This window comes from Tachyglossus aculeatus, unplaced genomic scaffold, assembly GCF_015852505.1.
Source record: "Tachyglossus aculeatus isolate mTacAcu1 unplaced genomic scaffold, mTacAcu1.pri scaffold_125_arrow_ctg1, whole genome shotgun sequence".
In the NCBI taxonomy this organism is placed as follows: domain Eukaryota; kingdom Metazoa; phylum Chordata; class Mammalia; order Monotremata; family Tachyglossidae; genus Tachyglossus; species Tachyglossus aculeatus.
In genome coordinates this window covers 1209578-1281136 of record NW_024044854.1, presented here as the reverse complement: position 1 = coordinate 1281136, position 71559 = coordinate 1209578, and the positions used below count along the sequence as shown (strand labels likewise).

Sequence of the window (71559 nt, the reverse complement as noted above, 5' to 3'; positions counted from 1 at the left end):
GGGCAAGAACCGTGTCTGTTAATTCCATTGTACTCTCCCAAGTGCTTAGTACAGTGCTCTGCACACAGTAGGTGCTAAGTAAATTGATCAATTTATAGTATCCGGATTGCTCCAAGATAAAACCAAAGTGTGACTTCTTTTGCTTGGGAGGAGTGATTAAAGACCCATCCAATGCTCACTTCCTGTGCCTTTGTAGATGTGCTCTTTTCAGCAAGCCACGGGATATGCTACAAATAACTAGAGGGAGCATGTCCAGCAGGATCTAAAATTTGGAGACACATTTGTAAGCAAATTTTGAAATTGAAGTTTACAAGTAAAGTGTGATTCTTCCCCCCTTACTTGAAAGAACATCTCAACTCTTCCTTCTATCCCTCTCCATCTCTATAGGAGGTTTGCATTTGGTTACTTCAGAGAATTGATTGGCCACTCACAACCAGCAAGTCCTGGCTGCTTGCTGGCCAAAGTAAGGCCTCTCGAAGCATTGAAAAATCAGTGAGGTAAAAGGCTGTCTGGGGCATTTTGGGGGAGCTAAGGAAAACTGGAGCAAATCACCAAAGCCCTAACCCTGCCTATCTATTTCCCAGCCCAAATCATTCCCCCAAGAGAATTAAAACATCTCAGCACCTCTGAATCCAGGTTTAGGGGCAGGGAAGGTGTTCTCCACTACTCCCTTGTGACAGCTACCGAACATGGAGAAGACGACTTCGTTGACTTGACTCTTGGATCACCCACTCTCTCTGTCAACAATCAATTAATCAATCAATCAAAGAATCGTATTTATTGAGTGGTTACTGTGTGCAGAGCACTGTTCTAAGCACTTGGGAGAGTGTAATACAAGAGAACTAGCAGGCACATTCCCTGCCCATAATGAGCTTACAGTCTAGATGTGGAGACTGACATTAATATGAACATGAAATATGGGAGAGAAGGGTGACTGTGCTTGTCTGCATGTATGATCTACTTATTTCAGTGTCCAGCATCCTCTTGATCAATAGTGGGGAAATTTCTCGTCAAAAAATCAACAGAAAGTCTATTTTAACAAATTTCGGGAAATATCAATAAATTAATTTGGTACTGAGACATTTATGGATGACTTTCCTGCACCATACCTCTTCCATGAAGCTTTTCACTTCTGAATTTCTCAGAATGTATGTTAAGGGGTTTAGCATGGGGCTTATAATAGAATAAAATACTGCTGTCACTCATTGATGGGCAGGGTTGGATGTAGGTTACAAACACATACAAAGATAAAATGTACAAAAAATAAGATAACCGTGATGTGCGTAGTACAAGTGAAACAGCTGTGCATCTCCCCTCAGAACTGAGAGATTTCAAGGAAGCTAAAATGACAAAATGAGAGACAAGAAGTATTGCAAAGATTGACTCAATGTAGTGACAACTAAAAGACCAAATATGTGGGTGAGCCCCAAGTTGGACAAGGGACTGTGCCCAGTCTGATTTGCTTCTACCCACCCCGGCACGTAACACAGTGTCTGGCACAGAGTAAGAGCTTAATAAATACCATAATCATTACTATTTTTTATCTAGGTGGTCTATCCATTGCCTCTCTTTTCTGGTCCAGCCTGCTCCATTGCTGGGAATTTCTAGACTGAGTAGGAAGACTAGGGGGACTTCCCAGCAGCAGCTGTCAATCACCTGGGGTGGTCCTGCCATTCCGAATGGCAGAGATTGGAAGGCTCTCTATTCTATCAAAAGCTCAAGGGAAGTGCACCATTCAATGAACCTCTTTTGTGAACTTCAGTGTTGGATGAACCACTGGTAGATGTTTTGTCCACAGTAGGAATTCACCTTGCTGTTGTTTTTATCCCCAAGAGTCTCTTCAGAGTCTGAACCCCAGTCAGGCTCACATGGAAGATGATAAATTCACTGGGGGACTGCAGCAATTCTCTCTGAATTCAAAGAATAGACATAAGCATCAGGGACAGTCCAGTGAAATGATGCAACCTTGTAGGTTGTTATTACTCAAAACATATCCACAGGGTGATGAGCCCTCTCAGATAAATTAGGTGACTTGCCCTAAAGTCAGACAGTTAACAATTGTCGGCAGAGCAGAGATTTGAACCCACGATCTCTGGCTCCAAAGCCCGTGCTCTTTCCACTGAGCCACATTGCTTCTTTTGACACCAAGCTCATTATAGGTAGGGAACGTGCCTGCCAACTCTGATGAATTCTACATTTCCTTGTGCTGTACATCTTAGGAATATGAGCAGTAGAGTGTGTCGGGAACAGGGACTACCGTGCTCAGCAGAAAGAAACTAGCCAGTAGAAGCAGTTGGCGTGCAGATCCACATTCCCGGTAAATGGGAAGAGGACATTCGAGCCAAGATCACTCACAGGAAACCAGGGCAGTAATGCGATTCAAGGAATCACCTGCTAATGCCGGGAAAGTAACAAAGACTGGTACCATATTCTCTTGGAAAGGAACACTCATGAAAAAGGAGAACAAAGGCTAAATTTGGTTAGATGAGAGAATCCCAAGAAATCACGCCAACAGGGGAGGGCTGAAGGAAGAAAGAAAGGCAGAAAGGAAGGAAGGAAGGAAGGGAGTAATAAAGAAAGAGAGCTATAATGAGAGAAATACAATGAATGAAAGAGAAAGAATGAGTGAAAGGAAGAAAGAAATTGAGAATCAATCAGTCCAATTTTTCTGAGTGCTTACTGTGTGCAGGACACTGTAATAAGCGCATGGGGACAAGAACATAACATAACAGACAAATTTCCTGTCCACGATGAGCTTACAGTCCAGATAATGATATAAATGAATCATACAACGGAACCCCCGCCCACCCCCACGCCTACTATGATTTCCACTCAGAGATGTATCACCTGAGTGATACAGTATGGATGTCGTGGGAGGCCCTATTGAGAGGGAATCCAACCAGCAGTCAGAACCTAGTTGCCATGGTTAGCGTGATTTTCAGCACCTGCGCGGGGTCGAAACCTAGGGGGTCGTACCGGAGAAAGGACTCACCAAAACAGAGCCTTGATCCCGACAACTAGTCATAAATCAATATCACCTTCTATGACAATTAACCCCCGTCTAGACGCAACCCCTCCCTCACCTGCGTTAGTTCAACCTTCTGCTCTGCCCCAAAACAACTTCTCCATCCTTTATGACGCTGATCATGTCCAAAACAGAGCACCTCACCTTCCCACTCATAGCCAGCTCTCTCCTGTCTGCCTGCCCTTCCTGCCACTGTCGATAGCGCTATCATTCTCTGTGTATGACAACTCCATAGCATTGGCAAGCGCCTTTGCTCTGCTGCCTCAATCAACCCGCATATTGAGTCTCTCACCAGATCCTGAAGCTATATCACCCTGACATCGCTAAACTCTGCTCGTTCCTCTGCAGACCAACTGCTAAAACGCTCATCGAAGCATTTACCCTAGGTTTCACCTTCATTACTGCAGCAGGCTTCTAATGCCCTCCCAACCCGATAACAGTTTCAACACTCATTGGAATCCAAAGCTTGGTTTGAAGAGATGGAATGACTTCCAAAAAGAGGTAAGTCATTTGTAATCCCTTCAGGTCAAACGCAGCCAGGCCAAGGCCTTCCCCTGCCTCTAAGATGAGAGCAACCGTGTTTTGCTTTTGATCAGTGTACATTCCAGTTATTCAGCAAAGACACACGAGATAGAACGATCACTATAATAGCACTTTATTGCAAAACTCCTTTCTCTAGGATGTGAAGGGAGAAGGCATATTACAGTGGTATATTAGGACATATATTAGGTCATAGTTACGATCATGCACAGTACGTGACCACGGAGCAGAGCCCCAGACCTCCCAAAACCCATCCCAGCCCTACGATGAGGGTGTTTTGCTCCAAATCGATGTAAAGTCCCTTCTTTAACACAGGAGACAGAGACATAACTGTAACTAAAATAGCAGTTTATTAAAAAAAAACCCTTACGCCGCACAAGCCGCGTAGATGTTCATAGAAAAACTTTTTCAGGGAAGCCCATGACAACAAAGGTCCTCGGTGCGGACCCCAGGCGAGCACTTTATTAAAAAAACTTTTTTCTCTAGGATGTGAAGGGAGAAGGCCTTACAGTGTATGTGGGGGCATAGGACTTGCGATCATGCTGACTAGGTGACCACGGATCAGAGCCCTAGCCCTCCCAAAACCCACCCCAGCCCTACGATGAGGGCAATAATGTTTTTGCCCCAAATCGAGGTAAAATCCACTTCTTCAACACAGGAGACAGGGACATAACTGTAACTAAAATTTACATAACCGTAACTGCAACATAACTGTAACTAAACTTTATTGAAAATCCCCTTAACCCCCACAAGCCACGCACGTGATCATAAAAAGTCTTTCAGAGTAGCCCATGCCAACAAAGATCCTCAGTCCGGACCCCAGTTGGGCTCCGCGGGGGCCGCCTCAGTCGGTCAGCGCCCACGCCGAGAGGAGGCACTGCCCGTTGGCCCGGACACTTCCAGCCAAACCTTCAGTCTCAGCAATGTCCCCCGGTGATGTCGTTCGCCTTTTCGGCCCCTGGACTTCTCTCACACCCACTCGAGCACTAGAACCTCTTGGTCCAGTGGGTCTTGTTGGTCGGTCTGCGTTCCCCTCTACTCTGCCAGCAATCCTTCCCTCGAGGGATGGGCGACCTCCTGCAAAGGCTGGGGCCTGTTCCGGGGAGAAGGCCCCCGTGCCGCTTCCTGCAGGCCGGAGCTTCCATGGCCTCTCTCGGCCTCGTCGCCAGGGAGCAGGGCCAGGACATCGTCCGGGAGGCCCGTGCGGAGGCACAAGTCCCATCCCAGGGAGGAACACAGCCAGTCGCAGCAATGGCTCCCGCCCGGGAACCATGGAGCCGTGGGAAGCTTCCGAAGGCCGGGCCCGACGCTCCCCTGGGCTCCGCGGGCCCTCAGCACATCTTCTTCCCCGGCTGATTCTTCCCGCTTCTCTCTGGGCCTCGGCTCCTCCGCCTCCTCCACTTCCACCTCTTCCGGGCCCACGGGGTCCTGCTCCTCCATCTGCGTTCCCTTCTCCTTGCTCCACGCATCCTCAGGATTTTCTTCTGTCTCCTGTTGGATCAGCTCGCCATTCGCCTCACTGTCCATCTCCTCCGGCCACTCCGGCTCCCCCTCCTCCGTCTGTGTCCCCTTCCCCTCAGTCTGCCGTCCCTCTGGACTTTGTTCTGTCTCCCGGAGGTCCTGCATGCCGTTCTCATCCCAATATATTCCCCGCATCCTCTCCAACTCTAGAGCCATTTCCTCCAATGGGTCACGTTCTTCTGCCTGGGTTTCCTCCTCGTCCCTCCAGTTTCTCCTGCTTTTTCTGACCTTCCCCCGTCGCACCAGGTCATCCTCTTTCTGGACTACAGAACCGAGTGTGTCCCCCTCCGCAGGGACCTGAGGCTCTTCCGGCCATCTGTGCTCTTTCAGGCCTTCCTGGGCCTCGGCTTCTCCGTCTGGGGTTCTGTGGTCCTCCCACAGGTCGGGGCTTCCAAAGAGTTGGCGGCAGTAGATCCGGCCCTCGCAGCAACAGCGTTGCTCGCAGCAGTTCTCTGGTACCGGAGTGGATTCTCCGAAGATGATGCCACAAAGGCGTCTCTGCGACGCGGAGATCTTCATGTTTCTATCCGGATCCCGCTCGCAGTCTGCACCGGTCCAGGCAGCGACGAATGGAGAACTACCGCGAAGTCCCAACTCTCAGTATTTATGGACCCTCTTCCCGGCACCGAGGCTCTTCAGAGACAGAGGTGTTAATCCGTATTTCTGTGCCACGCCTTCCGAGTTTGCTGGAATAGAGAGAATGTGTTCCCTCTTCTCGGAAGTCCCATGTGTGAAGGAGTCAGTGTTCTCGCCTTTAACCCATAGGTCATTCTCTCTTGCGTGAGCATTCACCCAACTTCCACCTTTTCTCCACATCTTTTTCCAGGTTTGTGGTGTAATTTGAACGGACCACTGCCTTACCTAAATTTTTCTACTTTTAGCCTGTCTTCCCGTGTCCCAAAAGATGTGCAGGTGCCAGAATACCATAAACTCTATGTATGTAGATATGTATACACATATTTTCATAGTATTTTAAGATTCCTCTAAATCTTAGTTCGCTGGAATACAGAAAGAATGTGTTCCCTCTCCTGGGAAGTTCTATGCGTGAAGGAGGCAGAATTCACACCATAGGTCATTCACTCTGGGGTGAGAACTCACCCATCTTCAAACTCTTTTCCAAATCTTTCTCCAAGCTTGTGGTGCAATTTGAAAGGACTACGGCCTTACCTAAATCTTTCTTCTTTTGACCTTTCTCGTTTCCCCTCTTCTGTGGAATTGCCAGAATCCCCGGACTCCTTTTCTTTATGTATATGTATGTATACATATATATGGACAAATATATTTTCATAGTTTATTAAGGTTCCACTATATATCTCCAAATGAGCACTTTAAGTTTCAAGAGTTGGACGGCGCTCTCCTAGAACAAAAATAATGATGATAATGATGATATTTGCTAAGCGCTTACTATATGCCAAGCATAAAATAATTTCACTCAAATCATACTCACTATTGATCAAATAAAACTGATGAAATAAAACTCTTTAATTTGAAACTTTCGACTAGAAAAATTGGAAAATGTGTTTTCACAAGATGAAGAGCGCCTCATGGTTTGCCACTTGAATTTCCAATGAAAGTTATTATAATCCATTAGGTGATTTAAAAAAAAAACCATTTAAGATGTAGAGAAGGCAAGAGTTTCAGTTGCGAATAAATGAATACCCACCACATGTTCTAATTCTACAGTGATATATCAGGATTAATTGCCCCTGGACAACCGTTCCTCAGGGTGGGATAGCAGGAGATTTAGAGGTTCTTATCCCATTGGATACCCCACACTTTCCATTCCACTTTTCATGAAAATACATTTCGCATATAATGCTTGATATGCTTTTGGGTTTGACTAGTTAGCATATCATGACATTGAGTATCTCTGCCATGAGCTAAGGAAGGCCTAATTACTCAAGAAACTCTTTAATTAGAAATCTCTGTATAGAAAAACTGGAAAATGTGCTTTCACAAGATGAAGAACACCTCATGGTTTGTCACTTGAATTGCTAATAAAAATTATGGTATGCATCAGTGGTGTGTCTCGTTAAGAACTAGTAATTCAATACAAGACTGGTGAAAATCTACTCATTAAATCTATTTATTGAGCGCTGACTGTGTGTAGAACACTGTACTAAGCGCTTGGAAAGTACAATTCGGCATCAGGGACAATCCGTATCATGGAAAAATATAGTCCGTTCTGAAAGTGTTTATAATGTCAATAATCTGATAGATGATTTCAAAGAGTTGAGCTTTAAAAAGGTAAGGTTTCATCTGAGAATAAATGTCCATCATATGTTCTAATTCTACAGAATTCTAATTCTGTGGTTATCCCAGGAGAGAAGGAGGGTACCGTTATCATTATGGGGAATACAGCGGAATATGCCCGTGGAACAGTCAGTTAGAGGCATCCAAACCCCACCTCGACCCTCGGCGCACATTCTCCCGGGACCGGGGAGCGAGCTCGCATTTCGGATATGGCCAAAATACCCCCCGCTTCCCTCGCTGGATTTTGTGCCGCCGGGGGTGCACTGAAGTGTGCCGTGGATCCCCAGCAGGGTAAGGTTTCGGTGTGTGGGGTGCCCCTGACCTTGGGGTATGTTGACTTCCAGTGTAGAAGTAAAATTTAACAACCGCAAGCAAGATCGGGTCACCTCGGGCTGGTTCGAGAAAGCCCCATTGCCGGTGTACCAGCATATGGCGGGACCAGTGTTGCGCAAGATAGCGCCCCGAATACGGATCTCATGCTGGTCAGTGTCTGGGGACTGACCCCGGTGCTGGCCCGTGAGCTTGGTCACGTTCCCTTGAAATGAGAGTTTGGGGGAGTCCTCCCTCCAGGAGACCATGCGCAACAAAGGCGCATTGGCGAGGAGGGCCCACCTCCAAACCCCGGTCTGCTCCACAACACCTTTCAGGCGGCTATTTACCAGAGCAGTCCAGTTAATCCGCGTCCCGGCCTCCCTCCCCACGGCGCCCCCGGGAAGAAGAAGGGGAAGGGGAAGGAGGGGGAGGAGGAGGGAAATCAGGGCGCTGGGACTTCCCCTGCGGCTGGGCATCGTCTTCCTCGACGAGGCGGAGGTATCGCGAGGAGATCCAAACGGGGCCGTCACCTGTGGAGATACATGCATACCCTGGACCCCGAATTAGTACCGGATCAGAACCGCGCCAATCGCCCTCCACAGTACGCCACATCGCTCGCCCCATAGTGCGGGCGTGCGGGTGGTGGCGCCGGGGTTTCACGGTCGCGGACCTGTGGCAGAGTTGCCGCATGGCGGGGGAGAGTCCCGTCTCCCGAACAACTGATAGAAAGTTATGGGTGTACGTTGCCTTGTCTAGGGCGCACTGCGTGACCCGCTTCCCCACCCCCTGCTTCTGCAGGAGAGTTTTCAGCGTCCTGTTTGCCCTTTCCACTATACCTTGACCGTTAGGGTTGAAAGGTATCCCGGTAACATGGGAGATGCCAAAGGAGGAGAAAAAGAGGGACATGGCTTTGGAGACATAGCAGGGGCCATTATCCGTCTTTATCTCCTGGGGTGTGCCTATAGTGGCAAAGCAATGGTACAAATGGTTTTGCACATGTTTTGCGGCTTCCCCTGCTTGACGTGTCGCCAGCATGAATCCGGAGAAGGTGTCAATGGTCATATGAATTGTGGAGGTCCCCCAATGGGTGACATCCATTTGCCACAGCTCGTTCGGCGTGAGCCCCCGGGGGTTCACACCCGTCGACCCTGCCGGCCCTGGAGTGAACGGAAGACAGCGAGTACAGCGCCGGACAATAGACCGGGCCTCCTCTCTAGTGACCCTATACAGCCGACGGAGCAAGGTGGCCGGGAGATGAAACTCCCTATGCGCCGCAGCCGCGGCATCCAGCCCCATTAGTGACGGCCCTGTGGGGTGTAGGCTGGCATCCACAGTTCGGTTGCCTTCAAAGATCGGCCGTTGTCCGTCCGTGTGGGAACGGACGTGCATGAGGTATACCTTACATTCCCTAGCCGGTACGGCTGCCTGAAGCTGAGAGATCATGTTCCCAATCTCCGAGTGCCTGTCGAAAAGTATGGAGGTTTCGATTCGCCGGGCAAGATTAACGGCATACAGGCTATCCGACATAATGTTGATCGCCTGGGGGTAGGTAGTCATTGCCCATATGATAGCGAAAAGTTCATTTCGCTGAGTCGAGCCGTATGGTGTGTCGAGCACCGACAAGGCACCGGGGGTCTGATTGAAAACCGCCGCCCGGTGTTCCTTGGTGGCGTCTGTAAAGACATTGTCTCCTTCGACCGGAGTATCGGAGATCACCCGAGGGGTCAGAATGTCCGATCCCTCGTATAAGTGGCTAAGAGTCAACGGGTAGCGTTCCGTAAAGGTGGCCTGCTGTAGGAGCATGGCCCACAGGAAGCTGTCCCTGGCTATCGCCTCAAGGTCTCCCATGGCTATCCCGACATGGACTATAGGGTAAGTGGCTAAAAGTGCCACTACCCTCTGTATGGTGTTCTGGCAAAAGCGACCGAGAAGCTCAGTCTCCTTTGGGAGAACACGGGAGGGGTTTCGAGGATAACACCATTCGAGAATCTCGGCTCCTTGGTGTATAGCCGCGAAAAGGTTACCCTCCCGAAATATCGTGACCTCCATGGGGAGGTGGGGTTCAGCTCGAGAAGTATGGCTACCCGCCAACCGTTGTGTGATGTCTCGGAGTGCGCTTTTCGCGGACTCCGTCCATTCGCGGTGCGATTTAAGATTGGGGTCTCCTTTTAAGAGATCGTACAGGGGTTGCATGAGGGCAGAGGGGATGGGCGTTCTCGCGCGCATCCATTGAATCTTCCCTACCAAACCCTGCATATCGTTTAACGTGACGTATTTTCGGGGGTCAATTTGGGGTGGTCTTTGAGTCACCCGGGTCTCGGTGACGTCAAACCCAAGGTACGTGTACGGGGCTGGTTCTTGTACCTTCTCAGGTGCTACGAATAAACCCTGGGCTGCGAGGGCTGTCACCACTCGCCGGGTGAGCGTCTGTACCTGCCCTTGGCCGGGCATACCTAGAAGGATGTCGTCCATGTAATGGACGATCGTTGACCCCGGGTATTCCTTGCGGAAAGGGGCGAGTATCCGCCCCACGAACCACTGGCATATGGTGGGACTATAAGACATGCCCTGTGCCAGCACCTTCCACTGGTACCGGAGTGCTGGTTCCGCGAAATTCGGGCTCGGGACAGTAAAAGCAACCTTCACCCTGTCGTCAGGGTGTAACGGGATGCTGTAAAAGCAGTCCTTAATGTCTATGACCCGGATCTGGTGATTTTTTGGAATCATGTTAGGGGAGGGCAACCCGGGTTGTAGGGGTCCCATTGGCACAATGAGTGCATTGATTTTTCTTAAATCCATGAGGAAGCGCCACTTCTCTGCGGCTTTCTTTTTTATAAGGAATACGGGGGCGTTCCAGGGGCTGAACGATTCCTCTAGGTGCCCCTGTGCAAATTGGAGCGCAACTAGGTCCCTCAGCGCCTGCAGCTTGTCCTTGGTCAGGGGCCACTGGTCCACCCATACCGGTGGGTGTGGAAGCCATACCAGTGGGGGTGTTCACAAGCCCCGGAACCCAGTGGCCCCACCTAAAAAGGATCAACTTCATCTATAAGGTGGGCTCCCAGCCCCTGCAGCACATCTCTACCCCACAGATTCATACGGAGCCCTTGAACGCACAGCGGGACGAACGCACCTTGCCTTCCCCGGCAAGACCAAATCAACGAACGCCCCGCCTCTCTCGCGGCTTGCAGTCCCCCCACGCCTTGCACCCCCATCGAGTGGTTTGCTAGTGGCCACTCCGCTGCCCAGCAGCAATCCTGAATAACGGAGCGATCGGCCCCGGTGTCCAGGAGCCCTTTAAGGGGCTTTCCCTCAACTAAGAGGGTCCGCCACAGTTTATCAAGGGTTATTTCCTGTATTATTCCAATAGCTGGGGGCGGGGGATCAGGGGGGGCGGGGAGTCAAGGGGCGTAGCGCGAGCAATGACCATTCCCGATCCTAGGTATATACCATACGGATGATGGTTGGTGAGGGGAATCTTCCCGGGCCCTTCCCCCCGTTCGGATGAATGAACGACCCCCGCCGCTCTTGTCTGAAACCCCACCACTAGGGCCCTCCAGGGGAGGGGCTGTATTGGGACGTTTACAGTGTCCCCGGGTCGGATTCCCACTGGGGCCAGGCATCGGACTTCAGCCCAAGTGGCTCCCGGGACCGAAGCCTCTGGTACTCCTCTATGAGAGAAACCTTTTTCGGGCTCTCTTCCGCGGCTAACACGGGGAACGCGTGATTCGGGGCCCGCGCGGGGCCCCTCCACCCGTTTCCCGACGCCGTTCGGGGTCTCCGCCTCGAGCGGCATTGTTTCGCGTAATGCCCGTGCTTCCCACATTCAAAGCAAGTCACACCCTTCCTCGGCTGTGCTGGGGGGCCACTTTTGTCCTGAGCTCGGCATTGAGCCATCAGGTGTCCCATCCGTCCGCACCGAAAGAACTGTCGCCCCCTTTCCCCGACTCCTGATAATCCTTTCATTATTGCCCCCGCAAGCATCTGCGCCTTGTACTCTTCTCCTCCAACCCCTTCGCATCTTTGCAGGATGTCTCCTAATGTGGCCTCTCTGGGCAGCACTGCCAATGCTTTCCTGCAGGCACTATTGGCGTTCTCTCTGATCATCTGCTTCAATACAATTTCGGCGCCGTCCCGATCCCCTATAATACGGGTGACCGCGGACTGCATGCGTGAAACGAAATCTTGAATCGCCTCGTCCGGGCGCTGTCTGATCTGCGTTAAGGGGGAGCGATGGTCCCCTTTCTCGGGAACCTTTTGCCAGGCAGTTAGGGCAACCCTGGCAATCACCATATACACCTCGGGATCGTAGTTGACCTGCGTCTCATCAGTCTCGAATCGTCCCGTCCCGGTCATAGCTGCAAAAGCCTCGGCGGGGTTCGGGAAACCCCGTCTACATATTAGTTCTTTCGCAGCGGCGGTAAACTCAGACATCCATATAAGGCCCTGTCCGGGATCCAAACACCCGCGGGCAAGGGATTTCCAATCATTCGGGGTCAAAACGCTTTCCAGGGACATAGTGTCCAGGAGCTGGCTCACATAAGGGGAGCTGGGACCGTAGGCGACACACGCCGCCTTCAACTCTTTGAGTTTCGCCCAAGGTATCGGGGCGAAACCTCGTCCCCCGTCTGGTCTTTCTATCACGGGGAATACCTCCCATCCCGTGACGTCCTCTCCCCTCGCCACCACCTCTTCCAAAGCCCGCTGTAGTGCTGAAACGGCTCTCGTCCCCTTCCCACTTTTAACGATCGGTTTCTTGCTTCCCACATCCATCTGCCTGAACTGTTCCCGCGTATCCCCTATCTCATTCTCAACCTCCGTCTGTGTAGCCTGATCTCCTCTTTCCCGCTCGGCGTTGGGCATTTCACTCTGGGTGTAAGGCCCGAGATCAGGATAGATGCGGTGGTAACTCGGGGCCCGTGGGGGGGGTGTCTCTGCCTCGGCCTGACCAGTCTCCTCAGGTTGTCGGCTGTTCTCCCCTTCCTGCCCCGCTTCCTCCTTGTCAGTCTGGCAGGTCGCGTCAAACTTACGAACGAGTCTCTCTGGCCCTTGAAAGGCCGCACGGAGGATACCGTGTATAAGAAAGTCCACGTCCTTTAACTCCCCCGGGTGGGAGTCTTCATAGGCCGTCATCTGTTCCCCAATAACGTCCCATCGCTCCTCCGTGATCCCGGAATCAAGTATCCACGGGGAGGTCATAGTTACCTTCCCTATAAATTCCCTTATTGTTTTCAGCTCAATCTTTACCCCTTTACTTTTCAATATCTTGTAACAGTGCCGGCTGTACAATTCCTTATCTTCTGGCTTATATATGGGCAGCGATCGTACCGTCCCCACCTTCCCGCCTGACCTTTAGCTACCTGGCCTACGGGGCACTCTCCCTGGTCTTCCCTAATGGGGGTACCCGAGCCCCACTTTGGGCGCCAGTCGTTGCTCCCCGGGGTTTCGGGGGCAACTCTCGGGTTCTTACCCTCTCCGGGTCTTCGGACGTCTCCGGACGCGGGCCGCGCGTTCACACCAGGAAGAGTCAGCCAGAGGTCCAAAGCTTGGTTGCCGTTTATTTGCTATCAGCGATTACATAGTTAATAAAGAAAGAGAGAACGAGAGAGAGAGAGAAAGGGAGGGAGAGAGAGCACCTGTGTGTGTATGTGCGTGTGCGTGCACCCCCCCTTGTCTTGTTCGTCTCTTATACCCCCCGTTGCCCGGGGGCAGGATTTTCTCAGGCCATGTAGCACACTCACTCGCCACCCTCCAGCCACTAGCCTAGCAACAGCTCTGTCCATCACGAAACGTTTGCTCTGGCTGGCCCCCAGCCACCCGTTGCCAACCATTGCTGGCTGCGGATATGGCCTTGAGGTTGCCTCCGAACTTTGCAGGTGCAAGCTTGTTTTTCTTGCCCTGGTCCCTTTATCTCCTGCTGTTGAGTCTGTTTGGCTTTGAGCCGTTGGGTACAGTTTGTGTGCACATACTCCCTGTCTTTCCCACGCTCCCCACGAATCGAGATGTTCCGGTGGCTTACCCCTGCAATCCCTAGAGAGACACAGTCCCTGGTGGCAGAACGGCTGATGATGGGAGAGGTCTCTCTCCCTTGTCCTGACCTGAGCTGATCTGAGCAGAGCCAGGTGCTGAACCTAGGGAATAAGGGACGCAGGTGAGTGGGGCCGGGCATGCAGCCACAGGCCAGGTCCCCAACTGGAAACATTGCCAACTCCCATTTCATCCATCTCCCGTCTTGTCTTCTCTTCTTTGAATATGGTCCCCCCCCCCCGCCGCAATCATACTCCTGCACCTTTCCTGAGACACATTTCAGCATGGCTTAATGGAAAGAGCACGGGGCCTGGGAATCAGAAGACGTGAATTCTCACCTTGGATATACCACCTGTCTGCTGTGTGGCCTTGGGTAAGTCACTTGACTCATTTGTGCCTAAATTCACTCATTTATACAATGGGGATTAAAACTGTGAGCCCTAGGTGGGACAACCTGATTACACTGTATCTACCCCAGCGCTTACAACAGTGCTTAGCACATAATAAGCGCTTAACAAATGCCACTATCATTATCATTACTATTACCCTGGACAAAGGGAAAAGGTAGTGGGAGAGGTGACTGAGAAAAGGAATGTCAGTGTTTATCGCAACCCGAGGCGAGGGTGTTCCTTCCCTTTGCTGTCAATCTCTTCCTGGATCTACCGCTCTTTGATCAGCAGGTCCCAGAATTTGTCCTTCGATATTTTGATGTAGTGAGCGTCTTTTAATTTAATTCTAATTCAGTCGAGATGTTCCGGTGGTTTACCCCCACAGTCCCTAGAGAGACACAGTTCCTGGTGGCAGAAGGGCTGCTGATGGGAGAGGTCTCCCTCCCTTGTCCTGACCTGACCTGATCTGAGTAGAGCCAGGGACTGAACCTAGGGTATGAGGGATTCAGATGGGGCCGGACATGCAGCCGCAGGCCAGGTCCCCAACTGGAAATATTGCCAACTCCCATTTCATCCATCTCCCGTCTTCTCTTCTTTGGATATGGTCCCACCCCTGCCAGTCATACTCCAGCACCTTCCCTGAGACACATTTCAGCGTGGCTTAATGGAAATAGCACGGGCTTGGGAGTCAGAAGACGTGAATTGTCAATCAATCGTATTTATTGAGTGCTTACTGTGTGCAGAGTACTGTACTAAGCGCGTGGGAAGTATAAATTGGCAACATATAGAGACAGGATCTACCACTTGTCTACTGTATGGGCTTGGGTAAGTCACTTTACTCATTTGTGCCTAAATTCACTCATTTCTACAATGGGGATTAAAACCGTGAGCCCCACGTGGGACAACCTAATTATACTGTATCAACCTCAGTGCTTACAACAGTGCTTGAAACGTAGTAAGCGCTTAACAAACACTGTTATCATTATTATTCCTATTACCCTGGACAATGAGATAAGGTAATGGGAGAGGTGACTGAGAAAAGGAATGTCAGGGTTTATCGCAACCCGGGGCTAGGATGTTCCTTCCCTTTGCTGTCAATCTCGTCCTGGATCGACCGCTCTTTGATCAACAGATCCTAGCATATGTCCTTGAAGATCTTGATGTGGTGAACGTCGTTTAATTTAAAGCCTAGAGTCAGTGGAGGGCTGTGATCTGGTGATGTGAAGGGAGAAGGATTTGCGATGTTGGTGGAGCGGTGCGGTGGGACACCGTGATGCCATCTTGCCGAACTGCGTATGGCATCGCCACGTAGGAGAGGTGGAATGACTTCAAAAATGTGGTAAGTCCTTTGTAATCCCTTCAGGGCAAACGCAGCCAGGCCAAGGCCTTCCCCTGCCCCTAGGATGAGGGCAACGGTGTTCACTTTGGCTCTTGATCAGTGTACATTCCAGTTATTCAGCATAGGACACACGAGATAGAATGATCACTAAAATTGCACTTTAAGACTCTTTTCTCTAGGATGTGAAGGGAGTGAAAACTCTTTTCTCTAGGATGTGAAGGGAGAAGGGCTTACAGTGTATGTGGGGGCATAGAGTTGCGATGATGTTGACTAGTGAGCACGGAGCAGAGCCCCAGCCCTCCCAAAACGCACCCCAGCCCTACGATGAGGTCAATAATGTTTTTGCCCCAAATCGAAGTAAAATCCACTTCTTCAACACAGGAGACAGGGACATAACTGTAACTAAAATAGCACTTTATTGAAAAACCCCTTAACCCTCACAAGCCACGCACGTGATCATAAAAAGTCTTTCAGAGGAGCCCATGCCAACAAAGGTCCTCAGTCCGGACCCCAGTCGGTCTCCCTGGGGGCCGCCTCAGTCAGTCAGTTCCCGCCCCGAGGGGAGGCATTGCCCGTTGGCCCGGACACTTCCAGCCAAACCTTCAGTTTTAGCAATGTCCCCCGGTGATGCCGCTCGCCGTTTCGGCCCCCGGCCTTCTCCCACACCCACTCGAGCACTAGAACCTCTTGGTCCAGTGGGTCTTGTTGGTCTGTCTGCGTTCCCCTCTGCTCCGCCCGCCATCCTTCCCTCGAGGGATGGGCGACCTCCTGCAAAGGCTGGGGCTTGTCCCCGCGAGGAGGACCCCGAGCCGCTTCCCGCAGGCCGGAGCTTCCATGGCCTCCCTCGGCCTCGTCGCCAGGGAGCAGGGCCAGGACATCGTCCGGGAGGCCCGTGCGGAGGCACAAGTCCCATCCCAGGGAGGAACACAGCCAGTCGCAGCAATGGCTCCCGCCCGGGAACCAAGGAACCGTGGGAAGCTTCCGAAGGCCGGGCCCGACGCCCCCCTGGGCTCCGCGGGCCCTCAGCACATCTTCTTCCCCGGCTGATTCTTCACGCTTCTCTCTGGGCCTCGGCTCCTCCGCCTCCTCCACTTCCACCTCTTCCGGGCCCACGGGGTCCTGCTTCTCCATCTGCGTTTCCTTCTCCTTGCTCCACGCATCCTCAGGATTTTCTTCTGTCTCCTGTTGGACCAGCTCGCCATTCGCCTCACTGTCCATCTCCTCCGGCCACTCCGGCTCCCCCTCCTCCATCTGTGTCCCCTTCTCCTCAGTCTGCCATCTCTCGGGACTTTGTTCTGCCTCCCGGAGGTCCTGCATGCCGTTCTCATCCCAATATATTCCCCGCATCCTCTCCAACTCTAGAGCCATTTCCTCCAATGGGTCACGTTCTTCTGCCTGGGTTTCCTCCTCGTCCCTCCAAGTTTCTCCTGCCTTTTCTGACCTTCCCCCTGTCGCACCAGGTCATCCTCTTTCTGGACCACAGAACCGAGTGTGTCCCCCTCCGCAGGGACCTGAGGTTCTTCCGGCCATCTGTGCTCTTTCAGGCCTTCCTGGGCCTCGGCTTCTCCATCCGGGGTTCTCTGGTCCTCCCACAGGTCGGGGCTTCCAAAGAGTTGGCGGCAGTAGATCCGGCCCTCGCAGCAACAGCGTTGCTCGCAGCAGTGCTCCGGTACCGAAGTGGATTCTCCGAAGATGATGCCACAGAGGCGTCTCTGTGGCGCGGAGATCTTCATGTTCTGTACGGGTTCCTCTCGCAGTCTGCACCGGTCCAGGCAGCGACGAATGGAGAACTACCGCGAAGTCCCAACTCTCAGTATTTATGGATCCTCTTCCCGACACCGAGGCTCTTCAGAGAAACAGGTGTGAATCCGTGTTTCTTTCTGTGTCACGCCTCCTAGTTCGCTGTAATAGAGAGAATGTACTCCCTCTTCTGGGAAGTTCCATGGGTGAAGGAGTCAGTGTTCTCACCTGTAACGCATAAGTCATTCTCTCTTGCGTGAGAACTCACCCAACTTCCACCTTTTCTCCACATCTTTTTCCAAGTTTGTGGTGTAATTTGAAAGGACCATTTTTCTACTTTTGACCTGTCTTCTCGTGTCCCAAAAGATGTGCAGTTGCCACAATACCCCAAACTCTATGTATGTATATATGTATACACATATTTTCATAGTATTTTGAGATTCCTCTAAATCTCTCCCAAATGAGCACTTTGTTTCAAGAGTTCGACAGTGCTCCCCAGCAAAATGATTCTGCTCTAATCATATTATCAATTTATCATTCTAATGAAATAAAACTCTTTAATTAGAAAGGTTTGACTAGAAAAACTGAAAAATGTGCTTTCACAAGTTGAAGAACGCCTCATGGTTTGTCACTTGAATTACCAATATAAATTATGGTATGCATCAATGGAATGTCTTCTGAAGAACTAGTATGTAAATACATGACTGGTGAAAATCCATTCATTCAATCAATCAATCAATCAAATAATCGTATTTATTGAGCGCTTACTATGTGCAGAGCACTGTACTAAGCGCTTGGGAAGTACAAATTGGCATCACATAGAGACAGTCCCTACCCAACAGTGGGCTCACAGTCTAAAAGGGGGAGACAGAGAACAGAACCAAACATACCAACAAAATAAAATAAGTAGGATAGAAATGTACAAGTAAAATAAATAAATAAATTAATTAATAGAGTAATAAATATGTACAACCATATATACATATATACAGGTGCTGTGGGGAAGGGAAGGAGGTAAGACGGGGGGATGGAGAGGGGGACGAGGGGGAGAGGAAAGAAGGGGCTCAGTCTGGGCCCCTGGAGGCCTCCTGGAGGAGGTGAGCTCTCAACAGGGCCTTGAAGGGAGGAAGAGAGCTAGCTTGGCGGATGGGCAGAGGGAGGGCATTCCAGGCCCAGGGGTTGACGTGGGCCGGGGGTCGATGGCGGGACAGGCAAGAGCGAGGTACAGTGAGGAGATTAGTGGTGGAGGAGCGGAGGGTGCGGGCTGGGCAGTAGAAGGAGAGAAGGGAGGTGAGGTAGGAGGGGGCGAGGTGATGGAGAGCCTTGAAGCCCAGGGTGAGGAGTTTCTGCCTGATGCGCAGATTGATCGGTAGCCATTGGAGGTTTTTGAGGAGGAGAGTAATATGTCCAGAGCGTTTCTGGACAAAGATAATCCGGGCAGCAGCATGAAGTATGGATTGAAGTGGAGAGAGACACGGGGATGGGAGATCAGAGAGAAGGCTAGTGCAGTAGTCCAGACGGGATAGGATGAGAGCTTGAATTAGCAGGGTAGCGGTTTGGATGGAGAGGAAAGGGCGGATCTTGGCAATGTTGCGGAGCTGAGACCGGCAGGTTTTGGTGACGGCTTGGATGTGAGGGGTGAATGAGAGAGCGGAGTCGAGGATGACACCAAGGTTGCGGGCTTGTGAGACGGAAAGGGTGGTAGTGCCGTCAACAGAGATGGGAAAGTCAGGGAGAGGACAAGGTTTGGGAGGGAAGACAAGGAGCTCAGTCTTCGACATGTTGAGCTTTAGGTGGCGGGCGGACATCCAGATGGAGATGTCCTGAAGGCAGGAGGAGATGCGAGCCTGGAGGGAGGGGGAGAGAGCAGGGGCAGAGATGTAGATCTGGGTGTCATCAGCGTAGAGATGATAGTTGAAGCCGTGGGAGCGAATGAGGTCACCAAGGGAGTGAGTGTAGATCGAGAACAGAAGGGGACCAAGCACTGAACCTCGGGGAACCCCCACAGTAAGGGGATGGGAGGGGGAGGAGGAGCCTGCAAAAGAGACTGAGAATGAACGACCGGAGAGATAAGAGGAGAACCAGGAGAGGACGGAGTCTGTGAAGCCAAGGTCAGATAACGTGTTGAGGAGAAGGGGGTGGTCCACAGTGTCAAAGGCAGCTGAGAGGTCGAGGAGGATTAGGACAGAGTATGAGCCGTTGGATTTGGCAAGCAGGAGGTCATTGGTGACCTTTGAGAGCGCAGTTTCCGTGGAATGAAGGGGACGGAAGCCAGACTGGAGGGGGTCGAGGAGAGAGTTGTTGTTGAGGAATTCTCGGCAGCGAGTGTAGACAACTCGTTCAAGGAGTTTGGAAAGGAATGGTAGGAGGGATATGGAACGATAACTAGAAGGTGAGGTGGGGTCAAGAGAGGGTTTTTTTAGGATGGGAGAGACATGGGCATGTTTGAAGGCAGAGGGAAAGGAACCAGTGGAGAGTGAGCGGTTGAAGATGGAAGTTAAGGAGGGGAGAAGGGATGGAGCGAGAGATTTCATAAGATGAGAGGGAATGGGGTAAGAAGCACAGGTGGCCGGAGTAGCACTTGAGAGGAGGGAGGAGAGTTCCTCTGCGGATACCGCTGGGAAGGATGGGAGAGTAGCAGAGAGTGTTGAGAGCCGGGGGGTTGGAGAAAGGGGGGAAGAGACTTTGGGGAGGTCGGACCTGATGGATTTAATTTTGTTAATGAAGTAGGAGGCCAGATCGTTGGGGGTGAGGGAAGCAGGAGGGGGAGGAACCGGGGGCCTGAGAAGGGAGTTGAATGTACGGAAGAGCTGGCGGGGGTAATGGGCATGGGTGTCAATAAGGGAGGAGAAATAGTTTTGTCTGGCAGAAGAGAGGGCTGAGTTAAGGCAGGAAAGGATAAACTTGAAGTGAACGAGGTTGGCATGGTGTTTAGACTTTCGCCAGCAGCGTTCAGCAGCTCGAGCATAAGAGCGAAGGAGGCGGACAGAGCGAAGGAGGCGGACAGTGGCAGTGATCCAGGGCTGTGGGTTAGTGGTGCGAGAGCGGCGAAGGGAAAGGGGAGCGAGTCTAGCTGAGTAGAAATGGTAGAGTTGAGAGCAGTAATCTGATCATCAAGACTGGGTAGAGAGGAGAGGGCGGCGAGGTGGGGTGTGAGGCGCTCCGAAAGATGGGTGGGGTCCAGAGAGCGGAGATCTCTGTGAGGGAGTCTTATTTATTGACCGCTGAACACTGTAGAACACTGTACTAAGAGCTTGGAAAGTACATTTAGGCAACAGAGACAAAACGTATCATGGAAAAAATAGTCCGTTCTGAAAGTGTTTATAATGTCGATAATCTGATAGGTGATTTCATAAAAGACTTGAGCTTTAAAAAAAGTAACGTTTTAACTGGGAATAAATGCCCATGAAATGTTCTAATTCAGCCACTCTAGTCATTCTTGGGCGCTAAATGTGTGTGGAACCCCGTGGTCAAACACATACTATATCCTCTTTCTAATATCCTCATTATTTTGTTTCCCATTTCCATAATTCCCAGAATTTCGGCAGACCCTTGTAGCCAGGGAAAGTTTACCAGCAAGTTCCTTGGAAGGAAAATCTACAGAGATGCATTTCGGAGAGCGAGAAGCAGACATAGAGAGAGAGAGAGAGAGAGAGAGAGAGAGAGAGAGAGACAGACAGACAGACAGACAGACAGACAGACAGACAGACAGACAGAGAGAGGACACGCAGGGAAAGAGGGCAACCAGCTACAGATGGAGATAGGAAAGAGAGAGGCAGAGAGAGTGAGACAGTGATGTCGAAAAGAGTGCAAAGAGTGATCGGTGCCAAACTACAGACACATTCTAGAGGATCCTTCCTATGCTGGAGACTGAGAGTCACAGAACTTCACCTTCGTCGGAGGTAGGAGTGACAAGGGATTAAAGAAGAAAAGGGTACTAAAGAAAAAGGGATTAAATAAGGAAAGAATAATAAAGAATAATCGGAGCCTTCGTAATAGCTCGCGGCAAGGAGGATTTTAGTAGATGGTAGGACGATCACCACAACCGTGTGGTTAAGGTTTCCTTTGGTAGCACATTAAGGAATAGCTAAATGGCTTGCGCCAGGGAAACTGGTTACTGGGTATGGAGCCACTAAGGAGCCCAGTGCTCTGTCTTTCAGGGTGAATGGGTCCCAGAAACCTTCCTGCCAGGAACCTAGATGTCATCTCTATGGGCCTCGACAGAGGAGCATGTATTTACCCTGCTGATGACATTGGGTAATCGGTGGATGTGGAATGGTGCTGCGATCATCACTGTCTATGGCACGGTTATCGTGCCGGTCCCGGAACTTTAAATTCACATCGCCCACTGCTTTCCAGATATGAGCTTTCCTGGCCAACCACCTTTAGACTGCCTTTCGAGGGTGTGATTCCAGTCAGAGAAGGAGTCACTAGGGCCAGGATGTCCACCTCCCTGGGACCTGGAGCTAGCAGGGCCCCGGCTGGGCCGTTCGGTGAGTCATGAATATGTGTTCATATTGTCCCATAGCAGACGTTTGACACCAGAGAAGTCACCGGTTCTGGTTGCCCCTTCGTGGCGATTCAGTGTCTCTGAATAGTTCCTAGGATCTGAGACAGTAACAGTACCGTGACTATCTTCTGACAGGAGTCAGGTCAACGGGCAAAAGACACAAACAATAGTTTATGTGACTAGACCTCGGCCCCTCTCCTGAGGATCATGACCGTCTGGATCTGGCCAAATGCCACCAGGGAGAGCTGACCTGCAGTAGTGGCATAGTATTACTCCAGAGGAGCAGCAAGGCTTAGTGGAAAGATCACGGGCTTTGGAGTCAGAGATCACGGGTTCAAATCCCGACTCTGCCAAATGTCGACAGCTGTGTAACTTTGGGCAAGTCACTTAACTTTCTGTGCCTCAGTTCTCTCATCTGTAAAATGGGGATTAAGACTGTGAGCCCCACGTGGGACAACCTGATCACCTTGTAACCTCCCCAGCACTTGGAACAGTACCCTGCACATAGTAAGTGGTTAATAAATGCCATCATCATCATCATCATCAATCGTATTTATTGAGCGCTTACTGTGTGCAGAGCACTGTACTAAGCGCTTGGGAAGTACAATTTGGCAACATATAGAGACAGTCCCTACCCAACAGTGGGCTCAGCGTCTAAAAGGGGGAGACAGAGAACAAAACCAAACATACTAACAAAATAAAATAAATAGAATAGATATGTACAAGTAAAATAAATAGATAAATAAATAGATAAATAAATAAATAACATCATAATTGTTATTACTATTATTATATAATAAGTCCTTGGATCAGCTAGTGAGGAAAGGGTCTGTTTAGCGGTGTCATGAAATCCTACCGTCCGGGATCCGGTGAGAAATTCCATAGTTGGGTTGCATTCGTCAGATGACTCGGTGGTACGGGGTTGTGAGACACGGAGGATGGTGGCATTTCCCACAGTGGTGGGAAATACAGAAAGTCAGGGGACGGCAGCAGTTGAGTGGAACAAGGATACATTCTGATTTGCACATGAAACAAATTGAAAAAGAAAATTTAATTGTCTTGAATTCTTTAATTTGCTGAATTTGTCATATTCAGGTCAAAATTCCCGTGATCTACAGGAACCCTTCCATGGACTCACGAAACGACCTCCTTCCCGCCTTCATTCACTCCTTCCATCATATTTATTGAGTGCTTACTATGTGCAGAGGACTGGACTAAGCTCCTGGGAAGTACAAATCGGCAACATAGACAGACGGTCCCTAGACAACCACGGGACCACCAACTCCACTTCTCCCCTTGCTATCTCAGGTGTGAAATCCAGATTTCCGAGGACGGCTCCTCGACGTTTAGAGCGACGTTCCGTGGAAAACGATTGTATTAGTACTGAGCATGGTCTATAGTAGTTAATGGGCTGTATTTCTGGATCGCTTACTCTGAAATGGACACTGTTCAAGGCGCATTGGAGGGTCGACTAGAGGTAGTCGCTGCGCTGGTGGAGCTCAGAACCAACTCTGTGCCGGGCAGAGGACCAGGTGCATGGGAGAGGACATCAGGGTGAATAGATGGTAAATGGTGAACCTACGACACGAGTGTTATCGTGTGGCTCTGGGACCCTTTAGTTCACACTGTCCCCGTATTTCCAGATACGAGCTCTCCTGAGCAGACACCTTATCGAAGAGTCACCTGAATGCGATTCCTGCCGGTAATGAAGTGAGAGGGCCAGGATGTGCACCACCCCGAGGCCTGGAACAACCTGGAAACAAGCAGTGGATTCCAATGGGTGTTGAAACTGCTGTCGTGCTGGGAGGGCATTAGAAGGCTGCTGCAGTAATGAAGGTGAAACCCATGGTAAGTGCTTCGATGAGCGTTTTTTAGCAGTTGGACTGCAGAGGAACGAGCAGAGTTTAGCGATGTCAAGGAGATAAAGCTTCAGGATCTGGTGAGAGACCAGATGTGGGCTGATTGAGGCAGCAGAGCAAAGGCACTTGCCAACGCTATGGAGTTGTCATACACAGAGAATGATAGCGTTATCGACAGTTGCAGGAAAGACAGGCGGACAGGACAGAGCTGGTTTTGAGTGGGAAAGGAAGGTGTTCTGTTTTGGACATGATCAGTGCCAGCAAGGATGGAGAAGTTGTTTTGGGGCAGAGCAGAAGGTTGAACTAATGCATTTGAGGGAGGGGTTGATATGGCACTTGCGTCTAGACAGGGGGTTGAATTGTGATAGAAGGTGCCATTGATTTATGACTAGTTTTCAGGAACTAGGTTCTGTTTTGATGAGTCCTTTCTCCGGTACGACCTCCTAGATTTCGACCCCGCGCAGGTGCTGAAAAGTATGCTAAACATGGCAACTAGGTTCTGACTGCTGGTTGGATTCCCTCTCAATAGGGCCGCCCACGGCATCCATACTGTATCACTCAGGCGATACATCTCAGGGTGGAAATCCTAGTAGGGGTTTGGGGTGGGCGGGGGTTTCCGTTATATGATGCATTCATATCATTATCTGGACTGTAAGCTCATCGTGGACAGCAAATCTGTCTATGTTGTTATGTTCTTGTCCCCACGCGCTTATTACAGTGTTTTGCACACAGTAAGCACTCAGAAAAATTGGACTGATTGATTCTCAATTTCTTTCTTCCTTTCACTCATTCTTTATCTTTCATTCATTGTTTATCTCTCATAATAGCTCCCTTCCTTCCTTCCTTCCTTCCTTCCTTCCTTCCTTCCTTCCTTCCTTCCTTCCTTCCTTCCTTCCTTCCTTCCTTCCTTCCTTCCTTCCTTCCTTCCTTCCTTCCTTCCTTCCTTCCTTCCTCCCTCCCTCCCTCCCCTGTTCTCTTGATTTCTTGGGATTCTCTCATCTATCCAACTTTAGACTTTGTTCTCCTTTTTAATGAGCGTTCCTTTCCAACAGGATATGATAAAAGTCTTTGTTACTTTCCCGGTATTAGGAGGTGATTCCTTGAATCACATTGCAGCCCCGGTTTACTGTGGGTATTCTTGGCTCGGATGTTCTCTTCCCATTTACCGGGAATGTGAATCTGCATGCCACCTGCTTCTACTTGCTAGTTTCTTTCTGCTGAGCACGGTAGTCCCTCTTCCCGACAGGCTCTGCTGCTCATATTCCCAAGGTGTACAGCACAAGGAAATATAGAATTCATCAGCGTTGGTAGTCCCGTTCCCTACCTACAATGCCCTTGGTGTCAAGAGAAGCAGCGTGGCTCAGTGGAAAGAGACGGGCTTTGGAGTAAGAGGTCGTGGGTTCAAATCTTGGCTCCGCCGCCAATTGTCAGCTGTGCTACTTTGGTCAAGTCACCTAAATTCTCTGGGCCTCAGTTACCTCATTTTGGCTCAGTGGAAAGAGTACGGGCTTTGTAGTCAGAAGTCAGGGGTTCGAATCCCTGATCCGCCAATTGTCAGCCGTGTGACTTTGGGCAAGTCACTTAACTTTTCTGGGCCTCGGTTACCTCAACTGTAAAATGGGGATTTAAACTGTGAGCTCCCCGTGGGACGACCTGATTACCTTGTAACCTCCCCGGCGCTTAGAACAGTGCTTTGCACATAGTAAGCCCTTAACAAATGCCATTATTATTGTTATTATTGTTGTTATCATTATTATTATTATTATTATTATTGTGCATGAGCCGCAGAGAGCTGCTGGCAGAAATCTAGATATTAGGTTGATCTTACCCACTTCAAATTTATCCTTGAGTGCTTTAACTCTGCCCTCTCCTCTGCCCAGCAAAATTATTTCTCCATTCTTATTGTCACTCAATCCAATCCCTTTCATTCACACCTCATCATCATCATCATCATCAATTGTATTTATTGAGCGCTTACTATGTGCAGAGCACTGTACTAAGCGCTTGGGAAGTACAAATTGGCAACATATAGAGACAGTCCCTACCCAACAATGGGCTCACAGTCTAAAAGGGGGAGACAGAGAACAAAACCAAACATACTAACAAAATAAAATAAATAGAATAGATATGTACAAATAAAATAAATAAATAAATAGAGTAATAAATATGTACAAACATATATACATATATGCAGGTGCTGTGGGGAAGGGAAGGAGGTAAGATGGGGGGGATGGAGAGGGGGACGAGGGGGAGAGGAAGGAAGGGGCTCAGTCTGGGAAGGCCTCCTGGAGGAGGTGAGCTCTCATCAGGGCCTTGAAGGGAGGAAGAGAGCTAGCTTGGCGGATGGGTATAGGGAGGACATTCCAGGCCCGGGGGATGACGTGGGCCGAGGGTCGATGGCGGGACAGGCAAGAGCGAGGTACAGTGAGGAGATTAGCGGCGGAGGAGCAGAGGGTGCGGGCTGGGCTGTAGAAGGAGAGAAGGGAGGTGAGGTAGGAGGGGGCGAGGTGATGGAGAGCCTTGAAGCTCATCTAAACACTCGACTCCTCCCTTCCTCCCTCCCTAACAACCATCATCAACTGTTTGCTCTCCACTGGCCTATTCCCCACTGCTTACCAACGTGCCCATGTTTTCCCATCCTACAAATAATTAAAATAAAAAACCTTGCCTTGATCTCCTGGCCTCCCTCCAGCTATCGCCCCATCTCCCTCCTACCATTTCTCTCCAAACCCCTTGAGCGAGTTGTCTACATCCTCTGTCTCCGTTTGAAGAGTTGAAATACCTCAGGGAGGAAGGTCTCAGAAAGAAAAGGTTGGCGGGGTGGGGGTGGGGATGAAATTGCAAGGCCCTGACCATCGTGCTTCCACACTTTCCCACTTTTTGCCTTTTATAAGGGTTGGAAGTCTGATCCTCTGGTCTTTCACCTAGAGCTTCCTCCACATACTACGAGTTTCCTTGGCTATCCAGGGCGGTGACTCAGCTCTAACAGGGCAACTGATTGCCTATTGAACAAGCTCTCCTCTCGTTTATTTCTGTTTTCTTTCGAACATGTTCTCCTCTCTTAATTTGTTTCTGCTTTCTTTCTTTAATCAATGGAAATTTTTTCGGGGTTTACCTTCCTGAGCATTCACAGTCTTTTCCCCTCTCCCTGCTGCACATGCTCCTGAATTTGAAGTGTGCCATAGGAAAAGAGCATTGGATTAATCCCAGGAAGCCGTACACAGTATCAAATTTTCTCTGCCCATGCCATTTGCCCTTCTACTATTCCTTCATATTCTGCCACAGATATAGCTGCCACCAAGGGAGATATAGCCACACTGTAGCATTGATCCTACTGGAATCTTCCACAGTACAAGTCTTAGCCTGTGATGAAGACTTCAATCTTCCTTTATTTCCCCTTTCTTTTCTAATTCCTTGCTTGTCTCTCCTACCGACGATGAAGAAAATCCATAAGTTCAACCGTATGTTGATACAAAACTCAGGTGACAAGATGCCACAAAAGTGACGTACTTTTTTTCTTCAGCCTGAGAAGACAGAGTAAGGCTGCTTGTGGAGTCTGAGGATGCTGAATATCAATATAGGCCACGATGGCCCTGGTTGAGACAGAGTCAGCAAACGACTGACGTTTCCGTTGTTTCCCTGATATCTGATCAGAACACTTCAGAAAGGGTCGCAGACGGACATAACTGTAAATGCCTGCAGCAGTTGAATCTTTGTAGCAAGAACATTATTTCAAAATGACCGCATTTCAATTTTTAAGTGGTGTTTCACTGATTATAGCATCCTGGTTCCTAAACAGATCATCTCGCCTGACTTCAGATACTCTTCTGAATTTAATTATTTTGTTTATCCCTTTACTTTTTAATTATTTAGCCACTAAGAAATTTGAATAAACTTTGATGAAGCTGGATGTCTTTACAATTCAGTCAATTGTATTTACTGGGAATTTTTTGTGTACCCACCTGGACTAGATACAAGGCAGAGAACAATAAAAAGAAATGAATTACTACATCTCTATCTTCATTCATTCATTCATTCAGTTATAATTGTTGAGCATTTATTACGTGCAGAACACTGCACTAAATGCTTGGGAGAGTACAATATAACAATAAACAGATATATTCCCTGGTGCCACAGGTTTACAATCTGGCTTTCAGTCTCATGGGGGGATCCAAGTTGTTTTTACTGTTTTTCCTCCTATCTAATGATTTGATTAATCAATCAATGTTATGTATTAAGTACTTAATTTATGCAGAGCTCTGTACCAAGTGCTTTTGAGGGTATGATACATTAGAGTTGTTCGACATGTTCCCTGTCCACCAGGAACTTAGTCTATTTGACTTCCTCATTCATTCATTCAATCGTATTTATTGAGTGCTTACTGTGTGTAGAGCAGTATAATAGGCGCGTGGGGCAACATATAGAGACGGTGCCTACCCCCCAATGGGCTCACAGTCTAGAAAGGGGAAGACAGCCACAAAAAAAGAAACAAGTAGGTAGATGTTGATATATTATAAAATATATTAATAAAATAAATATAGTAAATATGTATAAATAAAATACACAGAGTAATAAATATGTATAAATATATACAAGTGCTGTGGGAAGGGGGAGGGGGAAGGGCGGGGGGGAGGGAATTGTCTCATTCCCTATAAACAGCATAAACATCTGTAATGTTACCATCCATCTCAGATTAAAGGAAGAGGTCAGAGCTGGAAATGGAGATTTGGGAATCATCTGCATAGTGATAGGAGTTGAAGTTGTGGGAGAGCGGAAGTTATCCGAGGGAGTGGGGTAGATGAACAATAGAAGGGGACTCTGAGAACTGAGCCTTGAACGACCCCCTCTGTGAGAAGAAGGGAGTCAGAGGAGGACAGCCTGAAAAAAAGACTGAGAAGGAGCAGCCAGGAAAATGGAAGGAGAACTAAGGGAGGACAGTGTCAGTATACTTTAGTGCCGTAGGACTGAGGGAGGGGTGAATAAACGGAGCAAATCCAAGTGCAAGGGCAATGCAGAAGGGCATAGAAAAAGAGGAAATGAGTTCTCAATCAGGGAAGGCTTCTTGGAAGAGATCTGCCTTCAGTATAGCTTTGAATGTGGGGAAAGGAATTTGTCTGATATGGAGAGGAAGGGTATTCCAGGAAAAAGGAAGGGTGTGAGTGAGAGGTCGGCGGTGAGATGGATGAGATTGAGATACAGCCAGAAGGTTGGTGTTAGAAAATCTGAGTGTGTGGGCTGGGTTGTAGTAGGAGAGCAGTGAGATAAGGTAGCAAGGGGGCAAATTTGAGAAGCAGCGTGGCTCAGTGGAAAGAACATGGGCTTGGGAATCAGAGGTCATGGGTTCTAATCCCGGCTCCACCGTTTGTCAGCTGTGTGACTTTGGGCAAGTCTCTTAATTTATCTGTGCCTCAGTTTCCTCATCTGTAAAATAGGTATTAAAACTGTGAGCCCCCCGTGGGACAAACTGATCACCTTGTAACCTCCCCAGAGCTTAGAACAGTGCTTTGCACATAGTAAGCGCTTAATAAATGCCATTATCATTATTATTATTATTGTTATTAATATTATTATTACAGTGACTGATTGTTTTCGAGTCGATGATAAGGAGTTTTTGTTTGAAGCAGAGTGAATGGGCAATGGCAGGAGCTTCTTGAGGAATAGGGAAATTTGGACTGACATTTCTGCAGGAAAATGAGCAAACTAAAGAATGGTCTGGGGTGGGAAGAGACAGGAGGCAGGGAGGTCAGCAAGGAGACTCATTCAGTCAATCAATCATACTAAGAGCTTGAAAGAGAATAAGCAAGAGAGGCAACATGGCGCAGTGGATAGAGCATGGGCCTGGGAGTGAGGAGGTCATGGGTTCTAGTCCCAGCTCTCACCTGTCTGCTGTGTGGCCTTGGGCAAGTCACCTAACTTCTCTGTGCCTCAGTTACCTCATCTGCAAAATGGGGATTGAGGCTGTGAGCCTTATGTGGGACAGGGACTATGTCCAACCCGATTTGCTTATATCCCCTCCAGCACTTTGTACAGTGCCTGGCACATAGTAAGCACTTAACAAATACCATTATCATTATTATCATTATTATTATTATTATTATTATTATTATTATTATGATACAACAGTCATAGAAACCTTTCCTACCCACAACAAACTTACAGTCTAGAGGAGAAGACAGACACTGATACAAACAAATAAATTATGGATCTATACTTAAGTGCTGTGGGGTTGACGATGAGGAGAATAGCACTGCAAATCCAAATTTGAGGGTGATGAAAAAGGGGACAGGAGAAGAGGAAATCAATATTCAGTCAGGAAAGGCATCTTGGAGGGGATGGGATTTAGAAATCCTATTCCTACTTCCCCGTGAGACAGAATCTTACCAATTTTTTCAGCTTCCCATACGTAAATTAATGATGGCATTTATTAAGCGCTTACTACGTGCAAAGCACTGTTCTAAGCACTGGGGAGGTTACAAGATGATCAGGTTGTCCCACGGGGGGCTCACAGTCTTAATCCCCATTTTAAAGATGAGGTAACTAAGGCACAGAGAAGTTAAGTGCCTTGACCAAAGTCACAGAGTTGACAATTGGCAGAGCTGGGATTTGAACCCATGACCTCTGACTCCAAAGCCCGGGCTCTTTCCACTGAGCCACGCTGCTTCTCTAATTACACAGTCACTTCTGTTTATGAGATGGTAAATGGGGTTTACTTTGTAAAATATTTTAACATAGCACCATGACAGTTACTTGTTATGGATTATTGATCTGTGCCCTAAGGAGCCCTTAGCATTTAGCATAGAAGGTACCAAGAAGAGAATAGTGCACTGGAGGAAGATAACCTTAAATCAAGTGAGGAGATATCTACCCAACCATGATCTACAGCTAACTAAATGACCCCCTCATTTATGTAACATAATTACCCACTAACTTATCCTAGTGGAATGAGCGTAGGCCAGACAATCAGAGGACATGAGTCCTAATCCCGGCTCTGCCACTATTCTGCTGTGGGGCTGTGGGACAGTCACTTAACCTCTCAGTTACAGATGAGGTAACTGAGGTGCAGAGAAGTGAAGTGACTTGCCCAAGTCACAGATGAACACAAGCAAATGTTTGTTATTTATCAGAGAAAGCTTTGTGAGAAGACTGACAGTGTTCCAGAAATTCATTGTCTATGATCAGGTCGTGCCATTTCCCATTGAGTCTGGTTCATAACTGAAGGTGATGGAAAGGGTCATGGAGTCGGACATGCCATCTATTGGTTGTTTCACTAGAGGGCACTGTGCCAGACAGAGAGGTGATTCTGATCATGTAGGTCACCTCTGGACCTTTCCAGATTGCAATTGCCTCTCTCTAATCTTCCCAGAGACAGAATGGGAAAGCATGTAGCTTCCCTAGGGAGCCTTGTTGGAAAGAGGAGATTCTCTTTTCCACAGTGTTCTTATTCTCCGGTCACTGGATATCATTAAGAATGGACTCACAGCTGAGAAGGTCAGGGAAAAAGCCACATGGCTATTCATCAGCCATGGAGAATTCTCTTTCCTGTTTAGCAAAACACTGAACATGATGGTCTGTCGTCCATACAACAGGACGTAGAGCACTACAAGGACAAGAACCCACTTGGCTGCCCTGACCTCGGGCATCACTTTCGGTGGACGTCTGGGCCCGTGGAGGTGGCGGACCTGCCGATGGATTCTGTGCAAGATGGACACCGTGAAGCAACTGGCCACGCTCATGAAGCCCATGAACAACAGATCCCAGGTACTGACCACAACTGCATTTATCAATTTGGTTGTCACACTGACAGGGACCTCTGTGCAATATTTAAAATCCAGCATGATTCTTACATTGGAGCCATTCCAGGGACCTCTCATGTTCATCACTCACCAAAATCAAAGAGGGGATTGAAGATCCAGAGGATGAGGCAGGAGAAAAGGACGAAGTTGGGTAACTTAGCCTTAAGTCTATCCCATCGGTGGGTTCTTGGGCTGATGGTGACAGCCTGATAGACGCGCAGGAGGCACGTGCTGCAGATGGACAGTCCACGGGCCACTCGGTAGAAGTACATGACCATTTTGCATCCCATGTCATCTAGGAAATTTCCCAGGCTCCAAACTTCCAGAGGATTTAGGACTCCCCCAGTGAGAAGGACGATGGTGTTGGCCAAGGTCAGGTGAACAAGGATGGAGTCAGAGGAGCTCAGTTGGGTTTTGGCACAGATAATGTGGATATAAAACAGGAAGACGAATCCATTTGCTGAAAACCCAATGCCAACCTGTGTTAGAATTACAATCCCAAAGGTGATGTCCATTTGCCAAAATTTTCCGATGGAATTAGAGAAGACCTCCTGCGGGGTTATTTTGGGAGAGAGTGAGTTCAAGTGAGACTGAAAGAGAGAAAGAGAGATAGCATGAGGGCGAGTGTCCTACAATGTCACTGAGACCTAAAGGCATACATGCACCCTTTCATTTCGACTCACAGTTCAAAAAAGAAAAGAAATGTCCTTGCTTCTTTCGACATTGGATGCTCACCCCAACACAACCCTACAGCACTTAAGTAAATATCTTTAAACTGTATATTGTAAATTATCCATTTAGTCAGTGTCCCCATCTAGGCTTTAAATTCGTTTCAGGTTGTGAACCTATCTGCTAATTCTGTTGTATAATACTCTCCTAAATGCTTAATACAGGGCTCTGAAAATAGTAAGCACTCATTTAATACCATTGATTGATTGAATGATTCTTAATGCTTCTGAAGTAATTCCGTCATTGTTCCCCAACTCTGCCAAGAAGAGGTGGAAAACACTAGTTCCGGCTCAGCAGTCAAGGCAGCTTTGTTATAGGATTTCTTCATTCTGGGAGCCTTCTGACTGGTCAAGAGGTATTGCTTCCACTATGCAAGCAGTGTCCCTTACTGGAAAGAACATGGGCCTAGGAGTCAGAGGACCTCGGTTCTAAACCCAGCTCCACCACTTGCCTGCTGCATGACTTTGGGTAAATCGCTTCACTTCTCTGTGCCTCAGTTACCTCATCGATCAAATGGGGATTGAGACTGGGAGCCCCACGTGGGGTAGGGACTGCGTCTAACCTCATTACCCTGATCCAGCCCAGTGCTTAGAACAGTGGCTGGTACACAGTAAGCATTTAACAAATGTCACGATCGCTATCATTATGATTATTATGTGTGTCTCGGTTCCCTCCACTGCAAAACCTCGATTCAATACCTGTTCTCCCTCCTACTTAGACTCATGTGGGATCTAATTATCTGGTGTGAACAGTAAATCTGGCATGTCTTCTCATATATACAGGGAAATGATATGTCATCATGGGAGATGGCTAGCATTCATTATAAGATCAATATATCAGCCGTCATGGAAAGAGCCCGGGCTTGGGAGTCAGAGGTCGTGGGTTCGAATCCCAGCTCCACCACTTAGCAGCTGTGTGACTTTGGGTAAGTCACTTAACTTCTCTGTGCTTTAGTTCCCTCATCTGTAAAATGGGGATTAAAACTGTGAGCCCCATGTGGGACAACCTGATTACCCTGTACCTACTCCAGTGCTTAGAACTGTGCTTGGCACAGAGTAAGCGCTTAACAAATACTAACATGAATTAATTAACTCCTCCTCCTCCAATGCGGCATTCACAGTGAATGAGAAAGGTATTGTTGGCCACACAAATTTGTCAGGCTCATGTTAAAATGAATATCCACTTGGCAAATGTAACTATCTAATAACACAAAGTTGTACACCCGTGGAATAATGTATTGGGACAACAGTAGTTAAGTGTATACGGTTACTTGTCGAAATGCAAAAGCAGCATGAAGCAGCGTGGCTTAGTGGAAAGAGCACGAGTTTGGGAGTGAGAGGTAATGGGTTCTAATCCTGCCTCTGTCACTTGTCTGCTGTTCCGTCCCCCTCACCCCGTGACTCCAAACCACGGTCTGGGTTGAGCTCTACTGAGGGGCGGGGAGGGAGATTCAGGCTGCCTTATTCCCTCCAAGGTCCAAGGTGGCACCGAAGCGCAAGGAGAGGACTCCTCCACCAACTCAGGCCACATGGCTTTAAAATGGCGGATCGGGCCACGAACCAGAGATTAACGCTCCGTTGAAGGCGGGATTAAGAACGAAAAACAGAAACCATTGGAGAACAAGGGATGCTAACTTCGTGCTCAACCGCCAATGAAAGGCCCTGGAAACTGATGGACAGCACGTGCAAAGGGAAGGGTGTGTTTAAACCCCGCCCGTGTAAACCGCCCGCACTCAGTATGTAGACTGTTCAGCCGGTTTGTCTGAGATTTGCTATGTGCCTAGGCAGGCTTCTCTATGCTACACCCCACAGAGAGGGGTAGCAAACAGTAACAGATATACTAATAATAGAAGCAGTAGGAACCACAGTAGTAGTGGTAATAGTAATAGTTGTAGTAGCTTAGCCTGGTGGACATTACAGAGAACTGGCAGTCAGGAGACAGGGGTTCATTCATTCATTCATTCAATCGTATTTATTGAGCGCTTACTGTGTGCCGAGCACTGTACTAAGCGCTTGGGAAGTACAAGTTGGCAACATATAGAGATGGTCTGTCCCTACCCAACAGCAGGCTCACAGTCTAGAAGAGGGAGACAGACAACAAAACAAAATATATTAACAAAATGAAATGAATAGAATAAATATGTACAAATAAAATAAATAGAGTAATAAAGACGTACATACATATATGCAGGTGCTGTGGGCAGGGGAAGGAGGTAAGGCGGGGGGGGAGGGGGAAGGAGAGAGGTAGGAGAGAGCTCAATCTGGGAAGGCCTCCTGGAGAAGGTGAGCTCTCAGTAGGGCTTTGAAGGGAGAAAGAGACCTAGCTTGGCGGATGTGCAGAGGGAGGGCATTCCGGGACAGGGGGAGGATATGGGCCGGGGGTCGACGGCGGGACAGGCGAGAAGGAGGCACAGTGAGGAGATTAGCGGCAGAGGAGCGGAGGGTGCGGGCTGGGCTGGAAAAGGAGAGAAGGGAGGTGAGGTGGGAGGGGGTGAGGTGATGGAGAGCCTTGAAGCCGAGGGTGCGGAGTTTTTGCCTGATGCGTAGGTTGATTGGTAGCCACTGGAGATTTGTGAGGAGGGGAGTAACATGCCCAGAGCGTTTCTGCACAAAGACGATCTGGGCAGCGGCGTGAAGTATGGATTGAAGTGGGGAGAGGCAGGAGGATGAGAGATCGGAGAGGAGGCTGATGCAGTAATCCAGTTGGGATAGGATGAGAAATTGAAAGAGCAGGGTACCGGTTTTGATGGAGAGGAAAGGGCGGATCTTGACAATGTTGTGGAGGTGAAACCGGCAGGTTTTGGTGACGGATTGGATGTGAGGGGTGAACGAGAGAACAGAGTCGAGGATGACACCAAGGTTGCGGGCTTGAGACGGGAAGGATGGTAGTGCCGTCAACAGTGATGGGAAAGTCAGGGAGAGGGCAGGGTTTGGGAGGGAAGATATAGAGTTCAGTCTTGGACATGTTGAGTTTTAGATGGCGGGCAGACATCCAGGTGGAGATGTCCTGAACGCAGGAGGAGATGCGAGCCTGGAGGGAGGGAGAGAGAGCAGGGGCAGAGATGTAGATTTCGGTGTCATCAGCGAAAGAGATGATAGTTGAAGCCGTGGGAGCGAATGAGTTCACCGAGGGAGTGAGTGTAGATAGAGAACAGAAGGGGACCGAGAACTGACCCTTGAGGAACCCCCGCAGTAAGGGGATGGGAGGGAGAGGAGGAGTCCGCAAAAGAGACTGAGAATGAATGGCTGGAGAGATAAGAGGAGAACCAGGAGAGGACGGAGTCTGTGAAGCCAAGGTTGAATAGTGTGTTCACGTGAAGAGGGTGGTCCACAGTGTCGAAGGCAGCTGACAGGTCGAGGAGGATGAGGATTGAGTTTGAGCCGTTGGATTTGGCAAGCAGGAGGTCATTGGTGACCTTTGAGAGGGTAGTGTCCGTGGAACTCGTTCAAGGAGTTTGGAAAGGAATGGTAGGAGGGAGATAAGGCGATAACTATAAGGTGAGGTGGGGACAAGAGAGGGTTTTTATAGGATGGGAGAGACGTGGGCATTTTTGAAGGCAGAAGAGAAGGAACGAGTGGAGAGTGAGCGGTTGAAGATAGAAGTTAAGGAGGGGAGAAGGGACGGAGCGAGAGATTTCATAAGAGAAAGTTCTAATCTGAGCTCTGTCACTTGTCCACTCAGTGACTTTGAATACGTTCCTTAAGGCCTCTGTACCTCAGCTTCCATCTGTCAAGAGGGATTTCAAATGTTGCCCTTCCTTCTCCTTACCAGTGAGCCCCTCTGTAGCTATCCCAGTGCTTAGTGCATTGCTTAGCACACTGTAAGCGTTTACCAAATCCTAAAGAGGGTGTTGTGATGACCATGTTAGTGGTGGTTCAGTGCGCTCATCTGATCGGGTTCCAGAGTAGAGGAGGCAGATGAAAAGTGGGGAGGGAAGGGAGAGTCCGGGTGGGAAAGGGGAAATTCCCAATGTAGATTCTGGCTAAGATATTTCTGCGGTCCCTCCCCAGGCTGGGCTAACCTTTCGGCCTCTGATTCCCAACCATTTTATTGTTATTGTTATCATTTTATATTATGACAAAAGAATAATAATAACAATGCTGATTGTGGTGCTTATTAAGCATTTCTGTGCACCAACCACTTTATCAAGCTTAACAAATATCATCATTATTACTGAGCACTGAGGTAGGTGCAAGATCCAAAAATTCAGACACAGTCCCTGACCAACATGGGGTTCACAGTTTAATCCCCATTTTACAGATGAGGGAATTGAGGCCTAGACAAGTGGGGTGACTAGCCCAAGCTCACACAGCACAACAGTGGCAGAGCCGCGATTATAGTCCAGGTCCTCTGAATCCCAGGGCCGGGCTCTTTAGCCACATTTCAGGGCCCAAGGTCAGGTGATGTCCTGTCCATTCATGACCAGCCCCGCCCCCAACTGACCAGTAATAATGATAATAATGACATTTATTAAGCATGTACTATGTGCAAATCGCTGTTCTAAGCGCTGGGGAGGTTATAAGGTGATGGGGTTTGTCGCACGTGGGACTCACAGTCGTAATTCCCATTTTACAGATGAGGTAACGGAGTCCCAGAGAAGTGAAGTGATTTCCCCAAAGTCACACAGCTGAGAAGTGGCGGAGATGGGATTCGAACCCATGGCCTATGACCCCAAAGCCCGGGCTCTTTCCACTGAGCCACGCCCTTCAATAATTGTACTCATGTCAAGTGAACCCCCTCTTTCCGACCCCGCCCCTCTGGGCTATGTCTGTCCGAGAAAACTGAACGAGCAGGTCTGCTGCTACTAGGCTCAAGTTGGGACCCATTTTGTTTTCGTTAAACCTGCGTGTATTGATTTTTTCGTGCCTAACACCGAGTCCAGGACCCGTCCCGTCCCTGGTGAGGAGCGTCAATGTGTTTGCGGGCGGGAGGGGTGTCCCTGGGAGTGGCTGAAAATGGGGGCCTCACTCTCGGGGTAGGGTCCCTGGGTTGGCGGGATGGGGGAGGGTCTCGCTCCGGGCCTCTTTGGGGTCTGCCGTCTAAAAGGCAGTGTTCCCTGTGCAGGAGCGGCAAGGCGGGGATGACATCGATGGGGCACTTCCTGTTGAAAGAACACTGAAATTAGCGCCGGGTGAGTACCCCCGACTTGTAATCAGGCCCGGTCCTCGCCCCTTGGGGTCTTCCGGTCTGACAATTTCAGCGGGGGAGAGGCCTGGGGTAAACACATCGGGAGCAAGGAAATGATAAAGGAGAACACAAGGGCAGCCCTGGCGGGGGCCGATACAACATGGGGAAGGAGAAACGTGGCGGAGACCATAGGGCTACCGCCCATCCCCACTGATGGTACGTTTTCCCGCGCGGCAGGTGTCTTCCTGGAATACCCACGGTGGATCAGTACTGGAAGATCCGGTGCCAGCAGAGATTCTCCAAGTGCCAGAAGGAAAGGCGGTAAGTCCAGGGAAGAGACAAGGCCTGGAGGTGCTCCGGACCTGGGAGGAAAGGAGGAGAAAGAGGGGAGTCCAAGTGAAGGACTGGGCCAGGTCCCGGCCCCCCATCCTCTCCTTCAATTGATCATTCACTATATACAGAGCCGTATGCTGATCTCTTCCCCGGCTCCCCGGGTACCCTGAGCTGACGGGGATCCTGGGGAGAGTCAGCCGGCGGGAAGTGTTAGGCCCAGTGGAGAGGATGATGAGGGGAGGGAATCAGAGGCGGGAGCAATGTCAGTCGTGGGGTGGTCAGAGGTTTGGCGAGTCAGGTGGAGGAGGATCAGACAGGGGGTGACAAGACCAGTTGATGGAAGAGTCAGAAGGGGGAGAATCAGACCAGGGAGAGGAAGTAAGGTGAGTGTCTTATGGGGTGATGTCACAAGGGGGAGAGTCATTCATTCATTCAGTTGTATTCTTTGAGTGCTTACTGTGTGCAGAGCACTGTACTAAGCTCTGGGGAAGTACAAGTTGGCAACATATAGAGACGGTCCGTAGCCAACAGCGGGCTCACAGTCTAGAAGGGGGAAACAGACAACAAAACAAAACATATTAATAAAATAAAATAAACAGAATAAATAGGTACAAGTAAAATACATAAATAGAGTTATAAATATGTACAAACATATATACATATATACAGATGCTGTACGGAGGAGAAGGAGGTAAGGCGGGGGGGGTGGGGAGGAGGAGGAGGGGGAGAGGAAGGAGGAGGCTCAGCCTGGGGAGGAGAGGGCTCAGTCTGGGGAAGGATGTGGAAGGATCTGAGCCGGATGTAGAAGGGTTAGATGGAGGAGAGTCAGACGAGGGTCGAGTCATACTGGCGGGCGGGGGGGGCGAGTCAGAAGAGGGAGAGTCAGATCTCAGGAAAATCAGTTGGGGGGAAAGTTCAGATAAGAGAGAGTCAGATGGGGACGAGTCTGAAGGGGAAAAGGTCATATGAGGGAGAGCATATGGGAAGAGTCACACTAGAGAATTAAATGGAAGGGAGAGAAGACGGAGAGAGAGTCGAACCCGGGAGAGTCAGCCAGGGGAAGGATCAGACAAGTGAAAGTCAAATGTGGGAGAATCAGAAGAAGGAAGAATCAGACCGGAGAGAGTCAGACAAGGAGCCTGGCAGAGCCCCAGGGAGTAATAGGGTCAGAGAGAGGGTGGAGGGGCTCTGGGGAAGGGGTTGGGTACGGGGAAAGAGGAAGGGCAGGACAAGGCTCCCTACTAGGAGGCGGCGGTCGGGGGCCGAGGAGTGGTCAGATATGTCTCTGGGCCAGCCAGGGATGGGGGCTGAAAGAGAGACTCCGCCCAGGTCAGGCTGGAGATGGGGGCAGTGGAGGGAGGATGCCAGGAGTCCCCAGTCCCTAATTCTTCATCCTTCTGACCACCACAGTTACGAGCACAGGGCATACCCCATAGTGGACGGTGCTCTATAAAACTTAGCCGGAACAGTTGACGAGGAGAAGAAGATAGAATATAAGGAGGAAGTAGAGAAGGAGAAGACAGAAGAGGAGGAGGAGGACGACGAGAAGGAGGTTAAGACTGAGGAGGAAGAGGAAGACGAGAATGAGGAGAAGACAGAGAAGGAGGGGGAAGACGAAAAGGAGGAAGAAGATGAGGAGGAGAAGACAGAGGAGGAGGGGAAGATAGAGGAGGAGGAAGACAAGGAGGAGAAAGACTAGGAGGAGAAAGACTAAGAGGAGAAGACAGAATAGGAGGGAGAAGACAGAGGAGGACAAGGAAGACAGGAAGGAGGAGAAGGCAGAGGAGGAGGAGGAAGACGAGAAGGAGAAGGAAGATGAGAAGGAGAAGACGGAGGAGGAGGAGGAAGATGAGAAGGAGGAGGAGAAATATGAGGGGCTCCAGCATGTACGTTCCCCAGAGCCCGCCTCAGGTGGTGGTGTTATGCTGGCTGGGGGCTCTGTTCCAAAAGCCCAGAAAAATTTGGCCCAGGGCAGGAGAGGCCTCCAGAGAAAAGAGGACGAGGGGAGGCTGGGCTGCGTGGCCCGTGCCCGGAGGTGGATGAGGAATTCCCTGCCGATGAATTCCAGGGTGCAAACCTAGGGCAATTGTCATTTGACAGGAAGGATAGACTGAACCCGTCTGTCTGTGTGGAAATATGTACTGCGTGGAGGAGGAGATGAATTCCTACCGGAAATTGCGTAGCTCCACAGTTTGAGAGTGTGGTTGGAGCTACCACTTTAGAAGATCAAAAGGGAAAATTTATTTGAGTGAAGGCGCCTACCTCAAACAGGGATCAGCTCACTTTATTTTGAAGTATGGATCTCGTTAAGGGAAAAGTGAATTCTCAATTGTTTGAGCGTGAAAATGCAAAACAGGTGATAGTTTTGCCTGTTGAATGGTACTTCAAATACTGTGTCGGAGATTCTACTGTGTTAACTATGTAGATTTTGCTAATTTGTCTTATTATGTTCACTGTGGAACCATGTGTAACGAAAAAAAAAGGAATGTAAAGAAAACTTACGTGTTCCTTTCCATCATAATTTTGAATGAATGGGTAAATGGAAATTTGGTGTAAAGAAATGTTCTGGGTTACAAACTGTGGTATTACTAAGATATAAAGGGGAAAATTTGGGATAATTGATTTTGGATTATTCTTATTATTACAGTGATAATTATTCATTATTATTATTATTATTACTGTGATTGGCACAGAGTAAGTGCCTGACAAAAACCTCATTTATCATTATTATTTGTTCCCCTTATCTGAAGAGTGTGGGTCTTCAAAGCCAAACCAATTCATCCTGTTTGCCTCCCCACCCTGTCACTCCCACCACCTCCCATCTTTCTATGGTGACTCTCCCCCTCAAAAACCTTTGACCTTAGTAGCGTTGGCCCCAACACCTAGCACCAACTCCAGCCCCAGGCCAGGTTCCCAAGAACTTGGTACAGTGCTCTGCACACAGGAAGTATTCAATAAACACCATGGATTGATTGTACATCCAATCGTTGATTTTTACTGCCCTAGTTCTAAAGATGTTTATGTCTGTCTTGTCAATTAGAGTGTAAGATCTTCATGGGCAGAGAGCGTGTTCATTCAATCATTTATTTAATGGTATTATTGAACACTTACCATGCACAGAGCACTATACTCTGTGATTGGGGGAGTACAATATAACAAAATTGGAGAACACATTCCCTCCCCACCATGGGTCTATGGTCCATATGTGTGCAATGTAGAGAAAGATCTTTTCACTTTTGCTGTGAAACAGCAAACAAATGTGAGCAGGACCCTCAAAGACTACCCAGAATAGGTCAGATAACTAGAGATAAATAATTTTACTATTTGTTAAGCACTGTTTTAAGCCCTGGGGAAGAACCATGGTAATCATAGTAGACACAGTCCCTGCTCCCCATGTGGCTTACAGACTAATAGGAGGGAGAACAGGCATTGAATTCCCACTTTTGCAGATGAGCATACTGTGGCACAGAGAAGTGAAGTGACTTGCTTAAGATTATACAGCAATCATATGGATTAGAACCCAAGCCCTCTGTCCCCCCGGCCCATACTCTTTCCATTAAGCCATGCTGCACCTCTAAACTACTAGAATTCCTAGGAAACTCGTGGAGAGTCTTGTAGCACAAGGGGTCTTCCCTGGAACAAACAGTTCTGAGCATGTCTGTTAGGGTCCTGAACAAAGAAAGCAATTAGCATTGAGCAGCAACTTTAGGCTCTCTCAGGGGTACCCAGTAACTACATATTAACTCTTACGCTCCTCTAGCAGCTCAGGAGGGTGAAGCAACTTCACCTCTGTCTTCTACCATATTTGTCATTCGAACTTCCCTAACATCTAGTTCAGCATTGAGAAGCAGCATGTCCAAGACTGAACTCCTTGTCTTTCCTCCCAAACCCTGCCCTCTCCATGACTTTCCCATCTCTGTTGACGGCACTACCATCCTTCCCATCTCCAAGGCCCGCAACCTTGGTGTCATCCTCGACTCCGCTCTCTCATTCACCCCCTCACATCCATGCCGTCACCAAAACCTGCCGGTCTCAGCTCCGCAACATTGCCAAGATCTGCCCTTTCCTCTCCATCCATACCGCTACCCTGCTCATTCAAGCTCTCATCCTATCCCGTCTGGACTACTGCATCAGCCTTCTCTCTGATCTCCCATCCTCGTGTCTCTCCCCACTTCAATCAATACTTCATGCTGCTGCCCGAATTGTCTTTGTCCAGAAACGCTTTGGGCATGTTACTCCCCTCCTCAAAAGTCTCCAGTGGCTACCAATCAATCTGCGCATCAGGCAGAAACTCCTCACCCTGGGCTTCAAGGCTGTCCATCACCTCGCCCCATCCTACCTCACCTCCCTCTCTCCTACTACAGCCCAGCCTGCACCCTCCACTCCTCTGCTGCTAATCTCCTCACCATACCTCGTTTTCGCCAGTCCCGCCATCGACCCTCGGCCCACTTCCTCCCCCGGGCCTGGAATGCCCTCCCTCTGCCCATTCGCCAAACTAGCTCTCTTCCTCCCTTCGAAGCCCTACTGAGAGCTCACCTCCTCCAGGAGGCCTTCCCAGACTGAGCCCCTTCCTTCCTCTCCCCCTCGTCCCCCTCTGCATCCCTCCATCTTACCTCCTTCCCTTCCCCACAGTACCTGTATATATGTTTGTACATATTTATTTCTCTATTTATTTATTTATGTATTTTACTTGTACATACCTATTCTATTTATTTTATTTTCTTGGTATGTTTGGTTTTGTTCTCTGTCTCCCCCTTTTAGACTGTGAGCCCACTGTTGGGTAGGGACTGTCTCTATATGTTGCCAACTTGTACTTCCCAAGGGCTTAGTACAGTGCTCTGCACACAGTAAGCGCTCAATAAATACGATTGATGATGATAATAGGTCCTGGGAGTCAGAGAACCTGGATTCTAATCCCAGCTCCATCACTTGGCTGCTGTGTCACCTTGGACATGTCATTTAGCTTCTTTGTACCTCAGCTCCCTCACCTGCAAAATGGAGATTCAATACCTGCACTCCCTCCTACTAAGGCTGTGAGCCCCATGTGGGACAGAGACTGTGTCCAACCTGATTAACTTGTATCTACCCCAGGATTTAGCACAATGCTTGACAGATAGTAAGTGCTTAATACCACTAAAAAATGCTTAACCAGACATCAGCCTTGAAGACACTTCTGTATAGCAGGTCTCCCTACCTATGGGGACTAGCCAAAGAAGAGTAGGCCTTCCCCCCGGCCCCCCGCTCCAGAATTGCTCAGTACATAATAATAATACAAATTATGGTTTTTGTTAAGTGTTTACTGAGTGTCAAGCATTTAGATAAACGTTAATCAGGTCAAACAGTCCCTGTTCCACCTGGGTTCATAGTTTAAGAAGGGAAAAGGACACGCACTGAATCCCCATCGTACAGATGAGGAAACTGAAGCACAGAGAATTTGAATGACTTGTCCAAGATCAAACATCAGATAAATGGTAGAGTTGGGATTAGAACAAAGTTCTTCTGACTCCTAGGTTCAGACATTCCACCAGACCGTGCCTCTTCCACTCCCCCACAGTGCAGGATAGAGTCCAGGAAGTCCACATTCCTATTGTTCCCCAAAGCCTCTTGTTGCTACATCTGGTGGAAGTGATGTGGTTTAGTGGAAAGACCATGGGCCTGGGATTCAGATGATCTGGGTTCTAATCCCAGCTCCACCACCTATCTGCTTTATGACCTTGGGAAGTCACCTCACTTCACTGAGTCTCAGTTGCCTCATCTGTAAAATGGGGATTAATACTGCGCACCCATGTTGTACCCAGTGCTTAGTACAGTGCCTGGAACGAAGTAAGTGCTCAACAAAGCGCTCTGCACCTAAAAGCTCTCATTAAATATGACTGAATGAGAGATTAATGGAATACCATAGAAAAACCCAATCCCGAACAACAACAACAATAACCCAGAGACATAAATCTGGGTTGTATGGGCAATCATTTATTTCAATGATGGCTCTTCTTATGGACTCATGTGTCCCTCAATCAATCAATCAATCGATCAATCGCTTTTATTGAGCGCTTACTGTGTGCAGAGCACTGTACTAAGTGCATGGGAAGTACAAGTTGGCAAAATATAGAGACTGTCCCTACCCAACAGTGGGCTCACAGTCTAGAAGGGGACGTCAGAGAACAAACAAAAGATATTAATAAAATCAAATAAATAGAACAGATACGTACAAGCAAAATAAATAAATAAATAGAGTAATAAATACGTACAAACATATATACAAATATACAGGTGCTGTGGGGAAGGGAAGGAGGTAAGACGAGGAGGGAAGAGATGGTCAGGAGGGGGAGAGGAAGGAGGGGGCTCAATCTGGGAAGGTCTCCTGGAGGAGGTGAACTCTCAGTAGAACCTTGAAGGGAGGAAGAGTGCTAGCTTGGTGAACGTTGGGAGGGAGGGCATTCCAGACCAGGGGGATGACATGGACTGGGGATCGACGGCGGGACAGGCGAGAACGAGGCATGGTGAGGAGATTAGCGGCAGAGGAGCGGAAAGTGCGGGCTGGGCTGGAGAAGGATAGAAGGGAGGTGAGGTAGGAGGGGGTGAGGTGATGAACAGCCTTGAAGCCGAGAGTGAGGAGTTTCTGCCTGATGCGCAGGTTGATTGGTAGCCACTGGAGATTTTTGAGGAGCGGAGTAACATGCCCAGGACGTTTCTGGACAAAGACAATCCGGGCAGCGGCGTGAAGTATGGATTGAAGTGGGGAGAGACAAGAGGATGGGAGATCGGAGAGAAGGCTGATACAGTGGTCCAGACAGGATAGGACGAACGAGCAGGGTAGCGGTTTGGATGGAGAGGAAAGGGAGGATCTTGGCAATGTTGTGGAGCTGAGACCGGCAGGTTTTGGTGACGGCTTGGGTGTGAGGGGCGAACGAGAGAGCGGAGTTGAGGATGACACCAAGGTTGCGGGCTTGTGAGATAGGAAGGATGGTAGTGCCGTAAGCAGTGATGGGAAAGTCAGGGAGAGGTCAGGGTTTGGGAGAAAAGACAAGGAGTTGAGTCTTCGACATGTTGAGTTTTAGGTGGAGGGCAGACATCCAGATGGAGATGTCCTGAAGACAGGAGGAGATGCGAGCCTGGAAGGAGGGGGAGAGAGCAGGGGCAGAGATGTAGATCTGGGTGTCATGAGCGTAGAGATTATAGTTGAAGCCGTGGGAGCGAATGAGGTCACCAAGGGAGTGAGTGTAGATCGAGAACAGAAGGGGACCGAGAACTGACCCTTGAGGAACCCATACAGGAAGGGGATGCGAGGGGGAGGAGGAGCCTGCAAAAGAGACTGAGAATGAACGACCGGAGAGATAAGAGAAGAACCAGGAGAGGACGGAGTCTGTGAAGCCAAAGTTGGATAGTGTGTTGAGGAGAAGGGGGTGGTCCACAGTGCCGACGGCAACTGAGAGGTCGAGGAGGATTAGGGTAGAGTATGAGCCGTTAGATTTGGCAAGCAGGAGGTCATTGGTGACCTTCAAGAGGGCAGTTTCCGTGGAATGTAGGGAATGGAAGCCAGACTGCAGGGGGTCGAGGAGAGTTGGTGTTGAGGAATTCGAGGCAGCGCGCGTAGATGACTCGTTCAAGGAGCTTGGAAGGTACCTAGACCTTCATCCTTGGATCTGAAATACTTTCTGGGCCACCGCATAACCAAACGAATGATTGGGAAATTTCTTATTTTGCTCCCACCTGTCCGCACATCATTGTGTCCCAACAAGATAAAGGAGGTGGTAAACTTACCTGACAGCAAATGCTGACATCTACAGCTCTAGGAAACCAGTAGCAATGATGAATCTGAGTCTTTTCTTTACCCCCTTGTAAGAAAGGGAGTCAGAGAAAAGAGGACTTAATCAGATAAGGCTCGTTCAAGATCTCATCCTATCCCATCTGGATTACTGTATCATTCTCCTCTCCGATCTCCCATCCTCGTATCTCTCCCCACTTCTGTCCATACTTCACCCCGCTGCCCGGATTGCCTTTGTCCAGAAACGCTCTGGGCATGTTACTCCGCTCCTCAAAAATCTCCAGTGGCTACCAATCAACCTACCCATCAGGCAGAAACTCCTCACTCTCGGCTTCAAGGCTCTCCATCACCTTGCCCCCTCCTACCACACCTCCCTTCTCTCCTTCTACAGCCCAGACCACACCCTCTGCTCCTCTGCCACTAACCTCCTCAACGTGCCTCGTTCTCGCCTGTCCCGCTGTCGACCCCCGGCCCACGTCATCCCAATGGCCTGGAATGCCCTCCCTCGGCCCATCAGCCAAGCTAGCTCTCTTCCTCCCTTCAAGGCCCTACTGAGAGCTCACCTCCTCCAGGAGGCCTTCCCAGACTGAGCCCCCTCCTTCCTCTCCCCCTCCTCCCATTCTCCATGCCCCCGCCTTACCTCCTTCCCTTCCCCACAGCACTTGTATATATGTATATGTGTTTGTACGTATTTATTACTCTATTTATTAATTTATTTTACTTGTACATATTTATTCTATTTATTTTATTTTGTTAAAATGTTTTGTTTTGCTCTCTGTCTCCCCCTTCTAGACTGTGAGCCCACTGTTGGGTAGGGACCGTCTCTATATGTTGCCAACTTGTACTTCCCAAGCGCTTAGTACAGTGCTCTGCACGCAGTAAGCGCTCAATAAACACAATTGAATGAATGAATGAATGAATGAATAAGGCGTGATGAAGGGTTACGAGACATTAATAAGGCTGACATTAATAGCTCCTGCAGGGCTATTTTGGGAGAGAGTGAGTTCAAGTGCGACTGAAAGAGAGAGAGAAAGGGAGAGAGCATGAGGGAGAGTGTCCTACAATGTCACTGAGACCTGAAGACATACATGCACCCCTTCAATTCGACTGACAGTTAAAAAAAGAAACGTCTGTTTCTTTCTACATTGGATGCTCACCCCACCCCAACCCCACAGCACTTATGTACATATCGTTACATAAGATTGTAAATTACTTAGTAAATAGAAAATAGTAAATAGAAAATAGTAAGCACTCAATCAATACCATTGATTGATTGAATGATTCTTAATGCTTCTGAAGTAATTCCATCATTGTTCCCCAATTCTGCCAAGAAGAGGTGGAAAACACTAGTTTCGACTCAGCAGTCAAGGTAGCTTTGTTATAGGATTTCTTCATTCTGGGAGCCTTCTGACTGGTCAAGATGTATTGCTTCCACTATGCAAGCAGTGTCCCTTAGTGGAAAGAACATGGGCCTAGGAGTCAGAGGACCTCGGTTCTAAACCCAGCTCCACCACTTGCCTGCTGCATGACTTTGGGTAAGTCGCTTCACTTCTCTTTCTAGACTGTGAGCCCACTGTTGGGTAGGGACTGTCTCTATAAGTTGCCAACTTGTACTTCCCAAGCGCTTAGTACAGTGCTCTGCACACAGTAAGAGCTCAATAAATACGATTGATTGATTCTCTGTGCCTCAGTTACCTCATCGGTAAAATGGGGATTGAGACTGGTAGCCTCACATGGGGTAGGGACTGCGTCTAACCTCAGTAACCTGATCCACCCCAGTGCTTAGAACAGTGCCTGGTAAACAATAAGCATTTAACAAATGTCATGATCGCTATCATTATGATTATTATGTGTGTCTCGGTTCCTTCCACTGCAAAATTTTGATTCAATACCTGTTCTCGCTCCTACTTAGGATCATGTGGGATCTAAATATCTGGTGTGAACAGTAAATCTGGCATGTCCTCCCATATTTACAGGGAAATGATATGGCATCATGGGAGATGGCTAGCATTCATTATAAGATCAATATATCAGCCATCATGGAAAGATCCCGGGCTTGGGAGTCAGAGGTCGTGGATTCGAATCCCAGCTCCGCCACTTATCTGCTGTGTGACTTTGGGTAAGTCACTTAATTTTTCTGTGCTTCAGTTCCCTCATCTGTAAAATGGGGATTAAAACTGTGAGCCCCATGTGGGATAACCTGATTACCCTGTATCTACTCCAGTGCTTAGAACTGTGCTTGGCACAAGTAAGCGCTTAACAAATACTAACATGAATTAATTAACTCCTACTCCTCCCATGCGGCATCCACAGTGAATGAGAAAGGTATTGTTGGCCACACAAATTTATCAGGCTCATGTTAAAATGAATATCCATTTGGCAAATGTAACTAACTACACAAAGTTGTACACCCGTGGAATAATGTATTGGAGCAACAGTGGTAACGTGTATCTGGTTATTTGTCGAAACACAAAAGCAGCGTGAAGCAGCGTGACTTAGTGGAAAGAGCATGGGCTTCGGAGGTAATGAATCCCGCCTCTGCTACTTGTCTGCTGTTCCTTCCCCTCTCTGACTCCAAACCGCGTTCTGGGTTGAGCTCTACTGAGTGGGGGGGTGGAGATTCAGGCTTCCTTGTTCCCTCCACAGTCCCAGGTGGCTCTGCGGCACACAAAGGGGGCTCCTCCGCCCACCAAGGCCAAATGTCTCTAAAATGGCGGATCGGGCCACAAGCCAGAGATCAACGGTCCGTTGAAGGAGAGATTAAGAACGAAAAACAGAGACCACTGGACAACAAGGGATGCCAACTTCCTTCTCAACCGCCAATGAAAGGCACCAGAATCTGACGGACAGCACGTGCAAAGGGAAGGATGTGTTAAAACCTGCCCATGTAAGCTGCCCGCGCTCAGTATGTAGACCGCTCAGCCGCCTTGACTAAGATCTCCTCTGTGCCTAGGCAGGCAGTCTTGTGCTGAACACTCCCAGGAGGAAGTGGGATTAAAGGTGACTGACTTGGAGCAAGCTGCGGTGTTTGTCTTCTCTATGGTCCACCTCACCGAAAGGGGTAGCAAACAGAAGCAGATATATTAATAATAGAAGCAGTACTAACCATAATAGTAGTGGTAATAGTAGTAGTAGTAGTAGTAGCTCAGCCTAGTGGACATTACAGAGAACTGGGAGTCAAGAGACCGGAGTTCTAATCCGAGCTCTGTCACTTGCCCACTCAGTGACTTTGAATACGTTCCTTAAGGCCTCTGTACCTCAGCTTCCCTATCTGTCAAGAGGTATTTCAAATTATGTCCTTCCTTCTCCTTACCAGTGAGCCCCTTTATATCTACCCCAGTGCTTAGTGCATTGCTTGGCACACTGTAAGCGCTTACCAAATCCTAAAGAGGGTGGTGTGATGACCATGTTAACGGTGGTTCAGTGCTCTGGTCGGGTCGGGTTCCAGAGTAGAGGAGGCAGCTGAGAAGTGGGGAGGGAAGGAAGAGTCAGGGTGGGAAAGGGGAAATTCCCTATGTAGATTCTGGCTAAGAGATTTTTGCGGTCCCTCCCCAGGCTGCACTAACCTTTGGGCCTCTGGTTCCCAACCACTTTATTGTCATTATTATTGTATATTATACGACAATAATAACAATAATAATAATAATAATAATAACAAGATTGTTGTATTTATTAAGCAGTTCCGTGCACCAACCACTGTATTAAGCTTAACAAATACCATCATTATTACCGAGCACTGGGATAGATGCAAGATCCCTAAATTCAGACACAGTCCCTGACCAACATGGGGTTCACAGTTTAATCCCATTTTACAGATGAGGGAATTGAGGCCTAGACAAGTGAGGTGACTTGCCCAAGCTTACACGGAACACTAGTGGCAGAGCCGCGATTAGAGTCCAGGTCCTCTGACTCCCAGGGCCGGGCTCTTTAGCCACATTTCAGGGCCCAAGGTCAGGTGATGTCCCGCCCATTCATGACAAGCCCCACCCCCACCTGACCAATAATAATAACAATAATGACATTTACTAAGCACTTACTATGTGCAAAGCGCTGTTCTAAGCGCTGAGGAGGTTACAAGGTGATCAGGTTGTCCCACGTGGGACTCACAGTCTTAATCCCCATTTTACAGATAAGGCAACTGAGGTCTAGGGAAGTGAAGTGACTTGCCCGAAGTCATACAGCTGACAAAGTGGCGGAGGTGGGATTTGAATCCATGGCCTCTGACTCCAAAGCCCGTGCTCTTTCCACTGAGCCACGCCCTTCAACAATGGTAAGCATGGCAACTGAACCTTCTCCCTCCAACCCCGCCCCTCCGGGCTCTGTCTCTCTGAGAAATTGGAATGAGCAGCTCTGCTGCCACTAGGCTCAAGTCGGGACCCATTTTGGTTTTGGGAAACTTGCGTGTATTGGCTTTTCCGTGCCTAGCACTGAGTCCAGGACCTGTTCCGGCCCTGGTGAGGAGCACCAGTATGTTTCGGGGCCTGGGAGTCCCGGGGAGTGGCTGGAAATGGGTGCCTCAGTGTCGGGGTAGGGTCTCTGGGTTGGCGCGATGGGGGAGGGTCTCGCTCCGGGCCTCTTTGGGGTCTGCCGTCCAAAGGGTAGTGTTCCCTGTGCAGGAGCGGCAAGGCGGGGACATCGATGGAGCGCTTCCTGTTGAAAGAACACCGAAATGAGCGCTGAGAGAGCATTCCCGACTTGGAATCAGGCCCGGTCCTCGCCCCTTGGGGTCTTCCGGTCTAACAGTTTCAGCGGGATAGAGACCTGAGGTAGACACATCGGGAGCAAGGAAATGATAATGCAGAACACAGGGTCAGCCCTGTCGGGGGCCGATACAACATGGGGAGGGAGAAACGTGGCAGAGAGCGAGGGGCCACCACCCATCCCTGCTGATGGTACGTTTTCCCGCGCGGCAGGTTTCTAACTGGAACAACCATGGTGGATCAGTACTGGAAGATCGGGAGCCAGCAGAGATTCTGCAAGTGCCGGAAGGGAAAGCGGTAAGTCCAGGGAAGAGACAAGGCCTGGAGGTGCTCCGGACCTGGGGGGAAGAGAGGGGGAACGGGGAAGTCCAAGTGAAGGACCGGGCCCGGTTCCAGTCCCCATCCTCTCCTTCAATTGATCATTCACTATGTACAGAACCGTATGTATATCTCTTCCCCGGCTTCCCGGGTACCCTGAGCTGACGGGGATCCTGGTGAGAGTCTGCCTGAGGGAAGGGTTAGGTCCAGCGGAGAGGACCATGGGGGGAGAGAATCAGACGCGGGTAGCAATGTCAGTCGTGGGGAGGTAAGAGGTTTGAAGAGTCAGATGGAAGAGGATCAGACAGGGGGTGGTAAGACCAGTTGAGGGAAGAGTCAGAAGGGGGGAGAATCAGATGCGGGAGAGGAGATAAAGGAGAGAGTCATATGGGGTGGTGTCAGAAGTGGGAGAGTCAGATGGGGAAGGGATAGGCGGAGGAGAGTCAGATCTAAGGAGAATTAGTTGGGGGAAAATTCGGACAGAGGAGAGTCAGATGGGGGTGAGTCAGATGGGGGCGAGTCAGAAGGGGAAAAGATCGTATGTCTCTGGGCCAGCCGGGGGCAGGGGCTGAAAGAGAGATTCCGCGCAGTTAAGGCTGGAGATTGGGGCAGTGGAGGGAAGAGACCAGAAGTCTCAAGTCCCTAATTCTTCGTCCTTCTGACCAGCACAGTTATGAGCATAGGACATATATCATAATGGCCGGGGCTCTACAAAATCTAGCCCGAATAGTGGAAGAGGATGAGGAGGAGATAGAAGAGGAGGAAGAAGACGAGAAGGAGAAGACAAAGGAGGAGGAGGAAGACAAGAAGAAGAAGACGGAGGAGGAAGACGAGAAGGAGGAGGATACGGAGGAGGAGGAAGAGGAGAAGGAGGAGGAAGAGGAGAAGGAGAAGACGGAGGAGGAAGACGAGAAGGAGGAGATGCAGAGGAGGAGGAAGAGGAGAAGGAGGAGAAGACGGAGAAGGAAGATGAGAAGGTGGAGAATACGGAGGAGGAGGAGGAAGACGAGAAGAAGACAGAGGAGGAAGACGAGAAGGGGGAGAATACAGAGGAGGAGGAGGAAGATGAGACGAAGGAGAAGACGGAGGAGAAGGAGAAATATGAGGGGCCCCAGCATATTCTGTCCCCAGATCCCGCCAAAGGTGGTGATGTTCTGGGGGCTGGTGGCTCTGTTTCCAAGGCCCAGAAAAATTTGGGCTCAGGCAAGAGAAGCCTCCAGAGAAAAGAGGAAGGGAGGAGGCTGGGCTGGGTGGCTCGTTTCCGGAGGCGGTTGAGGAATTCCCTGCGGAGGAAAACCAGGATGCAAACCTAGGGCAATTTTCATTTGACAGGAAGGATAGACTGAACCCATGTGTCTGTGTGGAAATATGTATTGCATGTGGGAGAAGAGGAATTACTAACAGAATTTGTGTAGCTCCACAGCTTCAGAGTGTGGTTGGAGCTACCACTTTAGAAGATCAAAAGGGTAAATTTTTTTGAGTGAAGGCACATCCCTCATGCAGTTATTAGCTCACTTTATTGTGAAGTATGGATCTCATTAAGGGAAAAGTGAGTTCTCAATTGGTTAAGCATGAAAATGCAAAGCAGGTGATAGTTTTGCCTGTAGGGTGTTACTACAAATACTGTGTCAGAGATTCTACTGTGTTAACTGTAGATTTTGCTAATTTGGTAATGGGATATATAAACAAATTGAATAAAAACTTTCATCTTTATAGCCGTCCAGTATAAAGGTGATGGCCTGAGTAAAGAAATTCGTCTTACTATGTTCACTATGGAAATAACAATGTGTAAGGAAAAAAAGGAATGCAAAGAAAACATATGTTCCCTTCCTTCATAATTTTGAATAAATGAGTGAATGGATATTTGGTGTAAAGAAATGTTGTTCTGGTTTACAAAATAACATGATACTAAGATTGAAAGGGGAAAATTTGGAAAAATTGAGTTTGGGTTGTTCATGGATGGGAAGTTAAGGAGAACCTAAGGAATTTGTGTTAGGCACCGGGAGGTTTACCAGGTGGCAGAAAATTTCTTGGTGAAGGACCCAGGAGAGGGACATCTCCTTATTTGACAAAGGGACTTTAGGCCCCTGAAACCCTGAACATAAGTATTCTCTTACCTTGTGTACTCAGATTCTGGAAGGCCAATACTTCCAGGCTGCTACTCTAACAAACAACTCCCCATGTTATGTGTGCCTGTATTTTCCCCGTGGGACAATCCAAGGCAACCCGTGTACCTGTTTCCTTAGTACCCACAGATGTCTATGTGAGTATGTACGTAGATGGGCACCAAATGTAACAACCGATCCCTACTGTGGTCAACCTGCTCTAAACTTAACATCGTGAAATAATTCATATATCAGGGCCACCAGTGTACCTGGACTCACTTCCCTTAAGGATGTTAATAATACCCCTTGATAGTCTCCCTGGCTGTGAGGAATTATTTTGGATCAGGTCCAGCTACCATGACTCACTGCACAACCCTTGAGTCTTGATACCCTGATTATAACTGAGGACTAGGGAAATCGCCGTAACTGGGTGGATGCTGCTATCCGGTAGTAAGACTGCAACCAGATTTGCAGCACCAGCCGATGCAAAACCATGATCTGTTGTTGTCCATAGAGAGCTCTTGACTTTGGGATGATCGAAGGCAGCTCAAAGCAGGCTATGTGGTCTGCCCTGAGACTGCTTTCTGGAATCCCAGGCCCTGCCTTCCCATTATTCGGCACAATAGGCTGAGTTACTTCCTCTTCCTTGTGCCTGCGTTATGAGGAGAACAGGAATTTTAATCCTATTTTACAGATGAGGAACTTGAGGCACAGAAATGAGAAGTGACTTACCTAAATTCACACAGAAGGCAAGTGGCAGAGCTTGGATTAGAACCCAAAGCCTCTGAATCCCAGGCCTGGGCTCTTTCCACTAGGTCAGGCTGCTTCTTCACTGCAATAGTAATAATGAAAATAATACCCAAAAAAGGAAATTGGTGTTATAGTAAACACTCCCTATGGACTTTATCTCCAAGACAACAACAACAACAAAAAAGGCTGTATTGATCCCAATGTAACCTGTTGCCAGTTTTGTCTAAATAGGGGACATATCATAAAGGAATAGTACAGAGTTCATAACCCTAAGGAATCTGAGGTTGATGTAAAGGAAGCTTCAGAAAAATCCATAACAAATTCTGGTTTTTTTTTATTTTTTTAATGGCATTTATTAAGCTCTTACTATGTGCAAAGCACTGTTCCAAGTGCGTGTTTCTGCTCACGAAATGACTTCGTTTGGCTAGTAGTATATGGTTGATATGTTATCCTGTCAATCTGTGACAGAGGATGAGCACAAAATATTGCCACTTATTACAAATCGGCAATAGGAATGTGCCACACATTTCAAAACAGCAAGAGATTCAGGTAGCAAGATTGCCTTTCAAAAGGATGTACAAGGGGCCTATTTCAGATAGGGGTTCCCGCAGCCATGAGGAAACCTTGTTGTTTCCAGAGGGAACCAAAATAATGCACAACCTCAAATCCATATCGGGAGCCAGTGTAGATTGTTAATAATAATAATAATAATAATAATAATAATAATAATGGCATTTGTTAAGCGCTTACTATGTGCAAAGCATTATTCTAAGCGCTGTGGAGGTTCCAAGGTGATCAGGTTGTCCCACGGGGGGCTCACAGTTTTAATCCCCATTTTCCAGGTGAGAGAACTGAGGCACAGAGAAGTGAAGTGACTTGCCCAAAGTCACACAGCTGACAAGTGGCGGAACCCATGACCTCTGATCCCAAAGCCCGGGCTCTTTCCATTGAGCCACGCTGCCCGGAGGCTATTCATTTATTCATTCATTCATTCACTCACTCGTATTTATTGAGCGCTGTGTGCAGAGCACTGTACTAAGCGCTTGGGAAGTATAATTCGGCAACATATAGAGACGACCCCTACCCAACAACGGGATCACAGTCTAGAAGGGGGAAACAGACAACAAAACAAGTAGATAGGTGTCAATACCATCTGAGTAAATAGAATTATAGCTATATACACATCAGTAGCAAAATATAGTAAATAAGTACAAATAAAATAGAGTAATAAATATGTACAAATATATACAAGTGCTATGTAGAGGGGACCTGGGTAGGGCAGAGTGAGGGAGGGGGCGATGGGGAGGGAAGGAGGAGAGGAAAAAAGTGGGTACTCAGTCTGGGAAGGCCTCCTAAAGGAGGTGAGCTCTCAGTAGGGCTTTGAAGGGAGGAAGAGAGCTAGTTTGGTGGATGTGCGGAAGGAGGGCATTCCAGGCCAGAGGAAGGACGTGGGCTGGGGGTCGACGACAGGACAGGCGAGAACGAGCAGCAGAGGAGTGGAGTATATTGGCTGGGCTGTAGAAGGAGAGACAGGAGGTGAGGTAGGATGGGGCAAGGTGATGGAGAGCCTGGAAGCTGAGAGCTCACCTCCTCTAGGAGGCCTTCCCAGACTGAGCGCCCTTTTTCCTCTCCTCCTCCCCATCCCCCCTTGCCCTACCTCCTTCCCCTCCCCACAGCACTTGCATATATGTACAGTTTTATTACTCTATTTTACTTGTACATATTTACTAGTTTATTTATTTTTTTAATGATGTGCATATAGCTTTAATTCTATTTGTTCTGTCGATTTTGACACCTGTCTACTTGTTTGTTTTATTGTCTGTCTCCCCCTTCTAGACTGTGAACCCGGTATTGGGTAGGGACCGTCTCTATATGTTGCCGACCTGTACCTCCCAAGCGCGTAGTACAGTGCTCTGCACACAGTAAGCGCTCAGTAAATATGATTGAATGAATGATAATAATAATAACTGTGGTATTTGTTAAGTACTTATCATATGGTAAACACTGTAGTAAGTGCTGGAGTAGATACAAGATCATCAGGATGAGCACAGCGACTGTCCCACCTCAGTCAATCAATCAGTGATATTTATTGGGCAGTTAATATGCACATAGCATTGTACTAAGTTACTGGGAGGGTACAGTATAGCGGAGCTGGTAGATATGTTCTCTCTCACAAGTAGCTTTCAGTCTGGAGGGGCTCACACTTTAAGTTCGAAGAGAACAGGAATTTTAGTCCCATTTTAGAGATGAGGAACCTGAGGCACAGAAATGAGAAGTGACTGACCTAAATTCACACAGCAGGCAAGTGGCAGAGCTTGGAGTAGAACCCAGAGCCTCTGAATCCCAGGCCTGCATACAGTGAGGGCTCAATAAATTCCATTACATGATTGAAAGTGTACACCAGGCTTTGAGATGCTCAAGACTTCAGGATTCCAGGTGCCATGGAATTATTTTCCAACATCTAATAAGACCAGACAAGGAGGCATAACCAACAGACGGATTACTCTCCCTGCCTTCAAAATCTTATTAAACATCACACGCTCCAAGGGGCCTTCCCCCAGGAATCGCTCATTTCCCTTATTCCCTCTCCCTCCTGCATCACACTTGCACTTGATTTGTACCCTTTATTCACCACACCCTCATCCCCACAGCACTTATGTATTTTCATTTATTCAACTGCATTTATTGAGCGCTTAGTGTGTGCAGAGCACTGTACTAAGCACTTGGGAAGTACAAGTTGGCAACATATAGAGACGGTCCCTACCCAACAGTGGGCTCACAGTCTAGAAGTGGGCTCACAGGCTATGTACATATCCATAATATATTTTAATGCTTGTCTCCCCCTCTGCCCTGTTGAGTTCCTTGGGGGCAAGGAACATGTCTCTCAACTCTGTTACATGGTACTCTCTCAAGTGCTTAGTACAGTGTTCTGCATGCTGTAAGCACGTAGTACAGCCCTATTTCTAGCTGTTTGACTCGATTTTGTGTATGTGAATCGGGCATGTTGGGTTCCTGGGGGGAGGAAGAAAAGAGTAAAAACATAGGTAGAGCTACAAAAAAATGAAACATGCAAAATCAATGAAGAGCAAAATGCATGAGTGCCAAGGATGACCATCTAATTTCCTGTGTTTTAATTGGAAGAATTTAAACTACAAAGGTTCCCCAAAAGTTTTTTTTATTTGTTGGAATCATAGTTTACAAAGCTACACACTTGGTGTTTACCTGACCTGCCCTCATTACTTTCCTACACCAGAACCTGTCCTCATTTCAGAGCTAAATCCAGTAAGGACTATTTCCTAGGAAGCTAAAAGGTGCACCCTAAAAGCTGCAACCTCCTGGGGAACAGGGATCCTTTAACTCTGGTGTACTGTCCAACATGCTTGATATCAATCAATCCACCAATGATATTTATTGAATTCTTACTATTTATAGAGTACTATACTAAGCATTTGAGAGAGTACACTACAAAAGAATTAGTAGATATGTTCCCTGCCCATTACAAGTTTACAGTCCAGAGTGGAAGGCAGACATTAACACACACACACACACACACACACACACACACACACACACACACACACACACACACACACACGTTATTGATACATGCATAAATTATAAAGTGCTCTGAATGCAATGGATGGTCGTTAAATGCTACTGACCGATTAATTAAATAATTAGAAACTTTGAAAAGTCATTTTTCAATCAATGCCATGTATTGAGCACGTAATATATGCAGAACACTGTATTATGTGGTTGAGAGAGTACAATACTGAATTCTCATTCTGAAAACTTCTTATCTTATTATCTATCTGTGGCATTTATTAAGCACTTACTGGGTGAAGATCAGTTATATTAAGCCCATGGGAGAGCACAGCACAGCATAGTTTATAGACATGCTATTTTCCCATGTTTCATAATTTCTTCAATTATTCTTACTTATCTTGCTCACTTTCATCATCCGGGTCACATGATCCACAGGACAGTCCTATGATGATAATCATTTTAGGGTTGAAGTTGAGACCCACAGACATTCCTAGTAAAATGTTTCTGCTGTCTCCATATATCTTGCTACTCTCTAAAGGGTCACACCATTACTGTACATCCAGCCCAACTCCCCTATAATGTTTATAGCCTGGAAAACCTGGATCCTATTGGATTTCCCCAAGTGCTTAGTACAGTGCTCTGCACATAGTAATAATAATTATAATAATGGCATTTAGTAAGCGCTTACTATGTGTAAAGCACTGTTCTAAGCACTGAGAAGGTTACAAGGTGGTCAGGTTGTCCCATGGGGGGCTCACAGTCTTAATCCCCATTTTACAGATGAGGTAACTGAGGCATAGAGAAGTTAAGTGACTTGCCCAATGTCACCCAGCTGACAGTTGGCGGAGCCAGGATTTGAACCCGTGACCTCTGACTCCAAAGCCCGGGCTCTTTCCACTGAGTCACGCTGCTTCTCTAAAAAAGGGGAGAGAGGAAAGGGAAGGGGGGAGGGGAAGGGGGGAGAGGGAAGGGGAGAAAGGAAGGAGAAAGGGGAGGGGTGTGTGTGTGTGTCTGTGTGTCTGTGTGTGTCTGTGTTCGTAGATACAAGCTAATCAGGTTGGACCAGTTCCTGTCCCACATGGGGCTCATAGTCCTAATTCCCATTTTAGCGATGAGGTAAGTGAGGCATAGAGAAGTGAAGTGGCTTTCCCAAGGTCACACAGCCAGGTTTAGAACCCAGGTCCTCTGACTCCCAGGTCCGTGCTCCATCTGCTAGGCCACACTGCTTCATGACACCCTTTCCCTTCCCACGAAGAGCATGTATTCTGACGGGCATTAGACACAACAATACTTAACTCTAGTGGAGGAGACTGCTGGGGACAAGTAGGGTGCAGGAGTTCCAGGTAGTGCTGGGGCTTCTAACCCTTTAGCTCCTTGAAGGTAGGGATTGTGTAGTAAGTGCTTCCCCTCTAGGAGCTTGGTATCTAACATGGAGTTTGCAGTCTATCCCTTACACACTTGCCTGCTGCAGCTGAAGCCTGTTATTTCCTATGCTCCTACTGCTCTGGAGCCTTCCACTCCCCCACTAACGTAGCCAGCCTGGTATCGGCGCTTCTTGGGGTCCAAAGCCCACTCCCCATTTAGCACAAGGACAGAAGGTTGAAGGCCCAGCTTGGGGAGTTTGGGGGACCCTCACAATACCCGGAGGCTGGGTAGGCACGTTGGGCATCTCCCTTGGGTCAGGGTCCCTGGTAGGGTTGGAGGTGGAGCTCAGTAACAGGATTGCAAAGCTGTGGTACCTAGTGGAAAGACAGTAAAGTGAAAAGTGGTACCTAGTGGAAAGTCCAAGCAAGTGGAAAGGGCCTTTCCCTTCAAGGCCCTGCTGAGAGCTCACCTCCTCCAGGAGGCCTTCCCAGACTGAGCCCCTTCCTTCCTCTCCCCCTCGTTCCCCTCTCCATCCCCCCATCTTACCTCCTTCCCTTCCCCATAGCACCTGTATATATGTATATATGTTTGTACATATTTATTACTCCATTTATTTATTTATTTTATTTGTACATATCTATTCTATTTATTTTATTTTGTTAGTATGTTTGGTTTTGTTCTCTGTCTCCCCCTTTTAGACTGTGAGCCCACTGTTGGGTAGGGACTGTCTCTATATGTTGCCAATTTTTACTTCCCAAGCGCTTAGTACAGTGCTCTGCACATAGTAAGCGCTCAATAAATACGATTGATGATGATGATGACAGTAGCCCTGAGGATCAGAATACCTGGGTCCTAATCGTGGCCCTGCCAATTTCCTGTTGTGTGACCTTGGGCAAGTGACCTAACTTCTCCATCCCTCGGTTTACTCAACTACAAAATGGGGATTCAGTATCTGTTCTCCCTCCTAACTAGAGATGTGGGACCGGGATTGTACCCGGCCTGATTAATTTCTATCCCCCACAGTGCTCTGAACAGTGCTTGGCATGTAGAAAATTCTTAACAACTACCATAAAAAAGTCCTCCTCTGTGTGAGGACACAAGGGTGTGAGGACACAAGAGCTGAAGTGGCTGTCTGAAGGATGTTTAGGTAGGGAGATTAGAAATTGATCAGGAAAGCCCTCCTGGTTAAAGACTGTACCAAATATCTTTCATCTATCCTGTCTTAGTACATGAATGACATTATTACTGTTGTTATTATTATGAATATAATTAATAACAATATTTTATTTGAGGCTATCAAGCAGAGTAGCATGAAAGCAGCACTAGGCCAAAGAGAGAGTCCAGTGCCTTCAAGAATTAAATCAAACTTTAAGCATTTACTTATGTTCGCACTAGATTTTAAGGATCGTGTTTACCAACACTATTGTATTATACTCTCCCAGGTACCTAGTTGCCTTCTCAGGATCACACCTGGAGAGTTACCAGTATTTTAACAGTCTCTACTACGGGAGAGAGAGTCAAGCAGAGGCATACCCATTCCATTCCTAGCTCAGGCAGTGGCAAGCAAGTGGAAGGCAATCTGCTCCAAGTCAAAACTCCCCTTTGCTGGGCAGCGGCGGCACAGGAGTAAGTCAAGGGTGGAGACCCAATTTTACTGCGTGGAAGGAGGCACTGGTAAACCACTTCCATATTTCCACCAAGAAAACTCTACAGATATACTACCAGAACGACTGTAGAGGTGGGGCATTCGGGAAGAGATGTGTCCATGGTGTCGCTATGGGTAGGAAATGACTCAACAGCATAAGACAAGTTCCTAGTCTCCTTTCAGTATGTGCTCAGTAAATATCAATGATTGTTTAAATTTGACAAGATGTGTCTTTTAAACATGGGGTTTCTGTGCTCATCCCTTTCTGCCTAGCTAAAATAATCCTGACTTCGTTGTTGTTGTAATCGGCATTTTCCTCTACTGGGAAATTTTCTGGAAGAGGTAGTCACAAACAACTCAAAAGCAGCACTGGGATATTTTTACCCACCAAACAATATATACACCTACAGGCATTATATTGATACATGTAGATGCAGATGTAGATGTGCATTAAGGACACATATTGAGAAGTAGCATGGCCTAGCGGATTGAGCCAGGACCTGGGAATCAAAAGGACCTGGGTTCTAATTCTGTGTCCTCCACTTGATTGCTTTGTGACCTTGGGCAATTCACTTCATTTCTCTGGGCCTCAGTCACATCATCTGTAAAATGAAGATTAAAATGGGGAGCCCCATGTTGGACCTGGACTGTGTCCAACCTGATTCACTTGTTTCTACCTCAGTGCTTAGAACCGTGTTTGACACACACTAAGTGCCTAAGAAAAATCATCATCACCCTTATTATTATTACTATATTTGGTAAACTATGTTCTACCTATGAAATATCAGACCTTCCAGGACAACGTAGTCCTAGGCTAAGAATTCATCCATATCTTCTTTTTTCTTCATCAGTATCATTGGGATTTCTACCAAATCAACTTCAAGGTCACGAAGAGCCACTAGAAAGAGTCAGAATATTACAAAGAAATGGATTAGGAAAAGAAAAGATATTCTCTGTTCTGCGTCAATAACCCCTTTCCCTTGTCACCAATTAGATAGTATCACTAATTAATGTTACATTAAATGGATATGGTTCATCTAACATTGTTGATAAACTGCAAGATTAAATCAAACTTTAAATTTAATCAGGTCATTTATCATAGCAACCACACTTTTAGAAAGTTGGGGTAAGCGTTCTCAGTTCACATGGTACATCTCAGAATGCTGATCTAACAAGAATTGCCTCACGTTTAAGTTTAACCTGGAGTTTATAGCCCCTTTAAGTTTCACAAAGATTGAACAATGATCACTCACAATATTGAGGAGTAAATGTGCTTATAAAAATCTAATCAATACATGATCTAAGGACATCCAATTTCATGTATTTCATTTGTAAATTGCTCACTGTGGATTTGACTTACTTTATTATGAAATCCCCAAATTTGATAGAAAATTAATTCTTCTCTCTCTTTTCTCTCTCTCTCTCTCTCTCTCTCTCTCCCTCTCTCTCTCTCTCTCTCTCTGGCCGATGCGCGCATGCTCTGCTCCTCGTCCTCTCCCTGGCCCTTGCACGCATGCTCCGCTCCTGGCCCTCTCCCTGACCGATGGGCGCATGCTCCACTTCTTGCCTTCGCTCTCTCTCTCTCTCTCTCTCTCTCTCTCTCTCTCTCTCTCTCTCTCCCTCTCCCTCTCCCCCCCTCTCTCCTTCCTCTCCTTGGCCGTTGTGCGCATGCTCCGCTCCTCGCTCTCTTCCTGGGCGATGCGCGCATGCTCCGCTTCTCCCCTTCGCGCTCTATCCTCGCTCTCTTCCTGGTCGATGTGCGCATGCTCCGCTCCTCGCTCTCTACCTGGGCGATGCGCGCATGCTCCCCTTGAACCCTTCGCGCTCTTTCCTCGCTCTCTTCCTGGGCGATGCACGCATGCTCTGCTTCTCGCCTTCGCGTCCTTTCCTCTCTCTCTCCCTGGCCGATGCGCGCATGCTCCGCTCCTTGCCCTCTCCGTTTCGCGCATGCTCCGCTTCTCGCCTTCGCTCTCTCTCTCCCCGGCCGATGCACGCATGCTCCAGTCCTCGCCCTCTCCTTCTCCGTTGTGTGCATGCTCCGCTCCTCGCCCTCTCCTTTGCGCGCATGCTCCGCTCCCCGGTCCTCGTCACGTGCTGCTGCCCAAGCGCAGGAAGTGTCGTGAGAGGCCCGGGCAGGGAGCGGCCGCGCATGCGAGTAGGAAGCTGTGCAACAGCGTTTATCATTATTATTATTAAATAATAATAATAATAATAATAATAATAATAATAATAATAATAATAACCATTCTTAAACCCTAACTTTGTTCCCGAGCGCTGTTCTAAGCGCTGGGATAGACACGAGTTTATCAGGCTGGACACACGGCAGGCAAGTGGTTTAGTCGGGATTTGAACCCAGGTCCTTCAATCAGTCAATCAATCAATCATATTTATTGAGCGCTTACTGTGTGCAGAGCACTGTACTAAGCGCTTGGGAAGTACAATGTGGCAAAATATAGAGACGGTCCCTACCCAACAACGGGCTCACAGTCTACAAGGGGGAGACAGACCACAAAACAAAACATATCAAAAAATAAAATAAATAGAATAAATTTGTACAAATAAAATAAATGAATAAATAGAGTAATAAATATGTACAAACATAAATACATATATACAGGAGATGGGGAGGAGGGGAAGGAGGTAAGGCAGGGGGATGGGGGAAGGGGGAGGAAGGAGGGGGCTCAGTCTGGGAAGGACTCCTGGAGAAGGTGAGCTCTCAGTAGGGCCTTGAAGGGAGAAAGAGCACTGTACAAAGCATTTGGGAAAATACAATATTCATTCAATTGGATTTATTGAGCGCTTACTGTGTGTAGAGCACTGTACTAAGGTCTTGGGAAGTACAAGTCGGCGGCATATAGGGTCCTTACATGTTGGGTCCTTACCCAACAACGGGCTCAGTCTAGAAGGGGGAGACAGACAACAAAACATGTAGACAGGTGTAACAATAAACACAAAATGAATAATAAACAGAACACATACAGGCTAATTTCACTCTACGATATGGGTGTGTTACAGACCTTCTGAGAAGTACTGAGACTCCCTCTTTCAGACAATTTTTTTTAACCTGGGCTGTTTGAGGAAAGCTATCGCTCGATAACCAACGTCTTTTCTAAAAGTGTCCCCCTCAAACTTGATCTCTGCAAGTCCTTTACTGGCCCTCCGAAGAGCGGACACCAGGTCTTTCCGGGTGGCAGTCATCATCAAGACTCTGCCTCTGTTAGTGACCACTCTCCTTTCTTTCAGGGTGGTGCTTGCGTGGAACACCCCCAGCTCTGAAGGTCTTGCCTCTGCTAACCCTCTCATCTCCAGGAAGAGGCTGGCACAGGATGGGAAAGAGAAGGCCTACCTGGGTGGCACAAAACTGTGCCCCCCCCCCCCCACTCAATGTTCCCTGGGCATCCCTAGGATGGGGTTACCGCTGTAAGGGTCCACCCTCCTCAGCTCTAGTCGGCACATTTTTGCGTATGTGTAGTATTTGATTTATGCTTATTATATGTCGGGCACTGCATTCATTAATTAATTCATTCATTCAATCGTATTTGTTGAGGGCGTACTGTGTGCAGAGCACTCTACTAAGTGCTTGGGAAGTACAAACCGGCAACATATAGAGACGGTCCCTACCAAACAACGGGCTCACAGCCTAGAAGGGGGAGACAGACAACAAAACAAAACAAGTAGGCAGGTGTCAGTGCCATTAGAATAAATAGAATTATAGCTTTAGACACATCATTAATAAAATGAATAGAGTAACAAATATTTACAAATATACACAAGTGCTGCGGGAAGGGGAAAGGGGCAAGGCAGAGGGAGGGCGGGGAGGAGGAGGAGGAGAAGAAGAAGAAAAGCGGGGCTCAGTCTGGGAAGGCATCCTGGAGAAGGTGAGATCTTAGCAGGGCTTTGAAGGGAGGAAGAGAGCTAGTTTGGTGGGTGTGTGGAGGGAGGGCACTCCGGGCCAGAGGTAGGAAGTGGACCAGAGGTCGACGGTGGGACAACCGAGAATGAGGCACAGTGAGCAGATGAGTGGCAGAGGAGTGGGGTGTGCGGGCTGGGCTGTAGAAGGAGAGAAGGAAGGTGAGGTAGGAGGGGGAGAAGTGATGGAGAGCTTGAAGCCGAGCGTGAGGAGTTTTTGCTTCATTCGATTGTTGATAGGCAACCACTGTTGATTTTTGAGCAGAGGAGTGACATGTCCAGGGAGTTTCTGTAGAAGCACTGGGATAGATACAAACTAATCAGGCTGGACACACTCCCTGTCCCACATGAGGTTTATAATCTAATCCCCATTTTACAGATGAGATCATTGGGGCAAAGAGAAGTTAGGTGAGTTACCCAAGGTCACACAACTGACAAATGGCAGATCTGGGATTAGAACCCAGGTCCTTATGCCTCTCAGGCGCGTGCTCTATCCAATAGGCCACTATTCCTCTTTTGTCCCATCCCAGCTCCTCAATTTGGAACACTGCTGTAGGAGACCATGAGATGGTGGAAGGGGCAGCAATATGGAACATCCACAGAGATGAATTTGAAACAAATCGGGGTTTTTGTGATGTTCCTGGGCAACCTTCCAACTGTCTTCAAAAATGACCCCTCCTGCCCCCTCTTCGACTCTCCCATCTTTCCGAGGAGCATCTCTGGAGGAGATCTCCTGCCTTATCTCATAATCCAGCCCCTTCACCTGCACTATCAAATCCATTCCATCGCACCTTAACAAAACACTTGCCCCCTCCCTTTCTTCCCTCCCTAACAGCCGTCTTCAATGGTTTGGTCTCCAATGGCTTCTTCTGCACTTCTTTCAAACATACCCATGTCTCTCCTACCCTAAAAATACCCTCCCTTGACCACCCAGCTCCCCCCAGGTATCATCCCATCTCCCTCCTATCGTTCCTCTCCAAACGCCTTTATCGAGTTGTCTACACCTGCTGTCTCAAATTCCTTTCCTCCAGTTATCTCCTTGACCCCCTCCAATATGGCTTCCATCTCCTTCACCTCACAGAAACTGCCTTCTCAAAAGTCACCAATGATTCAAGCACTTAGTACAGTGCTCTGTACATCCGATTGAATGAATGAATCTCTGTAATGCCAAATCCATCCTAATCCTCCTTGACCTCTCGGTTGCCTTCGGTACTGTTGACCACCCCGTTCTCCAGAAAACATTATCCAACCTCCGCTTCACTCACACTGTTGTCTCTTGTTACTCCTCTGATCTCACCGACCGCTTATTTTCAGTCTCTTTTGCGTGGTCCTCCTCTGCCTTCCACCCGCTAACTGAAAGTGTCCCTCACAGTTCCAGTTCTCGGTCCCCTTCTATTCTCCATCTACACCCAAAACCTTAGAAAACTCATTCACTCTCATGGATTCAACTACCACCTCTCCGTGTTTGATAACCAAATCTACATCTCCATCACCAATCTCTCTCCCTCTCTGTAGTCACACATTTCCTCCTGCGTTCAAGATATCTCTACCTGGATGTCCTCCCAACACCTCAAGGTCAGCGTGTCCAAAACGGAACTCCTATCTTCCCATCCAAACCCTGTCGACCTACTCACTTTTCCATCACCTTAAACGACCCCACCATCCTTCCTGTCTCACAAACCCGTAAATTCGGCGTTATCCTTGACTCCTCTCTCTCATACATCCCACCACTAAATCCTGGTGGTTCGACCTTCACCACATCGCTAAAATATTGGCTTCCCTCTCCATCCAAACTGCTACCTCGTTAAACCAATCACTTATGTTCTCCCGCCTGAATTACTTTATCAGACTCCTTGTTGACATCCCAGCTTCCTGCCTCTCCCCACAGAAGCCCATACTTCACTCTGCTGCCAGGATCATTTTTCTACAAAAGTATTCAGGCCATATTTTTCCACTCCTTAAGAAACTCCAGGAATTGCTCATCCACCTCTGTGTCAAACAACAGCTCCTCACCATTGGATTTAAAGCACTCAATCACCTTGCCCACTTCTACCTCATCCTGTCACTCTCCTACAAATCAGCCCGCATACTTCACTCTTCTAATGCCACCCTTCTCACTGTACCTCAATCTCATCCATTCTGCTGCCGACCTCTTTCCCATGTCCTGCCTCTGGCCTGGAATGCCCTCCTGCCTCATATCCCATAGGCAATTACCCTACCCCCTCCACCACCATTCCTCAAAGACTTATTGAAGGCACATTTCCTCCAAGACTAACTAAGCTCTCCTTTCCTCTTCTTCCATTATGTTCTGTGTTGTCCTGACTTGCTCCCTTTACTCATCCTCCCTTCCAGCCTCACAGAACGTATGTACTCATCTGTCATTTCTTTTTTAATTCATATTGATGTCTGTCTCCCCGTCTAGGCTATAAGCTCGCTGTGGGCAGGGAATGTGTTTGTTTATTGTTGCACTGTACTCTCCTGAGCGTTTATCTATCGCCGAGGAGCCCATGTGTTGGTGGTGCAGAGGAGGTCTGCCCCTGATTTTCAACCACCCCTGGGCCCTCACTCACTGTTCACCTCCTCCAGGAGGCTTTCCCAGAATGAGCCCACTTTTTCCTATCCCCCTGCCCACCCCCACCCCACCTCCTTCCCTTCCCCTCCCCACAGCACCTGTATATATATATTTGTTCAGATTTATCACTCTATTTATTTTACTTGTGCATATTTACTATTCTATTTATTTTGTCAATTATGTGCATCTAGCTTTACTTCTATTTATTGTGATGACTTGACACCTGATCACATGTTGTTTTGTTGTCTGTCTCCCCCTTGTAGACTGTGAGCCCGTTGTTGGGTAGGGACCGTCTCTATATGTTACCAACTTGCACTTCCCAAGCGCTTAGTACAGTGCTCTTCACACAGTAAGCGCTCAATAAATACAATTGAATGAATGAATGAATGTTCGGCTCAAGCCCATCCGGGATGCTTTGGGGTTATGAACACATGCACACACATACCAAGCGTTTGGTACAGAGCTCTGCACACACTAAGTGCTCAATAAATACGATTGAATGAAATAAATGCCAAAGCTAAAGATGAGAATACAGACTTGGGGGAATTGTTCAGAGTGGAAAGGAAAAGGATTTTTTGGTTGCAGGCGTTATAAGTGTTTCAAAGCGTATTGAGAATTTACAGGTTGGGGGGTGTCACCCGTCGTCCGGGGATTGGTTCGTTCAGTAATCAGCGAGGCGAGAGAGAGAGAGACAGAGAGAGAGGCTGGGAATGGAAAGCATGAGTTTTATATACAATTTATTCCACTAGGCGAATTGAATTATTTAGTTGTTTAGGCGCAATGGATTGAGCTTCCCTTTTGGGAGGAATGTAATTAAATTAGCAATATTCGAGCTTCCCTAACGGGAGGAACATAATCATACGATAATCGCGCGTGGGTGAGGCGTGTAGCTCTCACTCATATACACTTCCGACTCGGGATGAATCCACTTACTTTCCCACACGGGACGAATCCACTTGGTTTCCCACACGGGACGAATCCATTCCATTACCTGCGCACGTGGCGGGCGGCTAGCTCTCACCATGTGCTCTCCCTACTTGGGAGGAGTCCACTTATGATACCCATCCGCAGCGGAGCATCTAGGTCCCACCTACAAGACACTCACCTGTCCCACGGCCCTTTCCCTCAGTGTGTTGGTTCTGGTTGCAGAGCGGGCATCTGGCCTTCTGAGCAGAGGGCCGCTGCTGCTGCTGCTACAGCGACTGCTCCTCCTGCTGCTGCGTGTCTTGGTGTTCTGCCCCCGAAGATGAGAGACCACATCACCTGTGGCTTGGGCCATTCCCGTTTCCGTCCTCTGCTTGCTCAATCTCCACCCCTTTCATCCTCCATACCTAATTTCGTCGGCACGGAGATGAGGGACACCTATCTTTCCGCCCTGCTCCCCTCTGACCAGAGAAGTTGCATCAGAGGTGGCATTTTGACCTCGGGATGGCCGATGCCCAGAGTCACCTTGGCACAGAGGGCCAGTTCCCATTGGGACCCTCTCCCGCTGTCCTTCACCCTCCCTCCCCCTCCTTCTTCCAGGAAGCTTCATGAGTTCTGAGAAAAGGTTGCAAAAAGACAAAAAATGAGGCAAATATTAACATTAAGAAACATTTTATTCGATTGTGTAGTTTATACATTTACCTAGGGAAATAAGTGATGGTTTCAATTTAGAATAGAACTTGGAAGCCAACGGAGATTTAGAGCAATTTCCTCTACAAAACTTTTATTCAGGTCAAATCCATCACGATGCAATTTCAATCGGGTGAAATCCTTCAAGAAGATATGTCAAAGTTTGCCCTTTTCAATGGCTTACGTTTGACGTTTTCAGAATTGGAATTCCCAGATTGCCCGATGGAGCGAGCAGGGGGCAGCTCTGGGGTAGAGGGGAAGAGAGACCTTCCGTAAACTATGGGAAGAAGGAACCCAGGTAGAACAAGGGCTGGGGCGGTGAGGGGAGGGGGACGAGGTTTCATCCGAAACTGAAATGTGTATAAGTGACCCTCGAAGTGAACTCCGAAGAAGAGGGAATCATGGTTTAGGCCTCCTCAGTCAGGGCTCTGCCAGCTCCTCTGTGCGCTTCATGCTGCCTCAGGTCCATCTCTGCGCTCGTCAGGCCAGAGAGGGCAAAGCATTGCGGGAGGGGTGAGAGCCGGAGCTTGCGGAGAGAACAAGACTCTTATCCCCATTTCACAGGTGGGGAAACAGAAACGGAGAAAGAAAGGGACCTGCCCAAGATTACGCAACAGGAATGAGGTCTACGTGGGACTGGAACCTGGCTCTTCTGACTCCCAGTATCGTGCTTTTTCCACCAAGTCACACTGATACCTGAATATCCCACCCCTCGGACACAGTTGCTAATTGCATTCTCTTGGAGAAACGGGGGCATGCGTTCCAGACGCGAATCAATGGTACTGTGTTTTCAAGAACCGGAGATGGTGGGATTTCTGAATCCCTTTGGGCTGGTGTCGGGGCGCGGAGCTGGAGACGTAGAAGGAATTGCTCTTCCCAATCCGTTTTAAGGGGAGCACTTGCAATGGGCTATGGAAGACTTCATCCTAAGAACAGACCAGGGACAAACACAAACTTTAGGCTTAGCGTTCAGAGATCACGAAAGTAATAACAGCCTCCATCCCCATGGGATCATGAGATCTCATAACAATCCTCCAACACCCCTATCTCCCTTCCTGAACCCTAAGACCTCAGTCCATGGAATGTAGCGACCAGCCTCCATACCATGTTTTCACTTTCAGTCTCTCGAGTTTGCGGGTCACAAAGACATCTCTCTTCTTTTACCTCAGCGTGAAGTTCATGTCCCCCTCCCGCCCTCAGGCTCCAATCGTCTTTTGCCGCGCCACACACACTCCCTCCTCTTTCTCTGCGATTCGGGTTCGGCTGCTGCAAGGGACAGACTTTCTGCCATAATAACTCACGTTTGTCGCCTTCTTCTGGACCTTAGCCATTTCCTGGTGTTTCCTTCTGGTGCTCTGGAACCACGCTGTAACCTGGATGGGGAAGTAAACAGAAAATCGGTTCAGTTTGGGTCAAATAAGTGTGTGTGTGTGTGTGTGTGTGTGTGTGTATGAGTGTGTTTGTGAAGGAAGACAGGGACGTTTCAAGGCAGAGCGGGAAAAAACCTAACTGATTCCCGGCAGAGGCAGCATTTGGCCTCATCTTGTAAAACGAAGACACGATTCAGACTCCTGGGAGCTGACGAACAACCACCTCTCCAGGCCACGACTTCGCTTCCAGCCAGTTCAGTAGAGTCTCTTGTGTGGTCAGATGAAGCAGCGTGGCTCAGTGCACGGACTTTGGAGTCAGAGGTCATGGGTTCAAATTCCGACTCCGCCACTTGTCGGCTGTGTGACTTTGGGCAGGTCACTTCACTTCTCTGAGCCCCAGTTCCCTCATCTGTAAAATGGGGATTAAGACTGTGAGCCCCCCCGTGGAACAAGCTGATCACCTTGTAACCTCCCCAGCGCTTAGAAGAGTGCTTTGCACATAGTAAGTGCTTAATAAACGCCATTATTACTTTATGAAATGGATGATATAGCGTGTGGAGCAGGGGAGAGGAGGCAGATGGGAGAGCGAAAGAAAAGCATCTTGAAAGATAGATGGATGTGGGATGTGGGCAGAAGGGCCAAGGAACCTCAATTCTGCGTAGACGATGGATTCTTGGTACCACACCCGTTCCTGCTTCCCCCCGGTCAACAGTGCACTCCTCTAGACCACTACCTGAGGGAACGCAAGCCCACAGATAAGCAGGCTTCTTACCCGTGGAACGGAGATCGCCAAATCTCCGGCCAGTCTTACTGCTTCAGCGGTCCTGACCTGATGCTTCATTTTAAATCTCGTCCACAAGGCTTCCATGATGGATTGGCTCACAGGACGATTCCGGGGGGTTTTGTGGACCACCACCTTGTCCCTCTTCCTCTTGGCTGCGTTCCTTTCCTTTTCTTCCGCCTCTGTCTCTTCCATTCCATCACCTCCGTCGTTGTTCCTAGCAATGCCGATGAGCCCAGAGGAAGGTCCGGACCCATGTGCCTGATCTGGGGGTGCCATTCGTAATTCCGGAAGGCAGAAGGGCGCTATTAGAGACAGAAAGCGAACGTAAGTGGAGGACCCGGGAAACGCCTGACATGGAATAGGGCGGACCAATCCCCCTCTCCCAGTACCCAGCCCTCACCCCGATCGATAACGTCCCTAAATTCGGGGCCGAGCTCCAGGCGATTCCGGGCCTGGGCCCGCTGGCGCCACGGCGGCACCAAGGGCTTCCCCCATCGATCTGCAGGTACCTTTCTGGCCGAGGGTGGGAAATAATCCCCAGTCGTCCGGCAGCAGGAGCAACCCGACTCTCAGGCCGGGGTCGTGGAACTCTGCCTCGGCCCCGGGCGGCGGATCGCACCCCTTCGCGGTTGCACTTCCTACTGAGTCGACACTACGGATTGACTGGCCGGTCCCCGGCGCTGGGAGGTCGCGGCCGCACCCCGCCGGTCCCCCCTCCTCGACCCGACGCCTGCCCGGTGGAGCTGCCGAGGCCCCGGGGCCGCCGGGTGGAGAGAGAGGGCCAGGGGCGGGCGGATGGGCAGCCGTACCCTCCGCCACGAGTCAAGGGGCCGCGGCCGGTGGACCTCGGCCGCGGCGGGGAGGTCGTCCCGGCCTCTCCCCCCACCCCGGTTCGCGGTCCTGCGGTTACCACCATCTGCCCCGCTCCGGGGCCGGGGCCAGCCGCCTGGCCCGCGGTGGGGGGCACGCGGTACTGGGGACGACCCGCTTCCCCGCTCCCCGGAGGTCCAGCACGGAGGTCCAGCCCGGCAGGGGACTTCGAGCAGCTCCCCGAGGTCTGCCGCCAGCTCCCCGGCCCGGGGTGTGCACTCAGCCCCGATGAACCCCCACCGCGGGGGCCGCCGGGATCTCAAGCTGTGCTCCTGCACTTCTGCCTCGGCCACCGTGGACACTGATGACAGCTACGGGCGGTTCCCCTTCTTTTTCTACCCCGGTTCTGGCCTGTTGTTTCCGGGCTGCCACCTCCAGGCGGCGCCAGCGAGGCGGGGGCGGACGGCCCTCGGCGTCCGGGGCTGAGTTCCAGTCTATTCCGGGCCAGGGCCCGCTGGCGCCACCGCGGCGCCAACGGCTTCCCCCATAGATCTGCGGGTACCTTTCTGGCCCGTCTCACAAGCCCGCAACCTTGGTGTCATCCTCGACTCCGCTCTCTCATTCACCCCTCACATCCAAGCCGTCACCAAAACCTGCCGGTCTCAGCTCCGTAACATTACCAAGATCCACCCTTTCCTCTCCATCCATACCGCTACCCTGTTCTTTCAAGCTCTCATCCTATCCCGTCTGGACTACTGCATCAGCCTTCTCTCTGATCTCCCATCCTCTTGTCTCTCTCCACTTCAATCCAT

At 48.8% G+C, this 71559-nt stretch overlaps 2 protein-coding genes and 1 pseudogene across 2 annotated transcripts; all 3 read right to left on the bottom strand.

Moving 5' to 3' along the window:
* Positions 1-3961, bottom strand: part of LOC119922821 — an 11339-nt pseudogene extending 7378 nt beyond the window's left edge.
* A 26942-nt stretch (positions 3962-30903) lies between these two features.
* Positions 30904-50193, bottom strand: LOC119922820 (olfactory receptor class A-like protein 1). The gene is given in 6 exon segments (XM_038742450.1): positions 30904-31391; positions 31394-31895; positions 37003-37135; positions 37433-37523; positions 49833-49909; positions 50156-50193. Coding segments are annotated over 6 exon segments (1329 nt in total).
* Positions 50194-68556: 18363 nt separating this feature from the next.
* Positions 68557-70432, bottom strand: LOC119922819 (NANOG neighbor homeobox-like). The gene is made up of 4 exons (XM_038742448.1): positions 70417-70432; positions 69926-70239; positions 69085-69156; positions 68557-68709 (listed from the first exon to the last, which is right to left on the bottom strand). Exons 1-4 carry the CDS (start codon positions 70430-70432, stop codon positions 68557-68559), a joined length of 555 nt encoding a protein of 184 aa, XP_038598376.1.
* Positions 70433-71559: the final 1127 nt, after the last annotated feature.

What these genes read in the sequence shown, in the direction of transcription:
- LOC119922819 (XM_038742448.1), bottom strand. An exon ending in TGGCGATCTCCGTTCCACGG is followed by an intron (nt 69,157 to 69,925) that starts GTAAGAAGCCTG and finishes TTCCCCATCCAG; the next exon opens with GTTACAGCGTGGTTCCAGAG. An exon ending in TCCAGAAGAAGGCGACAAAC is followed by an intron (nt 68,710 to 69,084) that starts GTGAGTTATTAT and finishes GTCTGTTCTTAG; the next exon opens with GATGAAGTCTTCCATAGCCC.